The sequence below is a fragment of the Apium graveolens genome, unplaced genomic scaffold (genome assembly GCF_009905375.1).
Source record: "Apium graveolens cultivar Ventura unplaced genomic scaffold, ASM990537v1 ctg8843, whole genome shotgun sequence".
Taxonomy (NCBI): Eukaryota; Viridiplantae; Streptophyta; class Magnoliopsida; order Apiales; family Apiaceae; genus Apium; species Apium graveolens.
The window spans coordinates 4,848-76,936 of NW_027421512.1; the positions used below are offsets into that span (position 1 = coordinate 4,848).

Below are 72,089 nucleotides of genomic sequence, written 5' to 3' on the forward strand. Positions count from 1 at the left end.
TTGAGAAGTTTGAAGATGACTACTCCATATATGAAGATATTAAACAACAAAATGACCAAGATATGAGTGTTGATGAAGAAAATGATAGTAATGACGATGACGATGACGATGATGATTAATTTTTATGATTAATTTTATTGTATTAATTTGAAATTGAATGAATTTATGTAAAACATTTTATTTGAATTATATTCATTTAATTAGATATTTTTTTCTTAATTTTATATGGTTTACATAACGTTGTTTCAAAGTTAATGTTTGAGATAAGGGAAAGAAGCAGTAGCTACTGGAAGAGGGAAACGAGATTAAATTAAAAGCGACTGATTTTGGTGGAAATTATATTTTTAAAAATGACCATAAGCGGTCGATTTTATAATCTACACATAATGTATATACGGGCTCCCATTTCTTTTTACTATTATCTTTTTCATTTATTACATCTCTTTCGTCTCTTTCTCTCAGCTAAGCAGCAATGGTAGGTCAAAACTATCTGACAAAAATCGATGGTCACACCTCTCTATACTCTCACATATCAACTCGGCTTGCATCTCAACAGGTTAAATCTCTTTTATTAAATCTCAATTAGCCTATTGATTCTTTAGATTTGAGGATAGGGTTTGGAATTTCGGGATTAGGATTTTTGAGATTTTGGGGATAGGTTTTTTTTTTCCTCTTTGATTCTCTCTGCTTTGCTTTCCTTTGTTGTTTTTCTTAACTTTTATACAACTTTGGTTATAAAACTCAAGTACAATCATGACTGCCCCGCTTGCTTTATGTGTTTTTCACCGGAATTAACTTGTCGGAACATGAATTACTTGAAAAAAATCATGTTAAACAGTGGGGTTTTTTTATTCTTTATTTGTTTTTTACATGAATTACATATTTTCTTGGCATTAACACATGGTTTTATGCCTTAAAGCTTTGATCTTTCTTGGTAGGATTTAATTCTTTATGTGCTTTTGTGTATGTATTACTTTTTTATATTAATTTGTATTGACCAGTGTATTTATGGTATAAAGCTTCTACCTTTCATTGTAATTTTGTTTTTTCAGGATTTGGGTTCGGTTTGTAGTATATTTACTCTGATGTAAGGACTAATTTGTGGGCAAACTTGATGTTTCTGGCTGCCTGGGCATTAATTAACTTACTAATTAATTATTACATCAAAATTAAAATAAGTTAATTAATCTTGATGTGAGATGGATTGAGGTTCTTGTTAATTAATTTCTTATATGTAGGTTTTGTCTTTATATCTGAAAAACTGATTAAATGTGCCTTTCAATAAATCAATTAGCTATGTTGTTTTATGCATAACTTTTTACATTTAGTTACTACAAAATTGGTGAAATGTTTAACTTTCTTAATGTACTGGCTGAATTTTTTCGTTTGCTTTTAAGACTGTAGAATGTTTAACTCTTGCTTGTGATCCAGTCTATTTAATTATCAAAACATCATTATTCTTTCCCAGCTTGGTGATGTTTGTATTGATATAGACTGATTCACTCTTAAGCGCAAATCACCCAGCTTGGTTTAACTTATTCTAATTTTTTATATTTATATTCCAGTTTATCTACAAGATTCGGTTTGTGTCCGTGCACTTTCTTTCTGCTGCTTGCTCAACCACGCTCAAGCGCGAGAAATACTGAAACAAGAGTAAGTATTGTGAGATATATTGACATATTTTATTTAGCATTAAACTTGTAGATAGACTTCAGTGGCTTGCAGATAGAGGCCTTTCAGTTGTGTTTATAATTGGCACAGAAGTGCTGATCCTTTCAATTCTTATTGTTGTAACAGATCGGGAGGTCAAATTTGGTTGTTGATTGTTTTTATGGTTCTCATGACATTGGGTGGCGCAAGTACTAGCAGTGGGGGGAACAGGTACTAGTAGTGGCGGAAGGGGAAGGGGAAGGGGAAGATGAAGGGGAAGAGGACGAGGAGGGGCCAGGGGCAGAAGTGATGTAGGGGACAGGGGAAGGGCAGAAGCAATGGGAAGGGGTGATGGCGGTGATACCATGCATATTGAAAATGGTGGCAGAGTTGATGAGTAGGAGGATATAGCAGTTATTGTTGAAAGTCTTTAGCGGAAAGCTTCACAGGGCGATTTTCACAAGAGACCGATAAATGGGGTTAAACTTGGGACTGTTCACTTTGTTGACGGATGGTAATGTAACTTAATATTTATTTTACTAAAATTTTTATAGTCTTGTTATTTTTTTTTTTGGTCAGAACTTGAATTTTTGTGTTATTTTAACTATTACAGTATCAAAGAGGCTCATTATAAAAAGACTCTACTGGCCATTGTTCGATCTCTTTGGGACAAAGATACCATCAATACAAGTGGCAAAACAAGAGAAGTTTTTCTGGATAATTGTGCAATTGATTACAGGGTATTTAAGTACTTACGAGTTGGTAAATTAAGAGTTTGAATTTAGGCTAAGAATTGTGTTTATTTTGTTTGGCAGGTTTTATTACAACTATGAGTGTACAGATGAAGAAGGAGATAGATATGCTAAAGCTCATATTCAAAATAACTGGAAGCAACTTCTGAGCAGGAGAAGAGTCGCGCGGATGAGAGAGTGAAATTAGCCATAAGTCTAGGCTACACTCATGCAACCAGACTTATGGTGAAACCACATTATTTTAACGAGGGTGCTTGGGAAAGCATCACTAAGCATTGGGAGACCGAAAAATTTAAGAAGGCTTCGGAGATAGGGAGAAATAATCGTGCTAAGTTGGACTTCAATCACAAAAGTGGGGTTGTTCCCTTCTGTGTGAGAAGATGGGTACACTCTAATCCCTTTTGTTATGCATTTATACATGTGCAATTTTTTACAAGCTATTTTGTACATTTTGAAGCACTGTCTTGTACATGCTCTGTCTCTCTGTCTCGGCTTGTCAAACTCCTGATCTTGAGGTTAGTAAATAATAAGTTTGGTAAGAAAAGGCCAAGAAAATGGATAATAAAAGCTCCATCTGTATTCAACATTTTAATTATAGTCAAAAAGTGGATGAGTGGATGTCATGTAACTGTAGATTTCAATGATGTCAAGGAGGAATGAGTTTTTAAACCAGTGTGCCTTATTTATTTTGGACTTTTTTGTTTGTGTTCTTTTAATTTTTCATACAAGTTGGTACATTGGCTTTAGCTTGAATTTGCTGCTGAAACAAAATTTGCAGTGTCTTCCGTTTGGCTGTTGGTTTCAGCTGTAAAATGCAGGCCTTAAAATTGAATCTATTTCGACCTAGAATTAGTAATAAAATTTAGATTACCTGCTTAAAATTTAGTAATAAATAATAATAATTTTTTATCTAATTTACTATATATAGTTAGAAAAACGAAGTTCTTTATCGGGGTTATTGGGAGCTGATGAGGCAGCTAGATTAATGACATCTCAGTCCGCTCAGGCCTCTCAAACAAGCATTCCAGATAATGCATACTCACTTATCCGCAGGGTTCTATCCGAAGTGACCAATATGGTGAAGTCTTTAGACGGCATGGATCGAGTTCCTCGTGCAAAACTTAATGAATTAATTGAAAAATCAGCCACTATAGCTTTTCCAGACAATACCAATCGGTGCAACAATCATCATGGGACCAATATATGCGGATTGCAAATGAGATCATTGATCAAGTGATGCAGAATTTGAGAAAGTTATTGTGGAGGTAACACTTTAACTTTAATTGTGAAGTTAAATTTCAGCAATTGATGTATCAGATTAGCAGATTTAGGGTTATAGTATTACACATCTGAATCTTTATTTCTTAGTATTACACATCTGAATCTTTATTTCTTGCTCTGTGTGGTTGTGATTAGAATAATTTTAGCTAAATCAAAATTAGGGTTTGTGTAATTAGTGAATTAATTATTTTCACATCTGTTTGAAATATTTTATAAATTTAACTCCTGTTTAATTTGAAGCTCTATGTTCTCATTTCTCGATAATTTTGTTTCAATTATGTTAAGGTTTTTAGATGTAATTGGAAATACAATCTCGATAAAGTTAATTGGATGTTGGATCTTGCATCTGGTTTTGTTATCCGATTTGAGGGATAATTCTCTGCTTTTTTGTATGGATTATATTTTTTATGTACATGGAATGTTAAGGAACATTTACAATGATGAATCTAGTGATGTTTACTTGTTTGAGATAATGGTAGTGTTAATTGTGGATTGTAGATTTGATAAGTGTTGTTAACTTCAGATTTCTATTCACGAGAATAAGTAGAGCCTTTTTGGAAGCTGTATTTGTTGTTTTTGGTGTCACAATCTTAATTTAGATAAGGGTCTGTTTTCTTCCATATTGATCTTCCAAGTTCTGTGTTATTGACCTGCCCAAGGCTTTTACGCTTAAACTGTCAAAAGATGTTTCTTTTCCATCCGTAAGCGAGGGGTTTTATACATATCAATTATGTTTTTTGTTGGTATTTTATCTTGTATAGATAGTTTATAAACATTTATTAGGTGAGATATGAGGTTAACAGACTCATTTTGCGCTTAGTGTATTTGTTCTACTTTATGACATTGATGTAAGTTGTGAAGTGAAGAAGTTATGCTAACATTTTTCTTCAACTTAGCTAACTTGATTCTGATTAAATAAACTTATATATATATGGTGCAGTTACTTTACCTGTACAGAAGCAGCTGCTTTTTGGAACATGAAATTTGAATTTCAACAGCTTAAATAATTACTTAAACGCACGTTATTTTTTGTCTATGTAGGATGATACACCAGAAAAAGTTCCAGGGGAGCATACCAGGCTTTTACTAGAAATGGATGACGAGCACGATCTCGTCCCGAATTTGTTATCCTGTCCTCTTTATGAGTAGTTTTTATAAGTTTAATTACTTTTGTTAGCTGATACTTTTAAGCAAACTATGTAGTAGTTAACTTAAACTTGATGTAGCAGCTGCTATTTGGTATAACAGCTGCTGTTTGGTACTTATTTGATAGTTTTTAATGGATTTGTGGGGAATGTAATTATGTCTTTTCATTTTTGGTTGTTCATTTTTTCAATTTTGACGCAAGTTATTAAATGTGAATGGTTAGTTAAATTGATAAATGAATGAGACAGGTTTCAATTTTAAAGAATTAAGAATATATGGCTCCAGGCCATTTTTGTGTTTGAAATTGACCATATAAATCCACCGTCTTCAGTGACTTTAATAAGTAAGCGGGAATTTTAAAATTCAGTGAAAATCAAGAAACGGGAAGTTTAAATTTTCACCAAAATGTTAAAGGGGCTGTGTGAAACTTTGACTTGAATTAAAAGGCACCGTCAAAGCGGTCGCTTTTATATAAATTCCACCGCGAAAAACAATTTCGACCAGGTTAAAAGCCACCGATAGAAGGCGGTCAATTTTGTACTAAATTCCACAGATTTCAGTCGTTTATAGGTAAAAGTAACCGATTTTAAACCGGTGGCTTTTAGCCTTTTTTCTTGTAGTGTTAGAAGTTGGTCACGTATTGAATGCCAACCTTATTATTTTACATTCAAATCCAGACTATTCCATTTCTTGTGTTAGAAGACGAGAGAATAGGGTGGCTTATTTATTACTCCCACCGTTTCGCTGCATAGTTTACGTACACTATTTGCACGTATTTCGAGGTTTCAATAAAGTATAGTTTCATAATATTTTTTTAAAAAAAAATTTTAATCAAAGTTTAAACATGAAATTTTTTTTCAGATTTTTTTTAAAAAAAATAATATTATAGAAGTATACTTTAAACGAGTATTGAAAAGCGTGCCGAAAAGTAACGTAAACAATTTAGTGGGACAGAGGGAGTAGCTAAGACCAACTCCTTCCTTAAAAATATTATTATAAAAATGAATTTTAGTATTTTAGAATTTTTAATTATATGTCAACTCCAACAACATTCACATTCCTTATAAACGTATGCTAGTAATATTTTAATATTATATTTAAACTCTAGTTATGCATTTAATATGGAGAAGGAGAGATAAATGATTTTTTTATTATTAAAATGAAAATGAGAAATTACTAATGGTTAATTATAAATAAGTTATGAGTGGAGGATGCTAAATTTTTAAGGAAGTACTGGATGCTTGGAGCTCTATTATATACAAAATTTCTTAAATTTTAATTTAAGATCTTAAATAGCTAACTTGTTGGAGTTTCTTTAATGCCCTGTTTTTAAATTGTCAAAAAATTGTTACGATTCCTTCAAATATGCTGTGGGAGTCTCTTTTATATGATATTTCCTAGTAATGAAATCTGTCTTTTCTTCAAAAAAAGTACATCTTATAATAATATATAATTTTAATTTAATATGTAACTATTAATTTATATATTACATGAGACTCATATGCTTAAATAAAAATATATATTCTTATACATTTACTGAATTATTAATTTATATTATAGTTCTCAAGTCGGGACTATCAAAAGTTATAAATTGATCGAGTTTATTAATTTATCAATATTTAAAGTTTAATTGTACTTTAAATTTTACAGAAATACTAAGTGATAACAAAAATGATTCAAAACAGATAAATGGCATTCATCATTAAATCAAATCAAAGACAGATGAATGATTCAGAAATAGATGCAGACTCAAGTGTTTCCCAGCACACAAAAATTCATACAAACTGCATAGTCTCAAAATGAAAAGATAAGATAGCTACATATAGGGACAAGTACTTATTAATTCCCTAACAAACTAATTTGGAAGATAGTAGAGATAGTGCCAATCATTATGTGAGCTGGTAAGTCCTAGTTGTCTGTAGCACGGCAGTGGTCCCAGAAGGCTAGTGGTGAATAGCAGTCCCCTTAATACTCCCCCTCAAGCTGGTTATGAGGCACAGTAACAGCCAGCTTGTGCACGTGTGACTAATGAAGAGAGACATGTAGGATTTTGGTCAGAATATCAGCAACCTGAGAGCTAGATGAGACTTTTGCAGGAATGATGTGTCCAACCTTGATTTCATCTCGAACATAGTGACAATCAACATCAACGTGCTTCGTTTTTCATGTAGGACAGGATTGGCAGCTATGGCGAGAGCTGCTTAATTATCACAATGAAGTATAACAGCAGGAATGTGTCCAAAGCCAAGGTCTTTCAGCAGAGCCGTTAGTCATGTAATCTCACATGTTGTGAGGGCCATTGCCCGATACTCTGCTTCAGCAGAGCTTCTTGCCACCACGGTCTGTTTCTTGTCCTTCCAGGAGATTGGAGAATTACCAAAGAAAATGCAATAGCCTGTTGTTGAGCGTCTAGTATTGGGATAACTAGCCCAATCGCTGTCACAATAGGCATAGAGCTGTGCAGCACTGTTAGTAGCCAACAATATTCCTTGAGATGTCGATCCAACCAAGTACCTGAGGAGTCTCTTTGCTGCTTTTAGATGAGCACTTGTAGGAGTTTACATGAATTGGCTTAACAGTTGGACTGAGAATGCTATGTCAGGCCTAGTAATAGTGAGGTAAATTAATTTACCCACCAACCTTTGATAGACTTTGGCATCAGGTAGAAGATCACCTTTATCTGGAGTAAGTTTGATGCTTGCTTCAAGAGGTAACTTTAGAGGCTTTGCAGATAACAGACCATATTCTTGAATAAGATCTGTGGTAGACTTTGGCATCAGCAGTTGTTCTGTCCACTTCAAGTCCCAAAAAATATCTCAAGGGCCCCAAGTCTTTCATGTGGAATGTTTGGGATAACATGTCTCTAAGACTGTGAATCTCAGAATTATCACTACCACATATAAGAAGATCATCTACATAAATTAGCACAACAGTGATACTAGAGTTAGATTTTTTAAGAAATAGACTGTAGTCAGACTTTGACTGAGAGAATCCAAGTTCAAACAAGGTAGTAGATAATTTGAAGAACCATTGGCATGGTTCCTGCTTGAGGCCATACAAAGCTTTCAATAGAAGGCATACCAGCTCAGGATCAGATTTGGTGTACCGGGTATTAACTGTAATTCTATCTCCAACATGAGAATAGCCTTGAGCACTCCTCATAGCAGCAGTCTTTGCCATTGGATAAAACTTCACCAGAAACTTTTACGCAAGATCTTGCCACGTAGTGATGGACCCAGCTGGTTCAGAATGTAACCAGTCTTTAGCCTTATCCCTCAGTGAGAATGGGAAAAGCCTCAACTTGATAGCCTCATCAGTCACGCCATTATACTTAAAAGTGCTGCAGATCTCGACAAAATTCCTTATGTGCATGTTGGGGTCTTCAGTTGCCGCTCCTCCAAAAGAAACAGAATTCTGCACCATCTGAATAGTGCCCGGCTTGATTTCAAAGGTGTTAGCTTGAATAGCCGGATGAAGGATGCTTGACTGAATGTCATCAATTTTAGGCCGAGAAAAATCCATAAGAGCTAGATCAGCTTGAACAATACGATCTCCCATGTTTACTGGTTCTTTCTGCTCAGTTCCTGAATCCGAATCCTCAAAATCTAACTTCTCCGGAGTATCAAGAACTTCGTCTTTCTCCTCAGCTGTATCTAAGGTCCTCTTGCGAGCACGAGAACGAGTTTGCATAAACGCTTGCTAAAGTACCTGAAACACAACCGAAAAGAGTAATTAACTACTGCGTCCTAATCACTGAGTCCTAATGACCAATGATGGTAAGTACATAAACTAAACAAATACGCCGAGTCCCCGGCAGCGGCGCCAAAAACTTGTTAGGGCGAAATCACGCACTAATATTCACGCAAGTATACGCGTTCGCAAATAATATAGAATACTTTCTAGTTCGTTCCCTCAGAGACTCAGACTAAGTTTTGTCTAATTAAACTCACTCACCAATGTATGACTACTTCTCAATGTTAAGATAATAACACTTAAAATCGTTGATTAAATATTAACTATAATTAACTACTTAATTAACCACTTAACTAACACTTCAACTTATCAATAATAAAACACTCATGAGATCACAACTTCATTATTACTTCCTTCTATAACCATTGTTATTACCTTTAGCATGTAACAGTGATGATATTAATCGAATAATACGAAACTGATAAAAGCCAACTTTCATTGTACTAATACCATTCTACCAAGCATCCACAATTAAGATAGAAGTTGAATAGTCATCAATTATGTTGAGTTCCTATATGTCTACAGAAATTGACAACACAACGATTTAAGCACAAGTTATTCCTTTTGATTACATAGGGCAAATAAAACTGTTAGAGTTACCCACTAATCATGCACAACGTACATGAACCTATGCTAGCATGGCAAGTTCTAAATCTCAAGATCCACCGTCGCTTCACAAGAGATTAACACCCTATCTTATATGTTCGCGACGCACATAAGACGAATACGCACAACCAATACTAGATATCATGCAATCATCACACACTAAAGTATTAAACAATTAACTAAAGAATTTCATAATAAATCCGTTGCAACCCCATGATCACGATTAGCCCATAATAGAACTTATCGCCATCATGGGTTCATATGAAATCATGATAATCAATACAAGAAAATAATAACTAAACTAATTATATTAAAACAGAGTACGTCATAAGAGTAAATAAGCCAAAGCAAGAAAACTAGCATCCAACGTTACAACGAAACAAGAATCACAAGAATATATGCTTCCTCTTCGCTGCAATGTGCTAAATCGGTCTTCTTCCTTATCTCCTTCGCTTCTTGCGCCAACACAATTTAAAACATAATCTCCTTCTTATTCTCTATGAAAACATCTCAAATCTACTTATATAATAGTCCCATAAAACTCAGATTACATAGAAGTTGGAAGCCAAACAGAAGTAGAAGTCTAAAATAATTCAGCTTTTTCCCCGACCCTGCGCGGCCGCTCAGCATTTCTGCGCGGGCGCGCAAGGTTGCTGCGCGGCCGCTCAGCATTGCTGCGCGGGCGCACAGGACCCTACTGGAAAAATTCCCGGTTTGCTCCGTTTCTTCGCCGTAATCTGCCCGTTCTCTTCCTCTCGCAATGGTGAACACATGCCAAGGCTTATTCTTGATGATTCCTCCTCCGAAATGCAACTAATACCCTGAAATGCATAAACACTAGAAAAACGCATCAAATACACAAAATACTTGATTTCAAGACACCAATTTAAGCCATTTTAAGACGTTCTAAGTGGTATAAAATGCCACTTATCACACCCCCAAACTTAAATCGATGCTTGTCCTCAAGCGTCACAGACTCAAAACAAATAAAAATATGCATGAATGCAATCTATATGAAAATGCAACGATCCCCCTTACTACAATTAACCAACCAAATTGTCACGTCTCAACGAATGCAGTTAGACACTAAAGATCAATAAACTCATGCAAACGGACATACAGCCAGAAATGTGGTGTGTGCAAATGCTTAACAGATATGCTTCGGAACTAGACCAATTACTATGACTAGACTATCCTCAAGGCAATCCTACGATTATACAAAGAATAAAAATTCTAGGCACAAAGTGATATACAACACTACAAGAACTCTAGAGCTTACTACGGAATCGTGCTTTTTATTTACAACTCAAATGCTTATTTGACCGTGCAATGAGTGAGGTCCACAAAAGACTTATACAATGGTATCCATGTAACGAGCGTTAGGTTAGCGGATCCCAGACTCTAAAAGCCTTAGGTCACCAGGCACAAAGTCCCCTAAGAACTTAATAACTCGAATACCAAAGAGCCCACTCTTGATCAATTATGCAAAAAAATTTTTTTTTTTTCTCTGAGCAAGTGCGTTTCGCTCCATCTTGCTCAACCCTAGACTACTCGCATAACATGTGAGCCGGCTACTAGCCATTTGACGCCTAGCCACAACTAGCAACAAATTCCATTTTTACTCCATTTTTTTTTCTTTTTCATGCCTTTACCACTAAGAACCTATTATCAAATTTTAAGCATAATAAATAGATTATCCTCGAAAATAATCAGATCATAACAACAATCTAGCCCTTAAGCATTCTCTAAGACTTAGTGAAAATACAAGTGCTTCTAGCATGCATATCAACCTACACAACTTAATATCACTTTAATGCTATCACTACACTCACATCAATATCACAATTCAGTCGATAAATCATTGCAAAAGGGATCATGGTATATGCATGAGCTATATGATATGACAAACAAATAAAGCTATATAAAAAAAACTTATATGGCAAAAATTATGCAACTATATGAACTAACTATCATGAATATGCAGCTATATGACACACACAAAATATTCCTTAACTACCACCCCCAAACTTAAAATCTTCACTGTCCCCAGTGAAGGTAGTAGAAAGGAACACAGGGTATACCTACTCGGAGTCATCATCATCATCACCCTCAGTGGGTGGAGTATCAGGCGGCGGGTATGCAGAGTCCTCACCAAAAACTGGCCACTGGATATCAGCTCCAAGGCCTCGAAAAGCAGTCCCTAACGCAAGGGTGAGCTCCTTAGCAAACCTGCTCTGCGTCTCATACATGGCATCCATCCGCCGTGAAAGCCTCCTATACTGGGCATCACCCATCCCAGCACCCTCCTGAGCTCTCGAAGAACCAGCCTCACCACGCCCTGGCCTAGCCATAGTAGCACCTCGTGCTGGACGTCCTCCTGGAAGACGATAACCCAGCCCATGCTCCTCAGGCTCTCCACCGGTCCACTCCTGCATCCCATTCAGAGTACCAGAATCTATCGGAGCTGCTGGCAACTGCAACTGCTCATGAGCCGGCCAGTTCACTCCTACTACTTGGCATAGCTTCGTAACCGTGGATGCATAAGGGATGTTCCGCTTTGCTCCCCTCAAAAACTTCAGAATTCCTTGGTAGATAAACTCACCAAGGTCCACATAGTATTCCTCATTCAGAATTCCCCATAACAACTGTGCTCTCTCAACTGTGACCTCGTGTGCATGTGAAGAAGGCAAAATATTAGCACATATAAATGCATTCCATGCACGGGCATACCTGTTCATGGCGATCGCCGGAAAGTGACGATACTCATTATTGGCTGGACTGCGGTTCCAAACTGTGCCCGGTCGACAGAGAGTCGCACAAATCAAATCCAAGTCAAAATCCTCAGCAGTCTTTTCATTCCAGTTCTCCTCCTCGGGCTTCCTCTCTCGCTGTCCAATCACACGGCGAATCGCCGCAGGATGATAATCAACCGTCAGCCCACGAACTACAGAAAACCCATTCTTTTCAGCCTTCGCGTTCGCGTAGAACTCGCGAACAACACTCATCAGTACTGCTTCGGGTGACTCACAAAAAGCTATCCACCCCTTCTCTGCAATCATGGGCAACAACTCACCATCCCTCCCTGATGGTAAAAACCCCCTCTCCTTCATAATCGGCTTCCCCAACAGCCTAGTGTACTCCTCCTCCGCAGCTCTGTCAGTTAACCGAGGCCTTGCAGCAGTGCCCCTTGATGAATCAGCAGTAGGAATTGTGCTGCTGCTGTCAATAGTGCGTGCTCTCTTGGGTGCCATTGATTTGTGAATAAAAGTGTGTAAGAACTGATTTTTGATGTTTATGAGAGGGTTTAAGTGTAGGAAGTTTGTGGGAGATATGTGGGATAGGTGTATGTATATATAGGGTGTGGAGTAGGTTAAAATAGATTAGGAGTGGGGTTGAGGGATAAAATCATGGGGTAATGGGAAAAGAATTCGTGGGTTTATGGGCTGTGATGGGTTTTTGTGTTTTGTGTTTTTTTTTTGTGTTTTGGATAGGTTATTAACTTCTAAGGGTTCCTGTAACAACAATTCATGGGTTGCCTCCCACGCAGCGCTTCTTTTTCGTCATTAGCTTGACGTTCCGTACCTTTCTCAAGTAGTCAACAAAATGGCACTAACCACCTCTCGGTTTGCCATGTCCCCATAGTAGTGCTTCAACCGCTGACCGTTAACCTTGAATGCTTGGTCCGAATCATTCTCAAAAATTTCCACCGCTCCATGAGGAAACAGAGTTTTGACAATAAAAGGTCCAGACCAGCTTGATTTCAACTTCCCAGGAAAAAGTCGGAGCCGAGAGTTGAATAACAGAACTTGTTGCCCTGGCACAAATAACTTAGGATGTAGCTTCCTATCGTGCCACCTCTTCACCTTTTCCTTATACATTTTGTTATTCTCGTACGCTTGCAGTCAAAATTCATCAAGTTCATTAAGCTGAAGCATTCTTTTCTTACCAGCTGCATCTAAATCCAGGTTCAATTTTTTCAATGCCCAGTAGGCCTTATGCTCAAGCTCCGCCGGTAGATGACATCCCTTACCGTACACCAACTGAAACGGTGACATCCCAAGTGGAGTTTTGTATGCTGTTCTGTAAGCCCAAACAGCTTAATCGAGCTTTAAAGACCAATCCTTCCTTGACGGACAAACAACCTTCTCTAGAATGCGCTTTATCTCTCTGTTAGACACTTCCGCTTGACCATTTGTTTGTGGATGATAGGCAGTAGCTACTCGATGATTCACATTATAACGCTGCATCATAGAAGTGAACTTACGGTTGCAAAAATGCGATCCTTCATCACTTATGATTACCCGAGGCGTTCCAAACCTTGTGAAAATTTGCTTATGAAGAAAATTTAGCACTGCCTTTGCATCATTTGTCGGTAAAGCTTTAACTTCGACCCATTTTGAGACATAATCGACTGCCAGCAAGATGTACTGATTATTACAAGACGAGATAAAAGGCCCCATGAAATCGATTCCCCATACATCAAAGACCTCGACTTTAAGCATCACATTTAATGGCATCTCATCCTTCCTTGACAAATTTCCCACTCTTTGGCAACGATCACACCTTAAAACAAACTGATGAGCATCCTTGAACAAAGTAGGCCAGAAAAAACCTGCTTGCAGAATATGAGCTGCCGTCTTCTCACCTCCATAGTGTCCACCATAAACCGTGGAATGGCAGTCTCGTAATATCCCCTCCGTCTCACAGAACGGGATACATCTCCTGATGATTTGATCAGCTCCCTGTCTAAACAAATATGGTTCATCCCATATATACCACTTCACCTCATGCAGAAACTTCTTCTTCTGAGCAGATGTCAAATTAAGCGGCATTATATTGCTGACAAGATAGTTTACAATATCTGCAAACCATGGTTCTTCCTCCTGAATTGCAAACAACTGCTCATCCGGAAAAGATTCATTGATTAACGTCCTATCTTGTGAAGTAGAATCGGGATTCTCCAACCTAGAGAGATTGGTAGCTACTTGATTCTCAGTACCTTTTCTATCTTTGATCTCTAACTCAAATTCCCGAAGTAAAATCACCCAACGAATGAGTCTCGGCTTCGAATTCTTCTTAGAAACCAGATAGCGAATAGCTGCATGATCAGTGAATACTGTTACTTTCGTACCAAGCAGATAAAATCGAAATTTCTTAAAGCCAAAGACTATAGCCAAAAGCTCCTTCTCAGTAGTGGTGTAGTTCAATTGGGCCCCATTTAAAGTCTTACTCGCATAGTAGACCACATGGAAGAGATTTTTCTTGCGCTGTCCCAGAACTGCACCTACCGTATAGTCACTCGCATCACACATCATCTCAAACGGTTCTGTCCAATCTGGTGCTGTAATAACTGGTGCCGTGATCAAAATCCCTTTGAGAGTCTCGAATGCTGCCAAACATTCATCATCAAATTTGAAAGGCACATCTTTCTCAAGTAAATTGCACAACGACTTAGATATCTTTGAAAAGTCCTTGATGAATCGCCGATAAAAACCCGCATGACCGAGAAAACTACGGATTCCTTTCACCGAATTAGGTGGGGGAAGATTTTCAATGACTCCCACCTTGGCCTTGTCCACCTCCAGACCTTTGCTAGAGACCTTATGCCCAAGGATAATGCCTTCACGCACCATAAAATAACATTTCTCCCAATTAAAGCACCAAATTAGTTTCCACGCATCTTTTGAGTACGGCGCGCAGATTATTCAAACATTCATCATATGAGTGTCCAAAGACGGAGAAGTCATCCATGAACACTTCGACGTTATTTCCAATCATGTCAGAGAATATAGCCATCATACATCTCTGAAAGGTGGCCGGGGCACCACATAACCCAAACGAAACTCTACGAAAGGCAAATGTGCCAAATTGACAAGTGAAGGTAGTCTTTTCCTGATGCTCTGGTGCAATACAAATCTGATTATACCCGGAATAACCATCTAGAAGACAAAAATACTCATGTCCCGCCAATCTGTCAAGCATTTGATCAATGAATGGGAGAGGGAAGTGATCCTTCCTTGTGGCTTTGTTCAATTTTCTATAATCCATGCATACTCTCCATCCTGTAACTATTCGAGTAGGGATGAGCTCATTCTTTTCATTTGCGACCACAGTGATACCTCCTTTCTTAGGTACACATTGCACGGGGCTCACCCACGAGCTGTCAGAAATAGGATAAATGATGCCTGCATCTAGCCATTTCAGAATTTCTTTCTTCACCACCTCCTTCATGATCGGGTTCAGTCTTTACTGCTGTTCCACAGTTGGCTTACTACCTTCCTCTAACAGAATTTTATGCATACAATATGAAGGACTTATCCCCTTGATGTCTGCTATGGTCCATCCTATAGCCGATTTAAATTCTCTCAAAATCCTTAAGAGCTTGTCTTCCTCACTACCTGAAAGGTCAGCTGAAATAATAACAGGTAACGTAGATGCATCACCTAAAAAAGCATACCTCAAGTGTTCAGGTAATGGTTTTAGCTCTAAGGTAGGTGCTTCCTCTATTGATGGTTTGAGCTTCCCTTCAGCATTCTTAAGGTCAGAAGTACCAAGAGATTCAAATGGTATGTCGAGCTTTCGCTTCCATGGAGAAGCGTTCAGATATTGTAATTGCTCGTTGCTATCTTCATCATCGCTATCAAAATCCCCCACTAAGGCCTTTTCCAATGCATCAGACATTAGCATGTGATCGAGTTCCGAAGTAACCGCAGAATCAATCACATCCACTTTTAAGCACTCCTCATCTTCTGTAGGAAATTTCATTGCCTTGAATACGTTGAAGGTCACATCCTGATCTTGGACCCGCATAGTAAGTTCCCCTTTTTGCACATCTATCAAAGTACGGCCAGTAGCCAAGAAAGGCCTCCCCAAGATTATGGGAATCTTCTTATCTTCCTCAAAATCCAGAATAACAAAATCTGCAGGAAAGAAGAGCTTATCCACCTTGACGAGCACATCCTCAACTATGCCCCTTGGGTAAGTAATGGAATGGTTCGCCAATTGTAGCGACATGTATGTGGGTTTTGGATCAGGCAGATCCAGCTTTTTAAAGATCGACAACGGCATCAGATTAATGCTTGCTCCCAAATCACAAAGGCACTTGTCAAAAGTTAGATTGCCAATGGTGCAAGGAATGGTGAAGCTTCCTGGATCTTTCAGTTTTGGTGGTAACTTTTGTTGCAGAACCGCGCTGCATTCTTCCGTGAGAGCAACGGTTTCAAGGTCATCCAATTTCACCTTCCTTGAAAGAATAGTCTTCATAAACTTCGCATAACTAGGCATTTGTTCCAGAGCCTCAGCGAAAGGTATATTGATGTGAAGTTTCTTGAACACCTCCAGAAACTTCCCGAACTGTCTATCCAGCTTTTGTTGCTGCAATCTCTTAGGAAAAGGTGGTGGAGGATAGAGCTGTTTCTCCCCTGTATTAGCCTCAGGCAGAGTGTGTTCAACAGTAGTCTTCTTTCGTTCTGCCACTTTCTCCTTTTGCTTAGATTCTTCATCTCTAACTTCAGCTTCGACTTCTTTTGCCTTTTCAGCATCAGCTACTTTTCCAGACCTTAAGGTAATAGCCTTGACTTGCTCTTTAGCTTCCTTCCTGCCTGGTACTTCCGTGTCACTGGGAAGAGTGCCAGGTTGACGATTGAGCACTGCATTGGCTAATTGACCGATTTGATTTTCCAAGGTCTTGATAGAAACCGCCTGACTCTTGCACAACAGTTTAAGTTCCTCAAAATCAGCACTAGTAGGTGCAGCTGCACTTCCCTGTTGAGGATATGATTGCCTTGTAGCATACTGCTGTGGTTGCTGGAATCCAGGTGGGTTAAACTGTTTACTTACTCCTTGCTGATATGGTGGCTGAATAGCATTCTGATTATTCCCCCAGCTGAAATTTGCATGATTTCTGTTGTTAGGATGATAGGTCGCTGGCACAGGCTGCTGTTATCGCTGATAATTATTCACATACTAAACAGATTCGTTGACAAGAGAACACTGATCCGTAGCATGAGAACCTGCACAAAGCTCACAAACCATAGCTATTTGATTAACTCCATACGTAGCCAAAGAATCAACCTTCATTGATAGCGCTTGGAGCTGGGCTGCAATAGCGGTGGCTGCATCAACTTCCAGAATACCTGCTACCTTGCCTGACGTCATCCTCTGAGTTGGGTTTTGATGCTCATTTGCAGCGACAATCTCTATAAGATTATACGCCTCAGTATAGCTTTTAGCCCATAAGGCGCCTCCAGCTGCTGCATCGAGCATGGGCCGAGATTGGGCCCCCAAACCATTATAAAAACCAGTGATTACCATCCAATCCGGCATTCCATGTTGTGGACATTTTCTCAACATTTCCTTGTAGCGTTCCCAAGCCTCGCACATAGATTCTGTAGGTTGCTGCGTAAACTGAGTAAGAGCACTCCTCATAGCAGCAGTCTTTGCCATTGGATAAAACTTCACCAGAAACTTTTGCGCAAGATCTTGCCACGTAGTGATGGACCCAGCTGGTTCAGAATGTAACCAGTCTTTAGCCTTATCCCTCAGTGAGAATGGGAAAAGCCTCAACTTGATAGCCTCATCAGTCACGCCATTATACTTAAAAGTGCTGCAGATCTCGACAAAATTCCTTATGTGCATGTTGGGGTCTTCAGTTGCCGCTCCTCCAAAAGAAACAGAATTCTGCACCATCTGAATAGTGCCCGGCTTGATTTCAAAGGTGTTAGCTTGAATAGCCGGATGAAGGATGCTTGACTGAATGTCATCAATTTTAGGCCGAGAAAAATCCATAAGAGCTGGATCAGCTTGAACAATACGATCTCCCATGTTTACTGGTTCTTTCTGCTCAGTTCCTGAATCCGAATCCTAAAATCTAACTTCTCCGGAGTATCAAGAACTTCGTCTTTCTCCTCAGCTGTATCTAAGGTCCTCTTGCGAGCATGAGAACGAGTTTGCATAAACGCTTGCTAAAGTACCTGAAACACAACCGAAAAGAGTAATTAACTACTACGTCCTAATCACTGAGTCCTAATGACCAATGATGGTAAGTACATAAACTAAACAAATACGCCGAGTCCCCGGCAGCGGCGCCAAAAACTTGTTAGGGCGAAATCACGCACTAATATTCACGCAAGTATACGCGTTCGCAAATAATATAGAATATTTTCTAGTTCGTTCCCTCAGAGACTCAGACTAAGTTTTGTCTAATTAAACTCACTCACCAATGTATGACTACTTCTCAATGTTAAGATAATAACACTTAAAATCGTTGATTAAATATTAACTATAATTAACTACTTAATTAACCACTTAACTAACACTTCAACTTATCAATAATAAAACACTCATGAGATCACAACTTCATTATTACTTCCTTCTATAACCATTGTTATTACCTTTAGCATGTAACAGTGATGATATTAATCGAATAATACGAAACTGATAAAAGCCAACTTTCATTGTACTAATACCATTCTACCAAGCATCCACAATTAAGATAGAAGTTGAATAGTCATCAATTATGTTGAGTTCCTATATGTCTACAGAAATTGACAACACAACGATTTAAGCACAAGTTATTCCTTTTGATTACATAGGGCAAATAAAACTGTTAGAGTTACCCACTAATCATGCACAACGTACATGAACCTATGCTAGCATGGCAAGTTCTAAATCTCAAGATCCACCGTCGCTTCACAAGAGATTAACACCCTATCTTATATGTTCGCGATGCACATAAGACGAATACGCACAACCAATACTAGATATCATGCAATCATCACACACTAAAGTATTAAACAATTAACTAAAGAATTTCATAATAAATCCGTTGCAACCCCATGATCACGATTAGCCCATAATAGAACTTATCGCCATGATGGGTTCATATGAAATCATGATAATCAACACAAGAAAATAATAACTAAACTAATTATATTAAAACAGAGTACGTCACAAGAGTAAATAAGCCAAAGCAAGAAAACTAGCATCCAACGTTACAACGAAACAAGAATCACAAGAATATATGCTTCCTCTTCGCTGCAGTGTGCTAAATCGGTCTTCTTCCTTATCTCCTTCGCTTCTTGCGCCAACACAATTTAAAACATAATCTCCTTCTTATTCTCTATGAAAACATCTCAAATCTACTTATATAATAGTCCCATAAAACTCAGATTACATAGAAGTTGGAAGCCAAACAGAAGTAGAAGTCTAAAATAATTCAGCTTTTTCCCCAACCCTGCGCGGCCGCTCAGCATTTCTGCGCGGGCGCGCAAGGCTGCTGCGCGGCCGCTCAGCATTGCTGCGCGGGCGCGCAGGACCCTACTGGAAAAATTTCCGGTTTGCTCCGTTTCTTCACCGTAATCTGCCCGTTCTCTTCCTCTCGCAATGGTGAACACATGCCAAGGCTTATTCTTGATGATTCCTCCTCCGAAATGCAACTAATACCCTGAAATGCATAAACACTAGAAAAATGCATCAAATACACAAAATACTTGATTTCAAGACACCAATTTAAGCCATTTTAAGACGTTCTAAGTGGTATAAAATGCCACTTATCACTTTTCTGTCCAGGAGGTTTGCAAAGATGAAGTTCAGGAAAAATACAAAATTCACTAAGCCAGACAAAAACATGGTGGACAAATCCAAGTTCAAATGTTATAACTGTGGCATGAGTGGACACTTTGCAAGTGAGTGTAGGAAGCCAACCTCTGATAAAAAGAAATTTGAGCAAGTTGATTACAAAAAGAAGTATTTTGATTTGCTCAAACAAAAGGAAAGAGCTTTTCTCACTCAAGATGATTGGGCAGCAGATGGGGTCAATGAAGATGATGATATGGAATATGTCAACCTAGCCCTGATGGTTAATTCTGATGAAAATGAAACTAGTTCATCAAGCAACCTGGTAATTACTACTGATCTCTCTCAGCTTTCTAAACATGAATGCAATGAAGCCATAAATGATATGTCCAATGAATTATATCATTTGCGTGTTTCCCTGAAATCACTAGCTAAAGAAAACACTAGGATCAAAGAGAATAATGTGTTTTTGAGTGATAGGAATGCTATGTTAGAGGATCAGGTAATTGAGCTTGAAAAGATAAAGCTTAAATGTTTGACTGTTGAGAGTGAACTAGAAGAAGCTGTTAAGAAAGTAGAAATTCTTTCTAAACAGTTAGAAAGTGAGCAAGAGGTAATCAAGGCCTGGAAAACATCTAGGGATGTTAGTGTTCAGATTGCCAAGGTTCAGGGAATTGAATCATTCTGTGAGAATGCCTGGAAGAAAAACAAAAAGGAGTTAGAATTAATTGATGGATTGTCAACGGATGTGGAATCAACGGATGATGAAAGTTATCCGTTGAAGGAAGAAAAGGAGCATCCATTGAAGGCTCATCAATTAAAACAGGCAAGTAATTTTAAAAATAAAAATCTCAATAAGAAGGATGATTCAACTTTCAAGAACTTTGTCAAAGAAGGAGCCAACACATACAAAGATGCCAGTAAGGTGAATATAGGACACATGACTTTAGATCAGCTGAAAAACAGGCTTAAGTTGGTTGAGGATAAGAAGGAAACTAAAAGAAAATCTAAAAGAAATGGGAAGGTAGGGATTAATAAACATAACAATTACACACCTGATAGGTATGCTCCTAGAAAAAGCTGTGTTCATTGTAAAAGTGTTAATCACCTATCTGATAATTGCAAATCTGTTAAAAATACTCCCATGCCTTCAAATCCCTCCATGCCTAACATGTCTATGTCACCTCTGCATGCCATGCATGTTATGTCTCATCAGAATCCCCATGCACATTTTGCAAACATGCCATATATTAATAATCCTTATTTTACTGCATTTAGTATACCTCAAATGCCATACAATATGCCTATGTGGAATAACATGTTTGCACAATCTATGCCTTATCAAATTCAATCAAATGTGCTAAATGATTCTGTGACTAACCCTACACTTCAACCAACCACATCTGAGATCAAGGTTGACCCAAAGTTACCTAAGTCAAAAGATGCAGGAGGAATGAAGTCAAAAAAAGGACTAACAAGGCTGGACCCAAGGAAACTTGGGTACCAAAATCAACTTGATTGATTTTGTTGTGTGCAGGGAAAAAGAAGGAATCTATGGTACTTGGACAGTGGCTGTTCAAGACACATGACAGGAGATTTCACCCTGCTCACAGAGTTTAAGGAGAGAGCTGGCCCTAGCATAACCTTTGGAGATGACAACAAAGAATTCACTATGGGATATGGCTTGATTTCAAAAGAAAATGTCATCATTGATGAAGTTGCATTGGTTGATGGTCTCAAACACAACTTATTGAGCATCAGTCAACTATGTGACAGAGGGAATACTGTTTCCTTCAATTCTGAAGCATGTATTGTCACAAGTAAAAAGGATAATAAAGTGGTTCTAACTGGAGTTAGAAAAGAGAATGTGTACTTAGCTGACTTCAACTCTACAGATGCAGAATCCATTACTTGTCTTTTCAGCAAAGCAAGTGCAGTTGAAAGTTGGCTATGGCACAAGAAGCTGTCCCATTTGAATTTCAAGATAATGAATGATCTAGTCAAAAAGGACTTAGTTAGAGGAATGCCTCTAGTTGAATTCACAAGGGATGGACTGTGTGATGCTTGTCAGAAAGGAAAGCAAAAGAAAGTATCATTCAGTAAGAAGCTTGAATCTGCAATTGATGAACCATTACAACTGCTACAAATGGATCTCTTTGGACCAGTCAATGTATTGTCAATTTCAAGAAAAAGATATTGCCTAGTGATTGTAGATGATTTCTCAAAGTTTTCTTGGGTTTATTTTCTTGGATCAAAGGATGAAGCCAATGAAATCATTATCAATCATATCAAGCAAGTCAACAATCATCCTGATTTCAAAGTAAGGAATATTAGGAGTGACAATGGAACTGAGTTCAAAAATTCAACCATGAAGTTATTCTGTGAAGAAAATGGGATCATGCATGAGTTCTCAGCTCCAAGGACCCCACAACAAAATGGTATGGTGGAAAGGAAGAACAGATCACTAATTGAAGCTACAAGGACAATGCTTGAAGAGTCAAAACTCCCAACTTACTTTTGGGCTGAGGCTTTTAACTGTGCATGTTACACTCAGAATATTTCTCTAATCAATCAGGCAAAAGGCATGACTCCCTATCAATTATTCAAGAGAAGAAAACCAACTTTAAACTTTCTGCATGTCTTTGGTTGCCAATGTTACATCTTAAGGAATCAATCTGATCACAAAGGAAAGTTTGATGCAAAGGCTGATGAAGGAATATTTGTTGGTTATTCTGCTGGAAAATCATATAGGGTCTACAATCTAAGAACCAACATTGTCATGGAATCTGTGCATGTTGTGTTTGATGATAAAAAGATTGATGGACTAACAGATGAGGGACATCATGAAGGACTCAAATTTGACAACATTGAGATATATTGTGATGATAGTGAAGATGAGAATGATGAAGAAGGCATCTCAAGAAGAATTCAGAATCTGCCTTTGGATAATGCACAGAATGCTGTATCCGTTGAAAGTCATAATTCAGCTTCCGTTGAAAGAAGCAATGCAGCATCCGTTGAAAGACAAAGTGCATCATCCGTTGAAGTTCATAATGAAGCATCCATTGATCACAGTCTGTCAACGGATAATCAATTCATTTCATCAGTTGATAGAGCTCCCAATTCCTTTCAAAGGATCAGCAACTCAGGGAGAGTTTCAACCAATCAACATTCTATCTCACATCATGACAATACTGAGGCAACCTCATCTAGAGCTAATCTACCACCTCAAAGGAAATGGACCAAGAATCACCCTTTTGAACTGATCATTGGTGATGCTACATCTAAAGTGCAAACTAGAAGGGCTACTCAAGATGAATGTCTGTATAGTAGCTTTCTATCACAGGAGGAACCTAAGAGAGTGGAAGAAGCTCTATTGGATCCAGATTGGATTTTAGCAATGCAAGAGGAGCTAAACCAATTTGAGAGGAACAAAGTATGGAAGCTGGTACCCAAGCCAAAGAACAAGAGTTCTATTGACACAAAATGGGTATTCAGAAACAAGATGGATGAAAATGGCATTGTCATAAGGAATAAAGCCAGATTGGTTGCTAAAGGCTATTCTCAACAAGAAGGAATAGATTTTGATGAAATATTTGCTCCAGTTGCCAGACTTGAGGCCATCAGAATCTTTCTAGCCTATGCAGCCCATGCCAATTTCAAAGTCTATCAAATGGATGTCAAGAGTGCATTTCTAAATGGGGAATTGGAGGAAGAAGTTTATGTAAGCCAACCTCCAGGATTTGAAGATCCAAACTTTCCAGACTATGTGTATTATCTGTTGAAAGCACTCTATGGACTAAAGCAAGTACCTAGAGCCTGGTATGAGACTTTGTCAAAATTCCTTCTAGATAATCACTTCACAAGAGGTACTGTTGACAAAACTCTCTTCTTTAGAAATGTTAATGGCTCTAAAATACTTGTTCAAATTTATGTAGATGATATTATATTTGGATCTATAGATGATAAGCTTTGTAAAAAGTTTGCTAAGTTAATGCAAAGTAAATATGAAATGAGCATGATGGGAGAGCTAACTTATTTTCTTGGTTTACAAGTTAAACAAGTTGGTGGTGGAATTTTCATTAGTCAAACTAAATACATTTATGATCTTTTAAAGAAGTTTGACTTAATGGATTGTTCATCTGCAAAAACTCCCATGGCCACTGCCACCAAGCTTGAATTAAACAAGGCTGAAAAGTCTGTGGATATTTCAAGTTATAGAGGCATGGTTGGCTCACTTTTATATTTAACTGCTAGTAGACCTGATATAATGTTTTCTACATGTCTTTGTGCTAGATTTCAAGCTGACCCTAAAGAATCTCATTTAGTGGCTATTAAAAGAATCTTCAGATATCTCAAATGGACTCTAAATCTAGGAATTTAGTACCCTAGAGAGTCTGGTTTTGATCTAATTGGCTACTCAGATGCAGATTATGCAGGCTGTAAAATAGACAGGAAAAGCACAACTGGCACCTATCAATTTCTAGGGAACAAGCTTGTGTCATGGTTCAGCAAGAAGCAAAATTCTGTTTCTACATCTACAGCTGAAGCTGAGTACATTGCTGCTGGTAGTTGCTGTGCACAGATACTATGGATGAGGAATCAACTATTTGACTATGGTTTGACTGTTGACAAAATTCCTATATTCTGTGACAACACAAGTGCCATTGCCATTACTGAAAATCCAGTGCAGCACTCAAGAACCAAGCACATTGACATCAAGTACCATTTCATTAGGGAACATGTGATGAAAGGTACAGTGGAACTACATTTTGTTCCAAGTGAAAAGCAGATAGAAGACATATTTACCAAGCCACTTGATGAATCATCATTCACAAGATTAGTAAGTGAGCTAGGTATGCTTAATTATTCATAAATTTATGTCCTCTATATAATCTGTCTTAAAGCCTGAAATGAATTTGCTGCAAGAACAAAGTTGGCTTTTAGTAAAACTTATTCTATCAACGGATATTCCCTATCCGTTGAAAGCCAAAATTGTTCTATCAACGGATGATCATTATCTGTTGAAAGACAAATACATTTCTGGTAATTTTATCCCTCAACGGATAAAATGGTGTTGATCATCAACGGATAACTATTTACCTTATCCGTTGAAGTGTCACATCAGTTACTTTAAGTGAGTCACAGCCGTTGATTCTTTTACTTAACCGTTGATACAAATATACACTATTTTATATATTTGCATTAAAGGCAGTTTTCAGAATTTCTACAGTTTTCTTTATTCTTAAACGGCTGTAATTTGCTTGAAAGTATCATTTTATCAATTTATTTTATGTTTTAATTCAAGAAAGTATAAAAGCCCATTGAATTCTAATTTTCACTTTACGCTTTCTTGCAATTTTTATTCTCCTTCTCTCCCAAAATTCTCAAGTTTTTCTCTGCAACCTCTACTCACAACAATGGCACCAGTAGTCAAAATTATGTCTCAAACAGGATTTGTTTATGAAAAGAATAATTTTGTAGCCTTGGTTGAAAAGAATGAAGCCCATTCTGATTATCACAAGATGATGGACTTCATCAAAGATTGCAAACTAAGATATGCAATGCTGGAAGCCCCAACCATCTACTGTGAGGTGATTGAGGAGATTTGGACAACTGCAGAGTTCAACTCCACAGATATGACTATTGCCTTCTCTCTTAAAGGTAAGGATTATTGCATTAACTGTGATGATATACAGTCTTGCTTTAAGTTGCCTGAGAATAATGCCATGACACCACACACTAATAAAGATGTATCTGCTATGTTAGATTCCATAGGCTATGCTTTTGATTCTGCTAGTTTAGGTAGTATTAGAAGGAAAGGGCTTAGGAAAGAATGGAGTTTTCTTGGAGATGCCTTTATTAAGGTTTTCTCTGGGAAGATTAGCAATTTTGATGCCATAACTTCATCTCTTGTTAATATGCTTTATATGCTAGTTTCTGATAGGTACTTTAATTTTAGCAACTGTGTCATGCTAGAATTAGGTTCCAGATTAGGTAACAAAGCTAACAGACCACATAACATCTACTATGCTAGATTCTTTATGTTATTGGCTAACCATGTTGCTGAAGGATTGGTTATATCAAATGAGAATAATAAACTCAAATGTTAGGCACAAGAAAAAAGGGTCCTTGCAGACCTTTTGAGAATGAACCTCAACAGCCAGGTGCCATTGGTATATTTGCCAATCATGAATGCACCACAGGTAAGTGAGGTAAACACTTCTATAACTCCTACTATTTCCAACCCCATTGTTTCTTTGTCTTCCAGTGTGGCAATGGAATCTGTGTCTTTGTCCAAACAGGTTCCTACCAAAGCCACCAAAACTAAAGTGTCAAAACTCAAGTCAAAGAAAACTACCTCTGTTGTTTCTCAAAAGACATCAGTTGTAACAACTACCATAAACCCTGAAGGGAGTGAACAGGGTGTGAGTGGTGAGGGGAGGGGTGAACATCAAGAAACCCCCCAGGATAAGGTGGGAGAGGTGAGTGGTACCCAAGCCAGCCAAGCCACAGTCTCTCAAAAGACTGTGGTAGTTCGAAAGGAGTCAAACACATCCCTAGTTGCATCCTCCCAAAAGGGTGCAACTATTGAAAATAGTCCCCAACCAGGGACACAGACCAAAAGAGGGAGGGACACTAAAACAACACATTCACCAATTAAAGCCTTTTCAAGGAAGAAGAAGGCCAAGACCCTAGTTTCCACATAAGGGGCACACACAGCACAGATACATCCACCTGTATCTGTGCCTTCTCAAATTCAGCTTGATGTGATTCCAGCAAATGTGGAGTCACAGCCCCATTCTCTCATAATAGAAACACACCAATCATCAAACTCTCCATCACCCTCTCTGGATGTGGATATGATATTCACATCAATTCCTGATTCTCCCTCATTAAAACTCAGGGAGGAGCTCCACTCAAAACCTGATGATTATCATCTTTTAGATGATTTGTTGGATCATCAGCCAATTCTTTCAGATGTAGTTGAAGAATTTGTGTCACCTCACTTAAAATCAATTCACACAGATTCAACAATTATGTCACTTTCTATATCTACATCTTTTCCTTCTTCAACAGATATCTCTCATCCGTTGACAAGTGGTTGTTCTTCAACGGATAAGCTTAATAGCAGTTATCCGTTGATACCATCAGTTTCCACTTCAACGGATACTCCCTATCCGTTGATGGTCTCTACACACATAACAGAAACAATTCCAACTGTAGAGGACATAGTTACTATACAATCACTTTTAGGTTTGAGGGAAGGGAGTGATCTTTGAGTGAGAGGCTGGGTTGCTCCCAGGCAAAAGGAGAGGTTGAGAGTCACCATATGCATGCTATTTCTTCCATCATGGCAAAAGTGAGTGAGAGGAGTGCTACCTTAGCAGGTGAGGATAAGGGTGTGAGTGTGTGTGTGAGCCAGGGGGAGCCTCTGATGCAAGAAAATAGAGAAAATGAGAGAAAGGCAGGTACAGAAGCTATAAGGGTGGATCCATCCATTGCTAGTGAGTCAATGAAAGTGGATGATGCAGAAAAGGAAAGACAATTTCAGCAACATTACAAAGTTGTAATTGATAACATTTCCTTGGATGCTGACACTTTTACTCATCCTGTTTCAGCCTATCAATTATTGGCTACTCAGGGCAATGTGGAGGCAAAACAGACTTTAAACATTGTACACACTTCAGAATCTCTTCTCAGAGATAAAGATGTTGTTAACAGGCTGCCTTCTCAAGCTGGTGAGCCATCTGAAGAATTTGGAGTAAATTCTAATGATGATGACTCTGATTCTTTGGATGAGAGCATGAACTTAGAGGGAGTAGCAGGCCCAAGTTCTGTTCTAGATCTTCCTGAATGGGCATGGGCAAAAGCATCAACACCAGGAGAGTTTGGTGTCACTTTGGTCAGACAAGTCATGACAATTCAGAAGGCCCTTCAGGAGACTACAGATGCTGGTACCAAGGCAATTCTTCAAGCTCATCTGGACTCTCTGCATCTCTTGCAGTTGCAGCAATTCAAACAGAATCTAAGTGTGGATGAACTCAAGCAGGACATTGCTGATCTGAAATCCTACAATGCTGAGAAGTTGGATTCAGTCATACCTTATGGTACTATGCAAGATTTGTTGGGGAGACTGAGGAAAGAATCTGATGCTGACAAGAGGCTGGCCAGATTGGAAACCAGAGTTCAGATCATTGAAGACTCTATGGTCACCATTCTTTAGAATCAACAAACTCAAACAAATCTACTCATGCAGCTGGCAAAAGCACAAGGCTTGACCCCTACCTTTGATGATAACAAAAAGGGGAAGAATAAAGGGAAAGGGGAATGAGAGCCATCAACAACAGTTCAAATATCTCAAGTGCTAGTTCCTGCCATCACCACTTCTCCAACTATTCAAATCAAAGGAAAGCTTGATGGAATTGATCTAATCCAGATAGCAGCAGCTGAATTGCAAGTCAAAGAGCAAAGGAAGAAGATTGATGAAAAGATGCAACAAATTTTTGGTTCTACAACTTCTCAATCACAATTTGTGAAGCATAGTATAAAAGTGGAATCAATTATTATAGAGCTCAAGCCAGTAGGGAGGAATAAGGTTGGAGAGACTTCTTCTAAGAATCTGAAATCTATGGTTCTCAAGCCCAACAACAGATCCAATAAGGACTCTACAAAGAATCCTCTAAGCCTTGCTCAGATGAAAGGAGTGGATTTTCCTCTTCCAAAGCCTGATGAAGACAAGCTTTTGGGTAGAAGTATCACAAAGCACAAAGAGACCATGGATGTGGCTGTAAGGAGGAACATGGCTATTATCTTCAGAGAGGGAAAGAGCATATGTGTGATGCAAGGGCATCCCAAATTCTCAATAGCCAAGAGGGAAGAAACCAGAAGGTTGAAGGAAGAAGCCAAACAGCTAAAGGCTGACAAAAGAGCACAAGCAAAGCTTGAAAAACAGCTAAAGTCAAGTCAGGCTGAAGAACAGAAAGAAATTGAAGACAAAAGTGAAGATGAAGCTGTGGGGGACATGGTTGATACTGATATGGAAGAGAGAAGTAAGGAAAGAGAAGAATGGCAGAAAGGGAACAGAAAGAAGGCCAATGCAAAGAGAAAGATGGTAGATAAGACTGAAGAAACCCAATCAAAATCCAAACCACTACATTCTATTCCTGAACCCATTGTGCCTGACCCCTTCATGAACATTCATGGTGAAACAATCATTCCCAAGGAGGAACCAATTGATTGGGACACCATCAAATTGCCCACCTTCCTAACCTCTTCTCCACCATCAAAGAAGCAGAAAAGAAGAATCAAATCAACACCCTCTAAAGCCTCAATCAAATTCACATAGAAGCCTAAGCCTAAGCCTCAAGCCTCTAAGGATGATTATGTTCACATCTGTGACATAAAAGAATTTTCAGACATTGAACTCTATCTGAATGAGCTGGAGGAAGTAAGGGGAATAGCTGCCTACAGACAGCTACCAGAAAGACTAGTGTTCAAATACAAAGGAGAAGGGGAAAGAACTTGGCCTCTTTACAGAATTCTGAATGAAGGCTACTCTACCTTGATTAGAGTCTACTCAGCCATACAAAGGGATTCTGGCTTTACCAGGACTGCCAAGACTGAGATTCTCAACAAGATTGCCAACATAAGGAAAACTTGGAGGGAGCCCAATGCCTTGCCAAGAACATTACTCATTCAAGAAAGAGGAATTACAGTTCACAAATCACCTCATTGGTTGATGGAGTTCAGAGACAATAAAGAAGTCAGAAGATTTTTCAGAATTGAAGATCAGCTTAAGATTGCCAGTAATGAAACTCTCAAGGATATGCAATCTAAGTTGGACATCAATGAAGAAGATGAAGCTGAATTCTACAGACAACTTCAACTTCAAATAGAGGAGAATGACAGGAGGCTAGGAAAGAAAACAAGGGATCAAAGGAAAAGAAATTAATCAGCTCAGGATAAAGGAGCACCCTTGGAAACAATGTAATTCTTCAATTCCATCTCAGCATACACATTTTTGCAGCACTTTTGAATTTCTGCTTTATTACAGTTTATATATTTGTCAAGTGTTTTGTTATCATCAAGCTAAACCCAAATTTATGCCTACAGTTCTAGTAGACATAAATAGGGGGAGATTGTTAGGAATATGTGTATTAGTTTGATGATAAGTTAAACAAAACACTTAAGTAAAAATCTAGTGTTTGTAGCCTCAACGGATAAGACCATCTTGGCTATCCGTTGAAGGAGTAGCTTTACTTAGCCATAAGTTTAGTATTGTAGCACATTTCATTCTCTGGATTCAAGTTGTAATTCTTAGATGTTGTAAGAAAGTATCAGTCATGTTGACTACTAGTGGATATGCAAATAGGAGGGCTAATTGTAAATATTTCATGCTTTGTAATTTTGTATAAGTGAAGAAGTATCAACTGATATTGAAGACCTTCAACGGATAAGAAACAAAGCTTCAACGGATGTCTCGAATGCTTCAACGAATAATATCCATCAACGGATAAGTGCTTCAACGGATAAAGACTTCAACTGATAATGCATCAACGGATAAAGCTTCAACGGATAAAGCCTCAATGGATAAGGCATCAACGGATGAAAGCTTCAACGGATGCTTAGTTCATTAGCAGTTGATAGTGACAATTCATAAGCTGACAGAGGCACATGGGTTGACAGAGACAAACTGGAATATGGAAGCCTCTTGGAGGAATCAAGAAAATGCAGCATTTCCATTCTGGTGCAAACAAGGAAGTGTTCAAAGATTCACACATTATCTTAGATTGCATTGGATAGAGAAATGAAGAAGAAACATGTGAAGAGCCTTTTTAATTGTATTTTACAGTTTTGTCTTCACTTGTAAATTTGGTGATATATAAACCAAGTAGCAGCTAGTAATTAGATATGAATTTTCCAGAGCTGTTTAGAAAAAATACAGAGAGAAAATCATCTAGTTTGTACTAGGAAGCAGCTGTGATTTAATTCTTTGAATCACAGATTTTATGAAATAACACATCTCTGGTGGAACAACAAATCCACCTGAAAAGTTTTTTAATTCTCTGTGTTCTTTACATTTGTGTTTGAATATATATATCTGTCTGCATTGGCTTCAAGCAATTCACACACACTTGTTCTCAGAAACACTTAGCCTTAGAAACTGCTCAAAACTTGAAAAAGTTTTGAGATTTACATTCAACCCCCCTTCTGTAAATCTCATTGTTAGTCCACTGGGAATAACATAAATGTTAGATTAGAGATGTGTTTGACCTCAGGATTAGAGGAATGTGTGTTACTGGTGGTATTATGAGTCTGATATGACTGCATCCATGTAGGCTGTTTGTGTGATCAAGTTGATCTTCTTAAGATGGGTTCTGGAGTGTTTGATGGGTTTAAGGCTGGTGTGTCTATATTATTTTCTATGCCTGTATCAGGAGTGGTGTTGTGAGGTGTTAAAGGTGTAGAGTCACTTTCTGCTAGATCAGTCAGATCATCTGTGACTATAGGATGTATGGTTGTGGTAGGGAAAGGCAAAGGTGTCATGAACTCTTTTAGAGAATCTACCTGATAAGGAAAAATTGACTCTTGAAAGGTCACATCTCTAGATATAAAGTGAGTTTTAGTCAAGAGGTTGTATAGTTTGTAACCCTTTTTGGAGGAAGTGTATCCTAAAAATATACAAGGCACACCCCTAGCAGAAAATTTATCTGAGGTAAATTCTGGAATACTAGCAAAGGCCAGACACCCAAACACTCTAAGATAGTCATAATCAGGAGACTCATTAAATAAGGCATGATAAGGAGTGGTGTTGTTTAAAACAGACGAGGGCAATCTATTTATAATATGAACAACACACATAATACAATCACCCCAAAATGATATAGGTAAATTAGCATGAAATCTTAGAGCTCTAGAGACTTCAAGTATGTACCTGTGCTTTCTCTCCACTCTTGCGTTTTGTTGAGGTCTGTGAGAGCAGGAGGTCTGGTGCATTATCCCCTTTTTCTGAAAGTACAAAGTACACTTGGAGTCCAGAAATTCCATGGCATTGTCAGATCTTATGACTTTGACTGGTGTGTCAAACTATTTTTCAGCATATTGACAGAAGGCTTCAATGATAGGGAAAGCTTCTGATTTCTGTCTAAGCAGGGAAACCCATGTATGTCTGCTTTTGTCATCCACAATTGTCATAAAATATTTCATATTGCCCTTAGTGCACACCTTGTAAGGCCCCCATATGTCTATATGTACCAAGTCAAATATTTTATGAGCATGAGAGTCACTTAGAGTGAATGGGAGTTTGGTAAATTTGGCCATGGGACAGGTTACACAAATCTGAGAGGAAGTTTTTGTGGTTGAGATTTCAGGGATCAGGTTGATTTTAGACAGGGGTGCATGTCCTAACCTGTGATGCCATACTGTTACAGGGGTTGATTTAGGGTTGGAGTTGGCATTCAAACAAGCAGGTGCATATTGAAATTTAGACAACCAAGTCGTAGGTTTATCAGTGTGAACCAGATAATACAGTCCATGTTTTGCTTCTCCTACAGACTTAATAGCTTGGGTTGTGACATCAAGTATAATGCAGTGTGTGGGTAAGAATTTGACTTCAACATTGGTGTGTTTTATGAGTTTTTGAACAGACAAGAGATTATGTTTAAAATAGGGAACACATAGTACATCAAACAAGTGCAGACCATTAGGAAGAATAGCAGTACCAGTGTGAGTGATTTGTTCTGTAGCCCCTGTAGGAAGATTGATGTGGTTTTTGGAAGTGACAGCAACTGGTGACACCAAGTTAGAAAGATTTGTAGTCATGTGATCAGATGCTCCGCTGTCAATAATCCATGCACCATGTTGGTGAGATTGCGTAGCTGTATGAACAGTTACGTGATAACTCAACACGATAACAACACTAGAACATGACAAGTTGATAATACTACGTCTACACAAGAAATCAGGAAGAATGAAGACAATGCAAATACAAAGAATCAAAAGATTGGAAGAAGGCCTGAAATCTGTCTACAAGTCACTAAAAGAAGTTCATTAATATGATCATGCCTCAATGAAGAATAAAGGTTAAAGACTTTCAGGGTTTCAGAAATGTTGAAGATTCAGTATACAAGTGCTACCGGAAGATTTCAGTGTATTGACATTGATTGAAGATAGACAGTGTTCGAAGAAAAGGAATCTGAAGAATTGAAGACAGGGTATAGATAGAGGTTAATGAAGACATTGTCTAAAGTACCAAAAAGGATTCCAGTGAAAGTACAGTTGTTTATTGATAGTCAGTGTTCGAAGCAATAAAGTTGAGGCAAGTTTAACAATATAATCAAGGCTATAATATGAAGACCTGAATCGGGGTTAGTCGTCTGTGAACCAGATCAGTTGCACTAGGCGTCAACAGCTCGTGAAAAGAATCTGAGTATTATCTATAGAAGGATTGTTAAGTTAAGGAATGTACTTGGATTGAACGTTTATCTATTAAAGTACGAGAAGAGGTGCGCGGGGTATACAACTCAACAGCTCAGGGGACTGGTGAAGCTCAAAGTTAAATTGTTAAATTAAATAAATTATTTAATGAACTTTAATATAATTTATTTAATAAACTTAAAATGATTTATCTTATAAACTTTAAATAAGTTTATTTTATAAATCTAAATTAGTTTATTTATATAAGTTATATTTAAGTTAATTTTATAAATTAATTTAATTACAATTTAAACTTAAAAAGAAAAGAAACAAAAAAAAAGAAAAGAGAAAAAGAAAAAGAAAACAAAAAAAAAAGAAAAGAGAAAAAGAAAAAGAAAACAAAAAAAAGAGAAAAAGAAAAAGAAAATAAAACTAAAAGGAATGACAAAAGCGTACAAGGTTGTTGTTTTGTTTTTGGTGTTTTCAGTTAAGTACAAATATATGTACTTGATTAAGTTAGTCGCCACAGGAAATCAACTAGTAACCCCCTATGTCGCCACAGGGGAGTTAGTTTATTAATAAATCAATTACTCCCTCCTATACTACCTTGTCGCCACAGAACAAGACAGAGCATCACATGTCGCCACACAGCATGTCGCCACAGAAAAGAATATTCTTGTCACCACAGAAGCTCTAATTCTCAGCCACACAATTTATTGATAAAGTCTACACTTTGCAGCAGAAGATATTGAGCCATTCATTCTGAAATATTTTCTGTTCATTTTCTCTCCCAAAAAGAGAAGTGAAATGGCAGCATTGATTTACAGAAAAACTCAAGCTATTTGTTTATCCGTTTAACTTCTCACCGGAGTAACGTTATAATGCCCGATTTAATTCTTGTATATTCATAGGGGCATTATAATCGTTACCCGGTAATTAAATCCTAGTACAAACAAAAGCTAGATTATTGTATAGGATTTGATTTGTAAATCTTTGTAGTAGCTAGGAACTTTATTGTTCTTAGATTGTAGCCGGTTAATTTATTTACCAGAGTGTAGCAACACCCTCGAGGATTTATATACGAATATATATTTCCCCGAATACCTTGTGTTCCTCATTTTTATCATTTCAAACACTTTTCCTCTCAAGAACACGAAACACTAACCGAGCACTAAATATTTTATCCGCTAAAGATTTGAAAGAATTTTTAATTTAGTGATTATCGTATTCAACCCCCCCTTCTACGATAATTCAGGACCTAATAATTGGTATCAGAGCTAACTGATTGATACACAAATTAGGATTCTTAAATAAATTTATTTTATTAATTTGATTTTACATAAATTTATTTTATAAATTTTATTTAGCAAATTTATTTTATAAATTTAATTTAAATGAGTTTATTATTTAAACTTGAATAAGTTTATTTTATGAACTTAATTTAAATTAATTTATTTTATAAATTTGACTTAAATAAATTTATCTTTTAAATTTTAGTAAATAAAATTTTTATTTAGATTTATTTTCCGATTAATCTAGCTGCCAGTTTGTTCCAGTTAGCTGAAAGTCTTTGTTGTTTACCTGTCAAAACTTGAGGAAATCTGATACGTGGCACTTTATACCACTTAGAACATCTTAAAATGGCTTAAATTGGTGCCTTGAAATCAAGTATTTTGTGTATTTGATGCGTTTTTCTAGTGTTTATGCATTTCAGGGTATTAGTTGCATTTCGGAGGAGTAATCATCAAGAATAAGCCTTGGCATGTGTTCACCATTGAGAGAGGAAAGAAAGGGGCAGATTACGGCGAAGAAACGGAGCAAACTCAGGATTTTTCCAGAAGGGTCCTGAGCGCCCGCTCAGCAATGCTGAGCAGCCGCGCAGGAAGCTGAGCGCCCGCTCAGTGCGCAGGGTCGGGAAATTAAATAGTTATTTTTAGACTTCTACTTCTGTTTGGCTTCCACTTCTATATAATCTGAGTTTTATGGGACTATTATATAAGTAGATTTGGAGACGTTTTCATGAGAGAAGATCGTGGTATTATGCAAGGAGCGAAGGAGATAAGGAAGAAGACCGTTTTAGCACACAGCAACAAAGATGAAGCATATTTTCTTGTGATTCTTGTTTCGTTGTAACGTTGGATGCTAGTTTTCTTACTTTGAACCTATTTACTCTTGTGACGTACTCTGGTTTAATATAATTAGTTTAGTTATTATTTTCTTGTGTTTGTTTATGATGATTTCATATGAACCCATGATAACGATAAGTGCTATTATGGGCTAATCGTGATCATGGGGTCGCAACGGATTTACTATGGAATTCTTTAGTTAATTGTTTAATACTTTAGTGTGTGATGATTGTATGATATCTAGTATTGGTTGTGCGTATTCGTTTTATGTGCGTCGCGAACATATAAGATAGGGTGTTAATCTCTTGTGAAGCGATGGTGGATCTTGAGATTTAGAACTTGCCATGCTAGCATAGGTTCATGTCTGATGTGCATGATTAGTGGGTAACTCTAACAGTTTTATTCGCCCTGTGTAATCAAAAGGAATAACTTGTGCTTAAATCGTTGTGTTGTCAATTTCTGTAGACATATAGGAACTCAACATAATTGATGACTATTCAACTTCTATCTTAATTGTGGATGTTTGGTAGAATGGTATTAGTATAATGAAAGTTGGCTTTTATCAGTTTCGTGTTATTCGATTAATATCATCACTATCACATGCTAAAGGTAATAACAATAACTATTGAAGGAAGTAGTAATGAAGTTGTGATCTCATGAGTGTTTTAATATTGATAATTGAAGTGTTAATTAAGTGATAAATTAAGTAATTAATTGTAGTTAATATTTAGTCAACAATTCTAAGTGTTAGTATCTTAACATTGAGAAGTAATCATACATTGGTGCGTGAGTTTAATTAAACAATAATTTGTCTGAGTCTCTGTGGGAACGAACTAGAAAGTATTCTATATTACTTGCGAACGCGTATACTTGCGTGAATATTAGCGCGTGTTTTCGCCCTAACAAGTTTTTGGCGCCGCTGCCGGGGACTCGGCGTATTTGTTTAGTTTATGTACTTACCATCATTGGTCATTAGGACTCAGTGATTAGGGCGTAGTAGTTACTTATTGTTTCCGGTTGTGTTTCAGGTACTTTAGCGAGCGTTTATGCAAACTCGTTCTCATACTCGCAAGAGGACTTTAGATACAGCTGAGGAGACAGATGAAGTTCTTGATATTCCGGAGAAGATAGATTTTAAAAATTCGGATTCAGGAACTGAGCAGAAAGAACCAGTAAACATGGGTGATCGTATTGTTCAGGCTGATCCAGCTCTTATGGACTTTTCTCAGCCAAAAATTGATGACATTCAGTCAAGCATTCGTCATCCGGCTATTCAAGCTAACACCTTTGAAATTAAGCCGGGCACTATTCAGATGGTGCAGAATTCTGTTTCTTTTGGAGGAGCTGCGACTGAAGACCCCAACATGCACATAAGGAATTTTGTCGAGATCTGCAGCACTTTTAAGTATAATGGCGTGACTGATGAGGCTATCAAGCTGAGGCTTTTCCCATTCTCACTGAGGGACAAAGCTAAGGACTGGTTACATTCTGAACCAGCTGGGTCCATCACTACTTGGCAAGATCTTGCGCAAAAGTTTCTGGTGAAGTTTTATCCGATGGCAAAGACTGCTGCTATGAGGAGTGCTCTTACTCAGTTTGCGCAGCAACCTACAGAATCTATGTGCGAAGCTTGGGAACGCTACAAGGAAATGTTGAGAAAGTGTCCACATCATGGAATGCCTGATTGGATGGTGATCACTGGTTTCTATAATGGTTTGGGGGGGTCCAATCTAGGCCCATGCTCGATGCAGCAGCTGGAGGCGCCTTATGGGCTAAAAGCTATACTGAGGCTTATAATCTTATCGAGACTATGGCTGCAAATGAGCATCAAAACCCAACTCAGAGGATGATGCCTGAGAAGGTAACAGGTATTCTGGAAGTCGATGCAGCCACCGCTATTGCAGCGCAGCTCCAGGCGCTGTCGATGAAGGTTGATTCTCTGGCTACATATGGAGTTAATCAAATAGCTATGGTTTGTGAGCTTTGTACAGGTTCTCATGCTACGGATCAGTGTTCTCTTGTCAATGAATCTGTTCAGTATGTGAATAATTAATAGCGACAACAGCAGCCTGTGCCAGCTACTTATCATCCTAATAACAGAAATCATCCAAATTTCAGCTGGGGTAATAATCAGAATGCTATTCAGCCACCATATCAGCAAGGTGTGAGTAAACAGTTTAATCCACCTGGATTCCAGCAACCACAGCAGTATGCTCAAAGGCAATTATACCCTCAATAGGGAAGTGCAGCTGCACCTACTAGTGCTGATTTTGAGGAACTTAAGCTGTTATGCAAGAGTCAGGCGGTTTCTATCAAGACCTTGGAAAATCAAATTGGTCAAATAGCCAATACAGTGCTCAATCGTCAACCTGGAACACTCCCTAGTGACACGGAAGTACCAGGCAGGAAGGAAGCTAAAGACCAAGTCAAGGCTATAACCTTAAGGTCTGGGAAAGTTGCTGATGCTGAAAAGCCAAAAGAAGGAGAAGCTGAAATTAGAGATGAAGAAGCTAAGCAAAAGGAGAAAGCGGCGGAACCAAGGAAGACTACTGTTGAACACACTCTTCCTGAGGGTAATACAGGGGAGAAACAGCTCTATCCTCCACCACCTTTTCCTAAGAGATTGCAGCAACAAAAGCTGGATAGACAGTTCGGTAAGTTTCTGGAGGTGTTCAAGAAACTTCACATCAATATACCTTTCGCTGAGGCTCTGGAGCAAATGCCTAGTTATGCGAAGTTTATGAAGAGTATTCTTTCAAGGAAGGTGAAACTGGATGACCTTGAGACCGTTGCTCTCACGGAAGAATGCAGCGTTGTTCTACATCAAAAGTTACCTCCAAAGCTGAAAGATCCACGTAGCTTCACTATTCCTTGCACCATTGGCAAGTTGACTTTTGACAAGTGCCTTTGTGATTTGGGAGCAAGCATCAATCTGATGCCGTTGTCGATCTTTAAAAAGTTGGAGTTGCCTGATCCAAAACCCACATACATGTCTCTACAATTGGCTGATCGTTCTATTACTTACCCAAGGGGCATAGTGGAGGATGTGCTAGTCAAGGTGGATAAGCTCTTCTTTCCTGCAGATTTTGTTATTCTGGATTTTGAGGAAGATAAGAAGATTCCCATAATCTTGGGAAGACCTTTCTTGGCTACTGGCCATACCTTAATAGATGTGCAGAAAGGTGAACTTACGATGCGGGTACAAGATCAGGATGTGACCTTCAACGTATTCAAGGCAATGAAATTCCCTACAGAAGATGAGGAGTGCTTAAAAGTGGATGTGATTGATTCTACGGTTACTTTGGAACTCGATCGCATGCTAATATCTGATGCATTGGAAAAGGCCTTAGTGGGGGATTTTGACAGTGATGATGAGGATGGCAACGAGCAATTATAATATCTGAACACTTCTCCCTGGAAGCGAAAGTTGGACATGCCGTTTGAGTCTCTTGGTGCTTATGACCTCAAGAATGCTGAAGGAAAGCTCAAACCATCAATAGAGGAAGCACCTACCTTGGAGCTCAAGCCATTACCTGAACACTTGAGGTATGCTTTTTTAGGTGATGCATCTACTTTACCTGTCATTATTGCATCTGACCTTTCAGGTAGTGAGGAAGACAAGCTCTTAAGGATTTTGAGAGAATTCAAATCGGCTATTGGATGGACCATAGCAGACATCAAGGGGATCAGCCCTTCATATTGTATGCATAAAATTCTGCTAGAGGAAGGTAGTAAACCGACTGTTGAACAGCAGCGCAGACTTAATCCTATCATGAAGGAGGTGGTGAAGAAAGAAATTCTGAAATGGCTAGATGCAGGCATCATTTATCCTATTTCTGATAGTTCGTGGGTGAGCCCCGTACAATGTGTACCTAAGAAAGGAGGTATCACTGTGGTAGCAAATGAGAAGAATGAGCTCATCCCCACTCGAACAGTTACAGGATGGAGAGTATGCATGGATTATCGAAAGTTGAACAAAGCCACGAGGAAGGATCACTTCCCTCTTCCATTCATTGATCAGATGCTTGACAGGTTGGCTGGTCATGAGTATTATTGTCTTCTAGATTGCTATTCAGGGTATAATCAGATTTGTATTACACCAGAGGATCAGGAAAAGACTACCTTCACTTGTCCATTTGGCACGTTTGCTTTTCGCAGAGTTTCGTTTGGGTTATGTGGCGCCCCGGCCACTTTTCAGAGATGTATGATGGCTATATTCTCTGACATGATTGGAAATAATGTCGAGGTGTTCATGGACAACTTCTCCGTCTTTGGACATTCGTATGATGAATGTTTGAATAATCTTCGCGCCGTACTCAAAAGGTGCGTGGAAACTAATTTGGTGCTCAATTGGGAGAAATGTCATTTTATGGTGCGTGAAGGCATTATTCTTGGGCATAAGGTCTCTAGCAAGGGTCTGGAGGTGGACAAGGCCAAGGTGGGAGTCATTGAAAATCTTCCACCACCTATTTCTGTGAAAGGAATCCATAGTTTTCTTGGTCATGCGGGTATTTATCGGCGATTCATCAAGGACTTTTCGAAGATATCTAAGCCGTTGTGCAATTTGCTTGAGAAAGATGTGCCTTTCAAATTTGATGATGAATGTTTGGCGGCATTCGAGACTCTCAAGAAGAGTTTGATCACTACACCAGTTATTACAGCACCAGATTGGACAGAGCCGTTTGAGATGATGTGTGATGCGAGTGATTATGCGGTAGGTGCAGTTCTAGGGCAGTGCAAGAATAATCTCTTTCATGTGGTCTACTATGCGAGTAAGACCTTAAATGGGGCCCAAATGAACTGCACCACTACGGAGAAGGAGCTCTTGGCTATAGTCTTTGGTTTCGAGAAATTTCGATCTTATCTGCTTGGGACTAAAGTAACAGTATTCACTGATCATGCGGCCATTCGCTATTTGGTTTCCAAGAAGGATTCGAAGCCGAGACTCATTCATTGGGTGCTCTTACTTCAGGAATTTGAGTTAGAAATCAAGGATCGAAAAGGTACTGAGAATCAAGTAGCTAACCATCTCTCTAGGTTGGAGAATCCCGAGTCTACTTCATAAGATAGGACATTAATCAACGAATCTTTTCCGGATGAGCAGTTGTTCGCAGTTCAGGAGGAAGAGCCATGGTTTGCAGATATTGTAAACTATCTTGTCAGCAATATAATGCCTCCTAATTTGACCTCCACTCAAAAGAAGAAGTTTTTGCATGAGGTGAAGTGGTATATGTGGGATGAACCATATTTGTTTAGACAGGGAGCTGATCAGATCATCAGGAGATGTATCCCGTTCTGTGAGACGGAGGGGATATTACGAGACTGCCACTCCACAGTTTATGGTGGACACTATGGTGGTGAGAAGACAGCAGCTCGTATTCTGCAAACAGGTTTTTTCTGGCCTACTTTGTTTAAGGATGCTCATCAGTTTGTTTTAAGGTATGATCGTTGCCAAAGAGTGGGAAATTTGACGAGAAAGGATGAGATGTCGTTAAATGTGATGCTTGAAGTCGAGGTCTTTGATGTTTGGGCAATCGATTTCATGGGGCCTTTTGTCTCATCTTGTAATAATCAGTACATCTTGCTGGCAGTCGATTATGTCTCAAAATGGGTAGAAGTCAAAGCTTTACCGATAAATGATGCAAAGGCAGTGCTGAATTTTCTTCATAAGCAGATTTTCACAAGGTTTGGAACACCTCGGGTAATCATAAGTGATGAAGGGTCGCATTTCTGTAACCGTAAGTTCACTTCTATGATGCAGCGTTATAATGTGAATCATCGAGTTGCTACTGCCTATCATCCGCAAACAAATGGTCAAGCGGAAGTGTCTAACAGAGAGATCAAGCGTATTCTAGAGAAGGTTGTTTGTCCGTCAAGGAAGGATTGGTCCTTAAAGCTCAATGAAGCTGTTTGGGCTTATAGAACAGCATACAAAACTCCACTTGGTATGTCCCCATTTCAGTTGGTGTACGGTAAGGGATATCATTTACCTGCGGAGCTTGAGCATAAGGCCTACTGGGCGTTGAAAAAGTTGAACCTGGATTTAGATGCAGCTGGTAAGAAAAGAATGCTTCAGCTTAATGAACTTGATGAATTTCGACTTCAAGCGTACGAGAATAACAAAATGTATAAGGAAAAGGTGAAGAGGTGGCACGATAGGAAGCTACATCCTAAGTTATTCGTGTCAGGGCAACAAGTTCTCTTATTCAACTCTCGTCTCCGACTTTTTCCTGGGAAGTTGAAATCGAGGTGGTCTGGACCTTTTATTGTCAAAACTGTGTTTCCACATGGAGCGGTGGAAATTTTTGAGAATGATCCGGACCAAGCATTCAAGGTTAATGGTCAGCGTTTGAAGCACTACTATGGGGACATGGCAAACCGAGAGGTGGTTAGTGCCATTTTATTGACTACTTGAGAAAGGTACGCAACGTCAAGCTAATGACGAAAACAAGCGCTGCGTGGGAGGCAACCCATGATTTGTTGTTACAGGAACCCTTAGAAGTTAATAACCAATCTAAAAACACAAAAAATCAGAAAATCGGGACTGAAATTTATTTTTTCCAGTGACCCCCTGAGCGCCCGCTCAGCTCTGCTGAGCGACCGCTCAGCTTTGCAAAGCGACCGCTCAGCTTTGCTAAGCGACCGCTCAGGGGTCGGCTGCCAGAATTTTTTTTACAGTTCATATATAAAAAAAAATCAGAAAATTAAAAAAAAACCCAACACAGCCCATAAACCCACGAATTCTTTTCCTATTACTCCATGATTTTTATCCCTCAACCCCACTCCTAATCTAATTAAACCTAATGCACACCCTATATATACATACACCTATCCTACATATCTCCCACAAACTTTCTACACTTAAACTCTCTCCCAAACACAAAAACTCAGTTCTTAAACACTTTTATTCAAGATTCAATGGCATCCAAGAGAGCACGAACTATTGATAGCAGCAGCACAGTCCCTACTGCTGATTCATCGAGGGGTACTACTGCAAGGCCTCGGTTGAATGACAGAGCTATGGAGGAGGAGTACACTAGGCTTTTAGGGAAGCCGATTCTGAAGGAGAGAGGGTTTTTACCATCGGGTAGGGATGGTGAGTTGCTACCCATGATTGCAGAGAAGGGGTGGATAGCTTTTTGTGAGTTGCCTGAAGCAGTACCGATGAGCGTGGTTCACGAGTTCTATGCGAATGCGAAGGCCGAAAAGAATGGGTTTTCTGTGGTCCGAGGGCTGACGGTTGATTATCACCCAGCGGCGATTCGCCGTGTGATTGGGCAGCGAGAGAGGAAGCCGGAGGAGGAGAACTGGAATGAGAAGACTGCTGAGGATTTTGACTTGGATTTGATTTGTGCTACTCTCTGTAGGCCGGGCACAGTTTGGACCTTCAAGACCGGCACTAATGAGTATCTTCACTTCCCGGCGATCGCTATGAACAGGTATGCCCGTGCATGGAATGCATTTATTTGTGCTAATATTTTACCTTCTTCGCATGCACACGAGGTCACAGTTGAGAGAGCACAGTTGTTGTGGGGAATTCTTAATGAGGAGTACTATGTGGACCTTGGTGAGTTTATTTACCAAGGAATTCTGAAGTTTTTGAGGGGAGCTAAGCATATGAACATCCCTTATGCATCCACGGTCACGAAGCTTTGCCGAGCAGTGGGAGTGAACTGGCCGGCTCATGAGCAGTTGTAGTTGCCGGCTGCTCCGATTGATTCTGGGACTCTGAATGGGATGCTGGAGTGCACCGGTGGTGAGCCCGAGCAGCATAGGCTGGGTTACCGTCTTCCAGGAGGGCGTCCAGCAAGAGGTGCTACTATGGCTAGGCCTAGGCGTGATGAGGCTGGTTCTTCGAGAGCTCAGGAGGGTGCTGGGATGGCTGATACCCAGTATAGGAGGCATTCAAGGCGGATGCATGCCATGTACGAGACGCAGAGCAGGTTTGCTCAGGAGCTCACCCTTGCGTTAGGGACTGCTTTTCGGGGCCTTGGAGCTGATATCCAGTGGCTAGTTTTTGGTGAGGACTCTGCATACCCGCCGCCTGATACTCCACCCACTGAGGGTGATGATGATGATGACTCCGAGTAGGTATACCCTGTGTTCCTTTCTACTACCTTCACTGGGGACAGTGAAGATTTTAAGTTTGGGGGTGGTAGTTAAGGAATATTTTGTGTGTGTCATATAGCTGCATATTCATAATAGTTTAGTTCATATAGTTGCATAATTTTTGCCATGTTATTTTTTTTATTTTATAGCTTTATTTGTTTATCATGTCATGTAGCTCATGCATATACCATGATCCCTTTTGTGATGATTTATCGACTGAATTGTGATATTGATGCGAGTGTAGTGATAGCATTAAAGTGATATTGAGTCGTGTAGGTTGATATGCATGCTAGAAGCACTTGTAGTTTCACTAAGTCTTAGAGAATGCTTAAGGGCTAGATTGTTGTTATGATCTGATTGTTTTCAAGGTTAATCTATTTATTATGCTTAGAATTCGATAATAGGTTCTTAGTGATAAAGGCATGAAAAAGAAAAAAAAAGGAGTAAAAATGGAATTTGTTGCTAGTTGTGGCTAGGCGTCAAATGGCTAGTAGCCGGCTCGCATGTTATGCGAGTAGTCTAAGGTTGAGCAAGATGGAGTGAAACGCACTTGCTCAGAGAAAAAAAAGAAGAAAAGAAAAAAAATTTGTGGTGTTTATGCATAATTGATCACGAGTGGGTTCTTTGGTATTCGAGTTATTAAGTTCTTAGGGGACATTGTGCCTAGTGACCTAAGGCTTTTAGAGTCTGGAATCCGCTAACCTAACGTTCGTTACATGGATACCATTGTATAAGTCTTTTGTGGACCTCACTCATTGCACGGTCAAATAAGCATTGTTGTAGTAAATAAAAAGCATGATTCTGTAATAAGCTCCAAAATTCTTGTAGTGTTATATGTCGCTTTGTACCTAGAATTTTTATTCTTTGTATAATCATGTGATTGCCTTGATCATAATTGAGTCATAATAATTGGTCTAGTTCCGAAGCATATCTGTTAAGCATCTGCACACACCACGTTTCTGGATGTATGTTCGTTTGCATGAGTTTATTGATCTTTAGTCGCCTAACTGCATTTGTTGAGATGTTGCAATTTGGTTGGTTTGTTCGTAGTAAGGGGGATCGCTGTATTTTCATATAGATTGCATTCATGCATGTTTTTATTTGTTTTTGAGTCTGTGACGCTTGAGGACAAGCATCGATTTAAGTTTGGGGGTGTGATAAGTGGCATTTTATACCACTTAGAACATCTTAAAATGGCTTAAATTGGTGCCTTGAAATTAAGTATTTTGTGTATTTGATGCGTTTTTCTAGTGTTTATGCATTTCAGGGTATTAGTTGCATTTCGAAGGAGTAATCATCAAGAATAAGCCTTGGCATGTGTTCACCATTGAGAGAGGAAAGAAAGGGGCAGATTACGGCGAAGAAACGGAGCAAACTCAGGATTTTTCCAGTAGGGTCCTGAGCGCCCGCTCAGCAATGCTGAGCAGCCGCGCAGGAAGCTGAGCGCCCACTCAGCTATGCTGAGCGGCCGCGCAGGGTCGGGAAATTAAATAGTTATTTTTAGACTTCTACTTCTGTTTGGCTTCCACTTCTATGTAATCTGAGTTTTATGGGACTATTATATAAGTAGATTTGGAGACGTTTTCATGAGAGAAGATCGTGGTATTACGCAAGGAGCGAAGGAGATAAGGAAGAAGACCGTTTTAGCACACAGCAACAAAGAGGAAGCATATTTTCTTGTGATTCTTGTTTCTTTGTAACGTTGGATGCTAGTTTTCTTACTTTGAACCTATTTACTCTTGTGACGTACTCTGGTTTAATATAATTAGTTTAGTTATTATTTTCTTGTGTTTGTTTATCATGATTTCATATGAACCCATGATGACGATAAGTGCTATTATGGGCTAATCGTGATCATGGGGTCGCAACGGATTTACTATGGAATTCTTTAGTTAATTGTTTAATACTTTAGTGTGTGATGATTGTATGATATCTAGTATTGGTTGTGCATATTCGTCTTATGTGTGTCGCGAACATATAAGATAGGGTGTTAATCTCTTGTGAAGCGACGGTGGATCTTGAGATTTAGAACTTGCCATGCTAGCATAGGTTCATGTCTGATGTGCATGATTAGTGGGTAACTCTAACAGTTTTATTCGCCCTGTGTAATCAAAAGGAATAACTTGTGCTTAAATCGTTGTGTTGTCAATTTCTGTAGACATATAGGAACTCAACATAATTGATGACTATTCAACTTTTATCTTAATTGTGGATGTTTGGTAGAATGGTATTAGTACAATGAAAGTTGGCTTTTATCAGTTTCATGTTATTCGATTAATATCATCACTATCACATGCTAAAGGTAATAACAATAACTATTGAAGGAAGTAGTAATGAAGTTGTGATCTCATGAGTGTTTTAATATTGATAATTGAAGTGTTAATTAAGTGATAAATTAAGTAATTAATTGTAGTTAATATTTAGTCAACAATTCTAAGTGTTAGTGTCTTAACATTGAGAAGTAATCATACATTGGTGCGTGAGTTTAATTATACAATAATTAGTCTGAGTCTCTGTGGGAACGAACTAGAAAGTATTCTATATTACTTGCGAACGCGTATACTTGCGTGAATATTAGCGCGTGTTTTCGCCCTAACAAAATCAAATGTATTGGTGATGTTGCTAAGCTGTACAAGAGGAAAACAACTGTGTTGCGACTAGTGCAATTCAAGTGTCACCACAGAGCAAGGCTGTGGCCAACTCGCGAACGGTGCAATACACAGGAGTCATTTCTCTAAGTCCCTTTGTCGCAATAGAGTTTTTGTCGCCACACAAAACAGAAGGTTTCTGATTCAGTAGCTGTGTTGTGACTTATTCTCCTGTATCGTCATAGGCATATGAATTAATCCCAAGGTAGCCTGTAATCGCAACAGGAGTGTCGCCACAAAAAAAAGGCGGCGCAATGACGGCGCAGGTGCACAAAAATTCTGAGTTGCATTTTTGTTACCTTAATCAATTATTTTTTATTTAAATTATTTTTCCATAAAAATTGAAAATTCTTAAATTTAAATTTTTCTTAAATAATAATTTACGTTTGATTTAATTTTTAAGAAAATTTGAAATTCTTGAAAATTAATTTTCTTGTAATTATTTATTTTTGATTAATTTATTTTCTAAGAAAATAAAGAATACTGGAAATTTAATTTTTCTTAAATATTAAATTAAGGGTACTCAAGTCACTTAGTAATTTTCTGTAACCCCAATTAATTATTTTTGATTTATTTATTTTTCCATAAATTTTGAAATTCTTAAATTTAATTTTTTCTTAAATAATAATTTACACTTTATTTAATTTTTAAGAAAATTCGAAATTCTTGAAAATTAAATTTTATGTAAATATTTATTTTTGATTAATTTATTTTTTAAGAAATTTAAAAATACTGGAAATTTAAATTTCTCTTAAATATTAAATCAAGGGTACTCAAGGATTGGTAGACTCGGGATTCCTCCGGGCTTTTAAAGTGGATTTTAATCTTTCGAAGAAAAGGAAGACCATGTGCTATTCAGATGGAAATTATAGATAATAATTTTTTTTACTCCAATGGAACTGATTTCAAGACCTACAGACGAAAATTGTGGATCTTCCTCAAAAGCTTACTCCATAGGATACCACTAGGTTTTCAGACGCAGGGAATGAATGAAATTTCTACGAGTACAATTTTTCTCAGAGATTTTAAGAGAACTCTATGATTCTAGATTATACAGTCACACAGTGGTTTGTACCAATGCTATATTTATCCGGGAATCAATGAGATCATACAGGAAGGAATTGTGGAGGTCAGAGAGAATAGGAATTGTGGAGGTCAGAAAGAATAGCGGGGACAAACAAATATCTCAGTTACATGCAGTAAAGTTGGAACATCAGGACAGAATGTAGGAGTCACTGATAGTTGAATTAGAAGAAGCTCAGCTAGAAGTACTTGAGGGACTGGACGTCAGGGCAGTGTTTCACATGTTAGGCAAGTTTGGTCGTATCAGATTCACAAGGAATACTTAAGCAATATCCAAGGATCAAGCCTATCTATTCTGAAGCAGAGATTCTTACAGATTCAGTTCAAGGGGTGATTACAAGACTGAGAATGGGACAAATACAAGATTTGATAGCTACAGTTATGACAAGGCATATGTGTCAAGTAACTATCAGGGGTTTTGCTACAACAGAATAAGAAGCTTGACAAACAAGGATGAGTAGAGATTCAGTTGAAGAGCTGTGACAGAGGTGGAATGTTTTCTTAGGGAAGCAGCCAGTCAAAACTTATAGTGCACGGGAAATAGTCGGGAAGGATCAGATGACGAGAATCATGAATATCATGCTTTCATAGCAATCTCTTAAGATGGTCCAACTCACATATCTCAGGTTTCAAATTCTTGAACCACTGCAATATTTTTTTTTCAATATTCAATGCATGAAAAGATCATAGTGTTTAAATGTTTAACACTCGCACAAGCATGATAGCTTCACACATAGATAATGCTGAACTAGTTCCCTAGATTATTTTTTCTGGTAACCAGGATTGATGTTTAACTTGTGCATGTTACTTTAGATGATCTTAAATATGTGTTTAAATATTTGTTGAACATGATTAATTCCTTTAATGGGGTATATATTTTTCCAGCATATAAGACCTTTGTTTATGCTTACTCTCTGTATTATATTACATTGTGATTTATTCATTTGATCTCAATTGTTTGTTAAGATGTATTAATTTATAATTGGATTGAGATAACTAGATGAGATTCTTCAACAGGATTGGACTAGATAGAATTAGTGATTAATTTGTTAATTCTGTTTGCTCCATATCATGCCTATATTACTTAATTCTTATGTATAATGTTTCTGAATGAATGCCATGTATTCTTAATACAATGCTTGCTTATGTTTATGCCATGAATGCATCTCTTAGTACTTGCATTAATTGTAGAAAAAGCATGTTTAGAATTACAATAGGGCAAAGACTGCTAGTCCTCCTTATGTAAGGTTGGAACCATTTTCCCCTAGCCTAAAGATAAATCTGTCAAGGATATTAAAATGGAGAAAATGGTCAGTCAAAGATAAGAATGAGCATGATAAGGTTGCAGCTGTTGTTATCTCTGTTTATAACAAAATCTCTAATCCAACTGGATCCAAACTGATAAGTTGGGTACCAAGAACTATTAATCCATTTGTGAGTGCAGGACATAACAGGTTAATTGATTCATATTTATTCTTGGTAATTTATACTCAAGGTATATGATCAAAGAAAGAGCCTCACAATCAAATGTGATTAACAAAAGCTATTCCGTCAATAATCTTTGGAGATGACAGCAAAGGTTCTCATTACGGGACAAGCTATGCAGAAAAGGGATGTCATCATGGACTCAACAATTGGTATCATTGACAACAACTAATTATTGGAGTCATTGATAACAGTTGAAGCAACTTCTTACTGGAGAATCAAGGCACAAATCATCTTATCAGACAGTTCTGTATCAAAGGACAAAATGTCAATTCAATGAAGGATTAGTGTCTCATCTGAAGCAGGAAGATTGAGAAGCTTGCTCTGATTAAGAGTAAGTTAGAAGCTCTCACCCTTAAACATTAACACAAGGAACTCTTTTATGAAAAGGGGTTAGTGAGAGGACTGCCTCATCTGGAATTCAGAAGATGATAAATGTGAGGCATGTCAAAAAGGGAAGTCAAAGATAACATCACATCAAAGTAGAGATATACCTTAGTGATGGTGGTTGACTACTCTTATTAAACAAAGTTATTTTTCGTGCGTTCTTAAGACAAGACATCACAGATGGTGATTGATCATATCAGGAGATCAAGCTGAAAGCAACTTTAAAAGAAATGATCTTATGGTCAGATAATGGAACTGAATTCAAGAAGCAGTTCTGATTAATATCTGTAACATCAAGAATATTTTGATACATATTCAGCACTGGAAGCTCCGTGTCATAATGGAGTGGTACAAAGGAAGAACCGGAACTTGATTAAAGCTACAAGGGAAATATCAAGCTAATCAAGACTTTCTAAATACCAAAGGGCTGAAGTAGTCAATACAGTTTGCAACAAGTTAGATCAAGCCTTTATCAGGATGTATACATGAAGACCACTAATGAGTTAATGGCCAACGGAAGCAAACACTGGATAACCTCAAAGTGCTTGGAGAGAATGTTCTACAGTTAGGATATTTTCCATGGCTACTCAGTGGAGTATACAACCTATAGGGCGTTTGTGGTTGATCAACGAAAGATGATTGAAAGTCTAAATGCATAGTTCAACAACTCCATGCTCCAAGCTGTTAAAGGTGTAATTAATGGTATTGATGATTCATACCCAAACAGTGGAATGGCAGTGTAATACATAACTCATTATTTCAATGAAGCCAATCAGCAAGGGTAAGGATTTTTAGGAAATCCCAGCAACAACTTAGGGGAGCAATAGAAGGATCAACTACTCAGACACAATACCACATTGAAAATTCACAGGACACAACAAGAACATATCTGCTGAGAAAAAGGGTTTGATATCAAGTTTATTCCCAGAGTCTAGTTCTTAAGTGATCCAGATGGTGGAGTAATGATTAGCAGGGCTACTGAGTGTGAATGATTATTTTTCTAGTTTTCTATCTAAAGAAGAAATTAAGAAAGTTACAGAAGCACTGATAGATCTGGATTGATTGGGTGATTGCGAAGCAAGATGAGCTCAATCAGTCAGCAAGCAGATCGTAGGGAAGCTGGTATCCAAACCAAATGACAATATTGTAATTGGTACAAGGATAACCAGAAGTCAAACTGGATGACAATGGCATTGTTATGAGGGACAAGGTCAAACTGGATGGTAAGTTATTATCAGGAAGCAGTATCTAACAGATAGCACCAGTGACGAGACTTGAGGATATTACGACATATCAGGCACCTGATGCACATTACACTTGGAATTGGACTCTAGTAGATGTGTACAAGTGCACTCCTGGTTGGTGAGTCAAAAGAGGAAGTCAATGCAAAATAGTTCATGGACTTTGCAATAGCAGATCAATTGGACTCTGTATATCTCTTCTTCACAAGCTCACTTCAGGTTGGTGTGAACTAGTATACTACTCAAGCAATCGTCAAGGACATGGTATGGCACTCTAACTGAAAGTACAGTTTAATATGAACTAGTAGAGTCGTCATATTAATAACTCTCTTATCACTAGGCATAAACATAATGTTATATATGTGCTCTGATATAATGATAATATTATATGTTGGTCTACTAACAAAAACTTGTGCAAGATTATATGCTAAGTAATTGCAGAGTAGGTATGGAGGAGCATGTTGGAAAGGTTACAATTCTTTTTGGAATTACTTCAAGCAAGCCATTAGGATAATTCTTTTAGGAGCTCAAGCAAGCCAAAAGAACAATTCTTTTAGGAGCACGAGTAAACCAAAAGGATTATGGTAATACAAGTAAGTATAAGGATCTTCTGAAGATGTAAAATTTTGGAAGATTCTGAACATGCCAAGACTACTTACCAACAGAAACCACTAAAGCTTGATCAGTGCAACTCAGGTATAATGACAAGCTATAGAGGTATGGCGAGCTCACTCTTTTACTTAAATGCTAATAGACAATATGTAATATTCTCAAGATGCCAAAGTGCAAGCTTTCAAGTAGATCCTAGAGAATCCAATCTTATAGCTATTAACAAGATTATTAGATATCTTAAGGGACTATCAACTCTTGGAGTAAAGTACCCTAAAGATATTATGCTTAACATGTTTGGCTATATAGATATAGATTATGCAGGTTGTAAGAAAGACAGGAGAAGCATCTCTGAAGCTGTCAACATAAGTGACAGGAGAAGCATCTCAGGAAGCTGTCAACTTCGTGGAAGAAGATTGATTTCTTGTTATGATAAGAAATAGCCTCAAATCCAACAACACTGTGGAATACTCTATGACAAGGCACCTTTACACCAGGTATCATTTAATTCGAGAGCATGTCTTTTAGTTAAAGAGTTACTGACAGAAATATTTATTAAATCACTTGATAAAGTTAATTTTTCAAGACTTGTTTATAAGTGTGGGATATCATTCATTGTATATTAGTTGGAAATCCCATCTGTAAGGAATTCTTAATATAAGTTCACAAGTATTAAATCTTCAATATTTAAAGGACTTGTGAATTTATCAATAATCCAGTACCTCGTACTTAGTGCTACTATCATGATTATCATGATTACAATGTCATGTACATTTGTGGTAGTTAAGTATTACAGCATTAAGTTTGAATTTTATTTTAATTGATTTAAATTATGACTGTAGACAATTCAATTCCATGTCAGTCTCATAATTTGAATTGTATTAAAATAATATGCAGCATAGTTATTTTTATCATGTATGAATAATTATGATACTTTTAGTATTAGTGATATTATTTAGAATTTGTGTTCTAAGTAATCAATGCTCATTTCTAAAATCACTAATATTTAAAGTTGAAGTATTTTCTAAGTTATGTGTATAAAACTCTCAATATTTTATATGCTTAGAAAGTATTTCTAAAATTACTAATTATCCAAAGAGTGATTGCCATGTATATAATTCATATATCCTATTGGTACTTACTCAAGGATAATTATAAATATTTAAGTGCTAGTATCTATCTCATAGATATTTAGTATTTATTTATTTAATATTTATTTTGAGAAGTTTGGATTATGGAAATTGATGCAATTCAATGATTTTATTTGCTCCATAATTCAAACTAACTTAAAATAAATAAGCAGTATGATTGATTGTAACTAAATATGTCAACAATTGATATCTAGTATATTGATTATAACTTATGTGTTATAAGTTAATTATGAGATTTTGGTTTTAGTGAATTTAGCAATGCTTATATCTCAAGAATTCACTGAAATCAGAATCATGTTTGTAGCATGATTGGTTGTGTGCTAATTCTTGACTCATATCAGTCAATGATACTTAGTTAAGAGTTTAACTATAAACTAATTGTGAAGTATTAGTATTTGTGACATTAATTAGAACTCCTCTAAGTAATCAATATTTATCCTCAGTCACGTATACTAATATAAAAAGTGTAAAAATAACTCTTGAAGTACAACTATGGTCAATGAAGATTTTTCTTTATTAGAAGTAACCATATGTTGTTCACCTAGAATAATTTTTATACTTATTTGTAAATTCCTAATCACTTTGATAATAGATGCAATAGTCAATGGATCAAAGTAAATAGAACTTAGAATATTTTTCTAAGATTGCAAACAAATCAATGTTGGTTAATGTTGCTTTATTTATCGAACCAATATTGTTTGAGATATTACAATTGTTAGGAGTTAACAATTGTATGATATATGAAATTGAATGGTGATGTCTTTTTGATAGATAATTGGTATTTAATTCATTGATATCTTATTTTAATATTTAAAATAGGATGCAACATAATTATTAGTATCTAAAGTACTTGACAAGTATCAGTCAATTATATATTATTAATATTTTGTTGCAGATAATTGTGAGATTTTAAGTTCTAGTGAATTTATATGAGTTGCTATATCTGACAGATTCACTACAATTTGAAATTAGCAGCATAGTCATTCTTATTAAGATTATTTATCAATACACAATGTTGTTGATTATAATTTTATAAAGATAGATTATGGAGCTTTTGACATGAATGAGAATTGCTTAGACTTTACCCTAAGTGATCAATGCTTTTTCAAAAACTCATTCATATTGAAAGATAAAATTTTTCTTTCTTTTCTTATTACTGCCAGGTCATCAGTCTGTGTCTTATCAAATCATTTATCTTTTTAGGCATAAAAATAGACTTGTGCTCTCGAATAGTTTTAAGAGTAAAATCAAACTTCTTTCTACATTGGTGATTTCTTATTCCATTAAAATCTTTTGAAATCACTATTGTACATCATTTCTCTCAAAAGATTAAATGCATAATTTTCATTCATTATAGATCTTAAGTGCATTTTATCTCTATATTGCCATATATTCTGTGATGCAGGTTCAGCCTCCAATGGCATTCTTTCATTTGATAGTCATGAGGTTGAAAACCCACAACTTCTATCCCGGACTGTAAAGACAAACACAGAAACAGAACCAACCAACACTCTCTTACCACTAAAATGAAGTATGAATGAGCGTGAGGGAGAAAGTGCCTTAGTGCACCACATAAGGAAGGTTCTGACGTCAACCCAGCATCTCTGTCTCCTACAAAGATGAGTAGTATTAAAAACAAGACAACTGCTAGCTCCCATACATCTTCTCAAAAAGATGTAATGGCTGAAAAGGCACTAAAATAGTTACTAGATTCATCCTCTCAAAAGGGTGTGTCTATTGAAATTCGCCTGTCGGTCAGGGTATCCGATGTAGTGTCACCACCTCAAACATAAACAATTCTTGATGCATAAGGAAAGGTTACACACACAAAGGATGAGTTGACGGAAACAAGAGTTTCGACCATTTTACGGTCAGATTCAATTGTTCAAGGTTCTGTAATAGACCAATTGCCTTTACAGGTGTTAGGAGAGGATACTGATCCAATAGCCATATGTCAGTGGTCAGTGTCTACCTCCTCAGGACTAATAAACCTGGATGTATCTGCAGATAGTGCATCTGACATTGGTGCAGATCGGCAACTTGTTGACAATGATTCAGATATTACCTGATGAGTCACAAGGAAATGTCTTCACAGACATTAGAAGGGAACTTTGATCTTTATGCTAAATTCTTTGGATCATTGTTTACCTTCCCAGAGTTCAAATCTGGAACCCAAAAAGGGAAACTAGCAACTTGTAGATTATGACTCAGATTCATCTAACGAGTCTAACAACGATGGGGATTTGCGAACTCCCATTGCACCACCTGTGACCTCCCTAAGGATGGCTAAGGTGATTTTCCTTGCAGGTACAACTGGATTTTGGAGCTATGAGAGGAGTGATACACTTGTGAGAATGAGTGTAAACACGAGTGGAGAGAAGAGTGAAACACTTGTGAGGTACACGAAATAGAATCACACACTCACAGTGAGAAAGAAAGACAGAAACACCATATCCCATTCCTATCCCTAAACATGGTTCTTGATACTTCGGGTCTCGATTCTGTTTTTGATTGGAACTTAACTCTTAGGAACCTAACATTTATAGATTGGATTAGAATACTTCGGGACTTTTGGGAGCTCACATTTGGTAACACTTGGTGATCTCACATTTGGGAGGTATAAGGAGTTGGGAAGATTGGTGAACAGGATGATCAACAGTGAAGTCATTTTTGTAGCATTTAAAGGGACATGATTGATCAGACTATAACTTGTTATTTCGTTTCCAACCAAGTAACATATGAGAACTCCTTCAGACAACAGCATACATTCCTTCTCTAAGGGGGAGATAAAAGCTTATATAATAGTTTGGAGGATTCCTCAACTAAGGGGGAGAAATAGCAGGGAGGAAGAAAAAGGTAAATCATATGTACACTACACCACACCATTGTTGTTTGTAACTACGGATCCTATTGTACAAGAGAGGTGGTAAACACAAGGTGATTTCCTGGTAATCAGAAGAAATGGTTTGGTTCGTCACTATTCTTCATAAGGGGAGAAGCTGTTTTCCAAAAGGGGAATACCATTAGTTCTTATCTGCGGATCCTATTATACGAGAGAGGTGGTAAACGAAGGTGATCTCCTTTAAGCAGTTGATTCTCTTAGGGGGAGAAGCAAGAGAGATATGTGCTTCTCAACAGGAAATGTGGTTGTACAAAAGAAGCTTCTGATGATTACTTCAAGAATGAGAAGTTTTATCTGGCAGAGATTACTTCAGAGTTTTATCTGCTGATAATTTATTTGTTAGGTTTAACAATCAAATAGGGGGAGATTGTTGGTGAGACTGCGTAGCTGTATGAACAGGTACGTGATAACTCAACACGATACCAACACTAGAACGAGACAGGTTAATAATACTACGTCTACACAAGAAATCAGGAAGAATGAAGACAGGGCAAATACAAAGAATCAAAAGATTAGAAGAAGGCCTGAAGTATGTCTACAGGTCACTGAAAGAAGTTCATTAATATGATCATTCCTCAGTGAAGAACAAAGGTTAAAGACTTTCAGGGTTTCAAAAATGTTAAAGATTCAGTATACAAGTGCTACCGGAAGATTTCAGTGTATTGGCATTGATTGAAGATAGACAGTGTTCGAAGCATAGGAATCTGAAGAATTGAAGACAGGGTATAGACAGAGGTTAATGAAGACATTGTCTAAAGTACCAGAAAAGATTCCAATGAAAGTACAGTTATTTATTGACAGTTAGTGTTTGAAGCAATAAAGTTGAGGCAAGCTTAACAATGTAATCAAGACTATAATACGAAGACCAGAATCGGGGTTAGTCGTCTGTGAACCAGAACAGTTGCACTAGGCGTCAACAGCTCGTGAAAGGAATCTGAGTATTATCTATAGAAGGATTGTTAAGTTGAGGAACGTACTTGGATTGAACGTTTATCTGTTAAAGTACGAGAAGAGGTGCGCGGGGTATACAGCTCAACAGCTCAGGGGACTAGCGAAGCTCAAAGTTTAATTGTTAAATTAAATAAATTATTTAATGGACTTTAATATAATTTATTTAATAAACTTAGAATGATTTATCTTATAAACTTTAAATAAGTTTATTTTATAAATCTAAATTAGTTTATTTATATAAATTATATTTAAGTTAATTTTATAAATTAATTTAATTACAATTTAAACTTAAAAAGAAAAGAAACAAAAAAGAAAAGAGAAAAAGAAAAAGAAAACAAAAAAAAGAGAAAAAGAAAAAGAAAACAAAAAAAAGAAAAGAGAAAAAGAAAACAAAACAAAAATAAAAGGAATGACAAAGGCGTACAAGGTTGTTGTTTTATTTTTGGTGTTTTCAGTTATGTACAAATATATGTACTCGATTAAGTTAGTCGCCAGAGGAAATCAACTAGTAACCCCCTGTGTCACCACAAGGGAGTTAGTTTATTAATAAATCAATTACTCCCTCCTGTACTACCTTGTCGCCACAGAACAAGATAGAGCATCACATGTCGCCACACAGCCTGTCGCCACAGAAAAGAATATTCCTGCCGTCACAGAAGCTCTAATTCTCAGCCACACAATTTATTGATAAAGTCTACACTTTGCAGCAGAAGATATTGAGCCATTCATTCTGAAATAATTTTTGTTCATCTTCTCTCCCAAAAAGAGAAGTGAAATGGCAGCATTGATTTACAGAGAAGCTCAAGCTATTTGTTTATCCGTTTAACTTCTCACCGGAGTAACGTTATATTGCCCAATTTAATTCTTGTATATTCATAGGGGCATTATAATCGTTATCCGGTAATTAAATCCTAGTACAAACAAAAGTTAGATTATTGTATAGGATTTCATTTGTAAATCTTTGTAGTAGCTAGAAACTTTATTTTTCTTAGATTGTAACCGGTTAATTTATTTACCGGAGTGTAGCAACACCCTCGAGGATTTATATACGAATATATATTTCCCCAAATATCTTGTGTTCCTCATTTTTATCGTTTCAAACACTATTCCTCTCAAGAACACGAAACACTAACCGAGCACTAAATATTTTATCCGCTAAAGATTCGAAAGAATTTTTAATTTAGTGATTATCGTATTCAACCCCCCCCCCCTTCGACGATAATTCGGGACCTAACACACCAGAATCATCAACAAAGGCATTGCAGCTCATCATTCCAGAGAATGGGCTTTCTAACACATCAGTGCTCTCAGCAGAGGTATTTGATTGCATTCCAGAGAGTTGCATCAGTTGAGCAAGTTGACTTAACTGTTGAGTAGAAAAACCATCAGAACTAGAAGAGTCTGAAGCTTGAGCTGCATTTGCAGTTCTAAAGGGCTGTTGTCTATTGTTTTTCGACCACTTGCCTCTAAAAGGTCCCATGTTTCCAGAGTTGTTTCTAGGAGTAGGCTTTTGCAGTGGTGTAGCTCCAGGTCCCTTATATTGCAAGTGCCATTTTGGATATCCGATAACTGACGAACATCTATCAGCCGTGTGTCCCTTGGCTCCACAGGCAGTGCAGTTATAGACCTTTGATGGTTGCCCCTTACTATACATTGCAAGGATTTCATGCTCCGAGTCTTTGTTGGTAAAGAGATCTCGTTGAGCTTCTTCTTGCTGGAGCATGGCAATAGCAGTTTCAACGCTAGGTAGTGGTGTGGTCAACAAAATATGACTCTATTGAGAAGAATACACATCATTAAGACCATTTAAAAACTGGAAAAGTTTAAACTCCTCCTCCTGGACCTCAATCTCACTTAGCAATTTGACAACCTCTGATGTAAGTGCAGTTATTGTAGGCAACACATTCATAGCATCAAGCTCTTCCCAGATTGTTTTTAGAGATGTATGATAATCAGTGACAGACATGGTGTGTTGTTTTAATTCATAAACACTTTTGTTCAATTTATATTTTCGAGATCCATTTGTAAGTGAAAAACTCAGCTCAAGATTATTCCAGATTTCTTTTGAAGTATGCATATAAATGACAGATTTGCAAATAGCAGGTGAAAGATTAGAGGTTATCCAGGATATTTCCATGTTGTCACAAGTCTCCCACATCTCTGCCTTGGATGCATCATCTGCAGGAAATGGTACAGTTCCTTTGACAAACCCAAACTTTCTTTTGGATGACAAGCTAATTTCTATGGATCATTTCCATGCTTTGTAATCTGAGCTTCCTTGGAGTTTTTCCACCTAAATGGAACTGGGATTGTCCGAGGGATGAAGAAACAAAAGATTCACCATGTCTTGATATAACAAACGAGCATTGGAAGCCATCAATACTCAAAGAAGATAAACAGGGTTGGTAGATATAACACAACTTTTGGAAAAAAAACTGAGCTTGATAAAAGTAGATCTGGAAAAAAAATACAATGTAAACAAACACTTTCAAATAGTGTACAGGCTCAGAAATAGAAATCAGCTATAGAGCACTTGACAGCTCTGATACCATTATAACAAAAATGATTCAAAACAGATAAATGGCATTCATCATTAAATCAAATCAAAGATAGATGAATGATTCAGAAATAGATGCAGAGTCAAGTGTGGCGCCCTCCAAACCCGGGTCAGAGGTTTGGGGTCCACACACTTCTTATTTATAACCTGCTTATAACAATAATAAAGGTAATAATAATATGCAGTGACCCTACTTACCAATCACCACGGACCGCAACAGGTTAAATTATGCACACAAGCCAAACACACTATTATATTACAAACGTTCAAATCCCAACTATTCCAAACTCAAAACTGAGTATTAAACATTATTACAAACTTTTACAGACTTAATTTATCCCAAAAGAAGCCTACTAGCTCAGCTCAATCAACCTGAACCCCTAGCTCTCGCGCTGGACTGGGGATCCTCGGTACCAACCGGTTCCTTCTTAACTGGAAAAGAACAGAAACAATATCGCACAAATGAGCTAACTAGCTCAGCAAGTCACAATGACAAAACTGAGAATAATGATCATCAGGTGAACATGGTTATGATATCAAGTGAACAATGGATTATGATTTAGAATTGGATATTATATTTTCATGTTAAAAACCAAGGTTAGGCTGCTGATCAGTCACGCACTAACCCCGAGCAAAGCACACAGCACTGCTCTAACTACTGGATCCAAGGCACACATTGGCCTAACTTGACCATTATATGGTCTGGCCGCGAATCTGGTCCACAATTTTATAAAAATAATCCAATTCTAACATAATAAAAGAATAAACAATAATAAACAATAACCAGAATCATTAACAACATTTGATGTTCCATAATGAAATGGTTTTAATCTGCATAAGCATCAAAAGAGTATTTTCAAAGTTTGGATGCTAGGTAATGAAAGAATTGGATTACAATGAATCAATGTTTCAGGGTTTCAAGGATTTGGTCTTTCAAAGCATAAAATATAATGGTTTGAGTATGTAGGTAACTCGATTCAGTGTATAGTATTTAGTTTGTATGTATTTATGGAGTAGTATCGTATATTTGAGGTTCGAGTTTGGGTATACAACAATAAATGGTCTAGAAAGAATCAGGTTACGGCTCAAGATCAATAACCGGAATCAAGGTTTAGGGTTCAGTGCTTCAAAGCACTTGCAATATAAAACAGGAATATCAACCGTCTTACTCCTCAACTACCTGTTTTCCTTTCTTACACTGCACTCGTTTCAAATCTCAACCGTCTTACTCCTCAACTACCTGTTTTCCTTTCCTACGCCTTGCCTCTTCTGCTCACATATCATAAGCATCTATCAATATTTAACTCATAGGATTCTATTCAACACATACTTTTATCTACCCTTCGTTTCACCCAAATCCGATTATCGGACTGAAAGTTACGTAATAGACAAGTAAACATTAAATGTACAGACTGACAGTCAACCAACAAGTCAAATATAATACATAACACGTCACATAATCAATGATATATCATTTATAAATAAGTCTCGGGTCGTAAACAGGCTTTCAGGTATTTAAAATGATTTTTAAAACATTTTTCAGAATTAAAACGGGTCGTTAGATTAATTTCGGGGTATTAAACAAGGTTCGGTTGGCCAATTCTGGCTCCGAAACAATTTTATAATAATTATCGAGCCTTGGAAGTAATTTAGAATAATATTTTAAAGCTCGAAACTATTTTTCGGAATTTTTAAATCATTTTCAAATAATTACTATCTGCAAATGATTTTGGTATGAAATAAAATACGGGAAAAGGCTATTTATAATTACAGAAAATTAGTATCCCTTTGGATCATTCCGGATATAAAACGGTACGTTTATTTATAAAAACTAATCCAAACGGTATCGGTTTTCGGGATAATTATCCAAACCAGTACAATTTGTACTGCGGTCTTGGTCTCAGCGCCTGGTTACACGTAGTACGAGGTGATAATTGGGATAGTTTAATAAAAAGCTCCCGTTTATCGAAAATACGGGTTTTATTGATTTCCCGAAACGAATATTGTATCGAAAATGTTGCGCCGGGACCCGCGCAGAACAAACCGTACGCCGGATCGAAAAAGTCGAAACATGGAATATGCTCGGAATATTACAATTAGGTTAGGAAGGAATTCTTGGAAGAGTTTCGGGTTCCAAAAACATAACAACGGATAACGTCGGTTGGTTCCCGTTTTTATAAAATAGATTTTAAATACTCGAAAAAAGATTTTATAAATTTCATATGATCCTTATAAATCCATAAATCAACATAAAAATAATTAGGAAGATATGACAATTATCTATATTTTATTTTGGACATATAAAAGTTAAAATACTCAATTAATATTATTTTTAAATATCCAAACATAGATAACACTTAACAATTAATTCACATAATGGATAATGTGCACATATATTAATCATTTATTAACAACATAATTACACGATATATCCCGGATATTACATCCTTCCCCCCTTAAAAGGATTCTGTCCTCAGAATTTCCTAAGAAAACAAATGAGGATACTTTTCTCTCATATCACTTTCTAACTCCCAGGTTGACTCTTCAACCTTTGGGTTTCTCCACAATACCCTTACTAGCTTTACCACTTTATTCTTCAATACTTTCTCTCTTTCCTCTAAAATTTCTATCGGACTCTCTACATATGAAAAATCTGTCTGAAGCTCTATTGGCTCATATTCTATTACATGCCTGGAGTCTGGATTATATTTCTTGAGCATCGATACGTGAAAAACATTGTGAATGTGCTCCATGTGCGGGGGTAACGCCAACTCGTAAGCTACTTTGCCAACGCGCTTTAGGATCTCAAAAGGTCCGACATATCTTGGGCTTAGCTTCCCTTTCTTCCCAAACCTCGTTAGTCCTTTCCATGGTGATACTTTCAGTTATACCAAGCTTCCTTCTTTAAATTCCATGTCTTTTCTTGACTGGTCTGCATATTTCCTTTGACGGTCTTGTGCTGCTATCAATCTTTTCTGGATTATTTCAACAACTTCCTTTGTCTGCTGCCCCAATTCAGGTCCAAGTATTTTGCGTTCTCCTACTTCGTCCCAATATACTGGAGATCTACATTTGCATCCAGAAAGGGCTTCATAGGGTGGCATCCCAATACTGGCATGATAACTGTTGTTATAAGCAAACTCTACCAGAGGTAAATGCTCGTCCCAACTTCCTTTAAAATCAATAGCACAAACACGCAACATGTCCTCGATTATCTGGATCGTTCTTTCACTTTGGCCATCCGTCTAGGGGTGATAGGCCGTACTCATATTCAGTCTTGTTCCCAAACATTCTTGAAAACTCTTCCAAAATCTTGAATTAAACCTTGGATCTCGATCAGATACAATAGACACTGGAACTCCATGACGAACTACGATTTCCTTCAGGTACATATGGACTAACTTGTCGAGCGAAAATCTTTCATTTATAGGTAGAAAATGAGCTGACTTGGTAAGTCTATCCACTATAACCCAAATGGCATCATAATTAGCCCTTGTCCTTGGTAATCCAACTATGATATCCATGGTAATATATTCCCACTTCCACTCTGGAATTTCCAATGGCTGTAACAATCCACTTGGTCTCTGATGCTCTGCTTTAACTCTCTGACAGGTATAACATTTGCTAACCCATTCCGCAATTTCCCTCTTCATATCTGGCCACCAATAATTCTCCTTTAAATCCCTGTACATTTTGGTACTCCCTGGATGGATGGAATATCTTGAACTATGTGCCTCTTGTAAAATTTCATTCTTTAACTCCGTCACCGGTGGAATCCAAATTCTAGATGAAAACCTCAGAATACCTTGATCATCCTTTTGCGTGCATAATTCTTCACCTACCAAACGATTTATATCTTGATCCATTACATCTTCCTGACATTTCTTTATTTTCTCCAATAACTCTGGTTGGAAAGTCATACTGTACACTTTCGCTTCCTCAGGCTTGCAAACTCTAATCTCCAATTCCAATTTCTGAAATTTCTTATATATCTCTTCAGGTACTGATAACTCATTTAACCTTTCCTTCTAACTTAACGCGTCTGCTACAACTTTCGCTTTACCAGGATGATAATTAATCGAGCAGTCGTAATCCTTGATCAATTCCAACCATCTTCTTTGCCTCATATTAAGTTCCTTCTGTGTGAATATGTACTTTAAGCTTTTGTGATCCGTGAAAATCTCGCACTTTTCTCCATACAGATAATGTCTCCAAATCTTCAAAGCAAAAACTATGGCTGCTAGCTCCAGATCATGAGTAGGATACTTTTGTTCGTGTGGTTTCAATTGCCTTGACGCATACGTAATCACCTTTTCGTGCTGCATTAAAACACATCCTAGTCCTTTGTGAGAAGCGTCACTATAAATTACGAAATTCCCTTGATCGTCTGGAAGTGATAAAACAGGTGCCGTGATTAATCTTTGTTTCAATTCCTGAAAACTTCCTTCGCACTTGTCGTTCCATATAAACTTTTCATTCTTTCGTGTAAGCTTTGTCAGTGGTGTTGCAATCCTTGAGAAATTCTGGACGAATCGACGATACTATCCCGCCAATCCCAAGAAACTTCTTACCTCGGTGGGTGTTCTCGGTTCCTCCCAATTCGTAATTGCTTCGATCTTCGCCGGGTCTACTTTGATCCCTTCGTTACTGATTATGTGTCCTAAGAACTGAACTTCCTGTAGCCAAAACTCACACTTCGAGAATTTAGCATATAACTTCTTTTTCCTTAAAATCTCCAAAGCTGTTCTTAAATGTTCCGCATGATCCTCTCCCGTTTTTGAATAAATTAAAATATCATCTATAAACACAATAACGAACTTGTCCATAAACTCCTTGAATATTCTATTCATCAGGTCCATAAACGCTGTCGGGGCATTGGTCAATCCAAAAGACATCACTAGAAATTCGTAATGTCCATACCTTGTTCTAAAAGCTGTCTTTGGTATATCTTCTGGCTTGATCTTCAGTTAATGATATCCTGATCTTAAATCAATTTTGGAGAAGTACTTGGCTCCCTTCAATTGGTCAAACAAATCGTCAATCTTAGGTAACGGATACTTGTTCTTGATTGTAATCTTATTGAGTTCTCTATAGTCGATGCACAGTCTCATGCTTCCATCTTTTTTCTTGACAAATAATACCGGGGCTCCCCACGGGGATATGCTGGGTCTGATTACTCCTTTCTCTAACAACTCCTGCAATTGCTTTGCTAGCTCTTTCATCTCCACAGGCACCATTCTGTACGGGGCCTTGGATACTGGTTCTGTTCCAGGTGCTTAGTCGATCGTAAATTCAATTTCTCTATCTGGAGGAAGTCCTGGTAACTCGTCGGGAAACACATCTGGAAATTCATTCACTACTGGAATATCTTCAAGTTTTGTTGGCTCCTGACTTATGTCAATCACATATGCTACGAAATGCTTGCATCCATGCCGTAATAACTTCTTGGCTTGAATCATTGTTAAGAACTTCTTTACTTGCTTCTGGCCCTTGAACGTTACTATTCTTTCGTCTGGCGTCTTCACCATTACCTTCTTATTTTGATAATCTATCTGGGCATCGTGCTTAGATAACCAATCCATCCCTAATATAACGTCAAACTCCCCTAACTTAAATGGTATCAAATCTACGCAAAACTTACTACCAGAAATCTCAATCTCACAATTCCCATAAACTTGATTAACAGATACACGTTCTTGATTTGCTAATTCCACAGTCATCATTTCATTTAAACACTCAACTGGACAATTTAACTTGCTAATAAAATCTTGTGAAACAAACGATCGGGTTGCTCCCGAATCTATTAACACTTTGGCACATAAAGAATTCACATTAAGCGTACCTGCCACGACATCCGTATCCTGGATAGCATCCTTCACAAACATGTCAAAAACTCTAGCCCTTGAAGTCTCATTCACTGCTGTGGTAGATCCCATAATCCTCAATGCATTACTGACTGGGGCTGGTGTCTTGCAATCCCTGGCTATATGTCCTGGTTTCCCACATTTAAAGCACGTAAATCCAATGGCTGGAACCTTCACTGCTGGATTCCGGATAGGCTGATCCTTATTTGCTGGTTCTCTTGCTGGCTGATTTCAGCACTCCATTGCATTTTGTCTCCTGAAATTAAAATTCCTCCCTGGCTGAAACTTGCCCTTCTTAAAATTTGGAAACTTCCCTGGTTGTGACTGTCCCTCATTCCCTTCAAATTTCCTTTTCTTGCTTTCCTTTTCCTTCTGGAACATCTCACTCTCTGTCTCTGCGATCATAGCCTTCTGTACCACTCCTGCATAGGTATCCAATTCAAAAATGGCTGCCTTCTCTCTGATCCAAGGTTTCAAACCTTGCTGGAATCTTCTAGCCTTCTTCCTGTCAGTATCCACATATGACGGCACATACCTTGACAATTCCTCAAACTTACCCTCATAATCTGTTACCGACATGTTCCCTTGCTTTAATTCTAAAAACTTCAGCTCCATTTGATCCTGAACAAACTGGGGAAAATACTTTTCTAAAAACAATTCTTTAAACCTCTCCCAAGTAATAACATCTGTACCTTCCAATGTCTTCACCATCTCCCACCAATAGGTGGCCTCGTTCTTCAGATAGTAACTTGCAAACTCAACCTTTTGTTCTTCCTTTACTTTCACTAAGGCAAATGCCTTCTCTATTTCCTTTAACCAAACATTTGCTTCGATCGGCTCTAGGGAACCCTTGAATTCTGGTGGGTTTACTGCCTGAAAAGTTTTAAAAGTTACCTGGGGATTGGTCTGTCTTTGTTGTTGTTGTGCCAGGTGAACTGTTTGTTGGGCCAAGATTTGAAGAATCTGGGCTATTGCTGGGTCCATGGGTCCTGGGTTCACATTTGGATTTGTATCATCTTGGTTGTTATTGTTGTTGGTTTCTTCATTCTGGGTGTTGGTGCGGGTATTTCTTCTAGGAGGCATTTTTCTGTAAAGAATCAAACAACTTATTTAGCTTTTAAACCAAATTCCTTGTAGAAAAGAAAAGATTTATAAAACAAAAATATATCCTTTTTGAAAATAGTTATAACTAAGTAAATTGCATGCTTCTTTACAGAATGTAAACAGTTATGAAAAACAGGGTACATGGTATCACAGGGGTATAACTGGTGCAATAAATAAGGTAAGGTAAAACATGTGCAATAAAGTAAATGACAGTGCTGGAAAGGAAAAAGGTACTGATATATATAGATCAAAAGTTTTAGGTAGTACAAGCGTAAAGACACTTCGGAAGTAAAAGCAAATGGGTACAACAACCTACTCACTAGTCAGCATAGCTAGTCTATAAATACAACTCAAAAGTCTACTGATACACACTACACACTACTGCACATACTACACAACCATAACAATACTGCTCAGCATCTCCATCTCTGAATCTCTGACTCAACTCCAAGGAAACTCTGGTCCTGCCAGCCTCTCAAAGTCCTCCATCACCTCAGTAGCCCAGTCCATCAGTGCATCAAGGCCTCTGCCAGGTATTGTAGCTCCATGTAGTCTAGCCTCAAGAACCCTCCGTGTCACATGAATCTCCTCTCGAAGCTCCCTCACACCACGATCAATATCGATAGTCCTAATGATATGTTGTAGCTCTCTGATTTGGGCCAACAAGGAATCACGCTCCAATAGAAGAGCCTTATACCGGTAGTAAGGAACTGGGGGCAATGTAGACTGGAATGGGGCACTCGCAACTGAATGCCCAGTGGAATCTGAATCAGCTGGTGGGGATCCTCTGACAGGTGGCCTCATGCCTGGGGGTGGAATAGCCTGCAGTGGTACGGGCTGCAACACAGGTGGAGGTAGTATAGCCAATACTGGTGGAACAACAGGACGTGGATCCGAAGACGGCACTCCAACTGAAGGCTCTGAATGATCAGCTGATACGGGAATAAAAGAGTCGGCCATCGCTGCTATCTGAAATCATATCGCAATATAAGAATCTCGAACCATAACGCGAATTACAATAATACCTGTTATACCGAAGCACTCAACCTCTCACCGTCTTATCATCCTGCTATTTAAAATGATTTTTAAAACATTTTTCGGAATTAAAACGGGTCGTTGGATTAATTTCGGGGTAATAAACAAGGTTCGGTTGGCCAATTCTGGCTCCGAAACAATTTTATAATAATTATCGAGCCTTGGAAGTAATTTAGAATAATATTTTAAAGCTCGAAACTATTTTTCGGAATTTTTAAATCATTTTTAAATAATTAAATCTAATTAAATAATTAATTAAAATCAATTAGTAATTAATTAAATCAATTAATCAATTAATTTTTGAATTAATTGACCAATTAATCAATTAAAAATTAACCGAAATTAATTAACTAATTAATTCAGATTTATTTTTGAATTAAAAATAATTTTCGGAATTAAAATAATAATTTTTGGAATTTTCAAAAATTAAAATGAATTTTTATAATAAAAATAAATAGGAAATATGATTTTTAAATATTTTTAAAACAGGAATCCAACTATTGCAAACTCTGGAAAGTTCAGGGACTGAACTTCATCGTTTTCAAAAGTTGGGGTACTAAACTGCAATTTTCCAGCCTTTCGCCGGAAAACAGTCGGGTTCGTCGGAGAACTCAACTCCGGCATCCTTCCACCACCACAAACTCGAGATTTAATCTATAATTCACCAGGAATCTAACCATACCATCAAATCAACCTAACAATCCCTGAGTTGGCCGGAATTTGGCCGAGAAGTTCGCCGGTTTCCGGCGAGCTAGACGTAAACTTCAAAACACAACTCCCTTCTCTACAGACCTTGTTGATTCATGAAACTTATACGACTGGATTACAAATTTCACAGAGAACACAACCCACTATACCACAACATCAATCTATTCCAAAATAAGAAACCCCCAAATTTCAATTAAGAACAATCATACGGGTTATAAACCCTAATTTTAAAATTCGAAAATCAAACTCAAATTTGAACATGTTATTGAACTCCAAATTAGACGTATAATATATCAAAATCATCAGGAAAACAAGCTCTACAACATGAAATCATCAAATCAAACAAACAATCATCCAAACAAAAATTCATATTTTTAATAAAATTAATTCGAAAATAAATAAAAATATAGAAAAATACCCTTGATTTCTGCAGTAAAACGAAGCTCAGAATCTGGTAGAACACTTCAAAACCTTTGGATTGAGTACTCAAGCTTTGAAAACAGAGATCGGTAACGCCTTCGTTTTGCGGTTTGATTCTTAGAACAGTTTATGTAATTAGGGTTTTTCTCTGGAAAATTTTATAATTACTATCTGCAAATGATTTTGATATGAAATAAAATACAGGAAAAGGCTATTTATAATTACGAAAAATTAGTATCCCGTTGGATCATTCCGGATATAAAATGGTACGTTTATTTATAAAAACTGATCCAAACGGTATCGGTTTTCGGGATAATTATCCAAACCAGTACAATTTGTACTGCGGTCTTGGTCTCAGCGCCTGTTTACACGTACTACGAGGTGATAATTGGGATAGTTTAATAAAAAGCTCCCGTTTATCGAAAATACGGGTTTTATTGATTTACCGAAATGAATATTGTATCGAAAATGTTGCGCCGGGACCCGCGCAGAACAAACCGTACGCCGGATCGAAAAAGTCGAAACATGGAATATGCTCGGAATATTACAATTAGGTTAGGAAGGAATTCTTGGAAGAGTTTCGGGTTCCAAAAACGTAACAACGGATAACGTCAGTTGGTTCCCGTTTTATAAAATAGATTTTAAATACTCGGAAAAAGATTTTATAAATTTCATATGATCCTTATAAATCCATAAATCAACATAAAAATAATTAGAAAGATATGACAATTATCTATATTTTATTTTGGACATATAAAAGTTAAAATACTCAATTAATATTATTTTTAAATATCCAAACATAGATAACACTTAACAATTAATTCACATAATAGATACTGTGCACATATATTAATCATTTATTAACAACATAATTACACGATATATCCCGGATATTACATCAAGTGTTTCTCAGCACACAAAAATTCATACAAACTGCATAGTCTCAAAATGAAAAGATAAGATAGCTACATATAGGGTCAAGTTCTTATTAATTCCCTAACAAACTAATTTGGAAGATAGTGCAAATAGTGCCTGTTGTGCATATGTTGTGTACTTGATGATTTCATAAACAAAACATCTAAGTAGATTTTACTTAGTGAAATAATGTAGCACTCGAAGGATAAGAATTATAGTCCCGACGGATAACTCATTATAGTCCCGACGGATGTTGACTTATTATCCATCGAGTGAGTAGCTTATGTAATAATGAGTCTGTAGCACAGTTCTATATACATCTTTGTATAGATTCTGTAGTAGCCTATAAGTCATGTTGACTTTAACTAGATATGCAGAATAGGTTGATTAATTGTATATAACTGATGTCTTGTAATTCCGCATAAGTGAAATGAAATCAAGTGCCAAAATAGCTACCGACGGATGATTAACAAAGCCATCGACGGATGATCAAATGACTATCAATGGATGTTTAATATAGCAGTCGACGGATGATCATATATCCAACGGATGTTCATAAAGTCCAACGGATGATAATATAAAGAATTCAGACAGCAGTTGAACAGTGAAAGCTGAGCACAGCCGTCGAGATGTATACAAAACTACTGTGGAAGCCCATTAACTGGGTAATAAAGGACGAAAAGTAGCAAAGCTTAATACTGATAGTTTTTATATTTATTCAGTCTTTTTGACTTTGTAATTTTGGTAATATATAAACCAAGAACGTAGAAAATAGAAACAAGAGAGTTGAGATACAAAAAAAAAGAAAAATCTTTTTAAGCAGAATCTTTAGCATTTCCCTGTATTCTCAGTAGTTCAATTTGTAAGCAGCTGTGAGCATTCTTGCACACAGAGATCTCTCGATATATAATATATATCTCTGGTGGAATTGTCTAAATCCACCAGAAAGTTTTTAAAGACTCTTGTTTTTAATTACTTATGTTTTGATTCAATTAAGTTTCTATTCCGCATTGTACTAATCAAAACACTTATATCTATATTCGAGTTGAACATTTTTATTTCGAGAAAAAGGTTCAAGAATTCCATTCAACCCCCCCTTCTGTAATTCTTGCTATATTGTTAAGGGACTAACAATTGGTATCAGAGCAAACTCTTAATCTACAAAGAGTTTAAAGATCAAAACAATTCAGCAAGATGAACAAGAAAGACGTTGGAGTCAAGATTCCTTTTCTAGATAAAGGTAATTACTATCATTGGAAGGTAAAGATGCATCTTCATATGCTTTCTCAAGATGAGGCCTATGTGGACTGCATAGAAAGAGGCCCTCATGTTCCAATGAGAGCTGCAACAGGAAACGAGCCATCAGTTCCCAAGCCAAGGCACGAATGGTCTGATCCTGACATTGAACAAGTCAGGAAGGATAAAAAGGCCATGAACATTCTGTTCAATGGAGTTGATGCAGACATGTTTGACAACATTATCAACTGCAAAACTGCCAAGGAAGTCTGGGATACTATACAGATAATCTGTGATGGCACTGAGCAAGTTAGAGAAAAAAGATGCAACTCTTGATTCAGCAATATGAGCATTTTCATAATGAGGAAAGTGAGTCACTCACTGACATTTTTAGTAGATTTCAAAAACTATTAAATGCTCTTAAGTTGCATGGAAGAGTCTATCAGACTAAAGACTCTAATCTGAAATTCCTTAGATCTCTTCCAAAGGAATGGAAACCAATGACAGTCTCATTAAGAAACTCACAAGATTATAAAGAGTTTACTTTGGAGAGACTGTATGGCATCCTAAAGACCTATGAGCTTGAGATAGAGCAGGATGAAAGGATGGAGCGAGGAAAGAAGAAAGGAGGATCCATTGCACTAGTTGCTGATTTGGAAAAGGAGAAGGAAGTAAAGATGGAAGCTGTTGAGTCAATTTCTAAGGTCTGTGAGAACAAGGGCAAGGGGCTTGCAGTAGAAAGTGAGGATTCATTGAGCCAAGATGACATGGAGGACATTGATGAGCACCTAGCATTTCTTTCCAGGAGATTTGCCAAGCTCGAGTTCAAGAAGAACTTTGGAGCAGCCAAGCCAAATAGTAACATGGTGGATAAGTCAAAATTCAAATGTTTCAAATGTGTCTTGGCAGGGCATTTTGCAAATGAGTGTAGAAAGTCAGATTCCAGTAAGAAAAGGTTGAGTATGTGGATTATAAGCAAAAATACTTTGATCTACTCAAACAAAAGGAAAGGGCTTTTATTATACGAGAGAATGACTGGGCAGCAGATGGTTTGGATGAAGATGAAGATGTCAGCTATGTCAATCTAGCCCTAATGGCCAAGTCTGATGAAACAGATACAAGTTCCTCAAGCAATCAGGTAATTACTACAAACCTTGCACATTTATCTAAAGCTGAGTGTAATGATGCCATAAATGACATGTCTACAGAATTATATCATTTGCGTGTTACACTTAAGTCTCTTACTAAAGAAAATGCTAAAATCAAATAAAACAACTTTTTTTTAAGTGAGAGGAATAATGTGCTTGAGTCTCAGTTTGTTGATTTTGAGAAACTAAGAATTGAGTATAAGATTGCCAAGGAGGAATTAACTGAGTCCTTGAAAAAGGAAGAGATTTTAAAGAAGCAGCTCGAGCGTGAACAAGAGGTGATTAAAGCATGGAAAACATCCAAGGATGTCCATGCTCAAATCACCAAAGTTCAAGGAATTGAGTCTTTTTGTCATGAAGCCTAGAAAAAGAGCAAAGAGAAACTAGAACCTAATTTGGTAGATGGTTTGCTAACAGATGTAGACTCGATGGATGATGAGGACTATCCGTCGGATAACAAAAAGTGTTATCCGTCGAAAGATGAAAATCCTCATCCGTCGGCAGTGAGCAAGCCCATTAGCAAAGCCAAACTAATCAAGCTGAATGAGAAGTATGGGTCTGTTTCCAAGAACTTTGTTTCAGGAGAGTCAAGTCAAGTTAAGAAAGGGAAAAAGGCTAATGTTGGTCACATGACTGTCAAACAGTTAAGTGACAGACTTGAGAAAATTGAGGTAAAAATAGAGACTAAAAGGAAAAACAATAGGAATGGTAAAGCAGGGATTAACAAACACAATAACTACACACCTGATAAATATGCTCCTAGAAAAATCTGTGTCAAGTTGGAATTGTGGAGGTCAGAAAGAATAGCGGGGACAAACAAATATCTCAGTTACATGCAGTAAAGTTGGAACATCTGGACAGAATGTAGGAGTCACTGATAGTTGAATTAGAAGAAGCTCAGCTAGAAGTACTTGAGGGACTGGACGTCAGGGCAGTGTTTCACATGTTAGGCAAGTTTGGTCGTATCAGATTCACAAGGAATACTTAAGCAATATCCAAGGATCAAGCCTATCTATTCTGAAGCAGAGATTCTTACAGATTCAGTTCAAGGGGTGATTACAAGACTGAGAATGGGACAAATACAAGATTTGATAGCTACAGTTATGACAAGGCATATGTGTCAAGTAACTATCAGGGGTTTTGCTACAACAGAATAAGAAGCTTGACAAACAAGGATGAGTAGAGATTCAGTTGAAGAGCTGTGACAGAGGTGGAATGTTTTCTTAGG

General features: G+C 37.5%; 1 protein-coding gene, 1 long non-coding RNA gene and 2 other non-coding genes across 4 annotated transcripts; 2 read left to right on the forward strand and 2 right to left on the reverse strand.

Annotated features, from left to right (window-relative positions):
* Nucleotides 1–1,959: 1,959 nt before the first annotated feature.
* Nucleotides 1,960–2,537, forward strand: LOC141705374 (uncharacterized). The gene is made up of 3 exons (XR_012568311.1): nucleotides 1,960–2,164; nucleotides 2,264–2,390; nucleotides 2,466–2,537. It is a non-coding gene; the product is annotated as an uncharacterized LOC141705374 (long non-coding RNA).
* Nucleotides 2,538–17,511: 14,974 nt separating this feature from the next.
* Nucleotides 17,512–17,618, forward strand: LOC141705377 (small nucleolar RNA R71). Its single transcript, XR_012568313.1, has one exon. It is a non-coding gene; the product is annotated as a small nucleolar RNA R71 (small nucleolar RNA).
* Nucleotides 17,619–31,853: 14,235 nt separating this feature from the next.
* Nucleotides 31,854–58,032, reverse strand: LOC141705373 (uncharacterized). Its single transcript, XM_074508366.1, has 3 exons — nucleotides 57,745–58,032; nucleotides 57,114–57,648; nucleotides 31,854–32,644 (listed from the first exon to the last, which is right to left on the reverse strand). The coding sequence occupies exons 1-3, from the start codon at nucleotides 58,030–58,032 to the stop codon at nucleotides 31,854–31,856; spliced, it is 1,614 nt and encodes a 537-aa protein (XP_074364467.1).
* On the reverse strand, nucleotides 36,880–36,986 carry LOC141705376 (small nucleolar RNA R71). The gene has a single exon (XR_012568312.1). It is a non-coding gene; the product is annotated as a small nucleolar RNA R71 (small nucleolar RNA).
* Nucleotides 58,033–72,089: the final 14,057 nt, after the last annotated feature.

What these genes read in the sequence shown, in the direction of transcription:
- LOC141705373 (XM_074508366.1), bottom strand. Translation starts at nt 58,032, where the DNA reads ATGTGGGAGACTTGTGACAACATGGAAATATCCTGGATAACCTCTAAT. An exon ending in TAACTGCACTTACATCAGAG is followed by an intron (nt 57,649 to 57,744) that starts GTTGTCAAATTG and finishes TCTTCTCAATAG; the next exon opens with AGTCATATTTTGTTGACCAC. An exon ending in TGCCTTTGTTGATGATTCTG is followed by an intron (nt 32,645 to 57,113) that starts GTGTGTTAGGTC and finishes CTGTTCATACAG; the next exon opens with CTACGCAATCTCACCAACAT.